Source organism: Triticum aestivum, chromosome 2D (assembly GCF_018294505.1).
Source record: "Triticum aestivum cultivar Chinese Spring chromosome 2D, IWGSC CS RefSeq v2.1, whole genome shotgun sequence".
In the NCBI taxonomy this organism is placed as follows: domain Eukaryota; kingdom Viridiplantae; phylum Streptophyta; class Magnoliopsida; order Poales; family Poaceae; genus Triticum; species Triticum aestivum.
In genome coordinates this window covers 650,736,390-650,808,478 of record NC_057799.1, presented here as the reverse complement: position 1 = coordinate 650,808,478, position 72,089 = coordinate 650,736,390, and the positions used below count along the sequence as shown (strand labels likewise).

General features: G+C 43.2%; 2 pseudogenes; one reads left to right on the top strand and one right to left on the bottom strand.

Annotated features, from left to right (window-relative positions):
• The first annotated feature begins 25,666 nt into the window (after positions 1 to 25,666).
• Positions 25,667 to 48,624, top strand: LOC123056187 (protein tas-like; annotated as a pseudogene).
• On the bottom strand, positions 46,887 to 47,018 carry LOC123056288 (uncharacterized; annotated as a pseudogene).
• Positions 48,625 to 72,089: the final 23,465 nt, after the last annotated feature.

The following is a 72,089-nucleotide window of genomic DNA, read 5'->3' as shown; positions in this document are numbered from 1 at the left end:
TTCTGCAACATGACCCGTGTTGCAGAAATTTCTTGCAACACGACATGTGTTGCAATAATAAAAGGTGATGCTCGGTCGCTCGATCCACCAGATCAGACAGCTCGCGAGGCGGCGGATCTTTTAAAAGTCCGCTGACCGACGCGCAGCAACACCCTTTAAATATACGTTTTTTCAAAGATTTCCATATATAGACTACATACGTGAGTAAAATGAATGAGTCTACACTCTAAAATACATATATCTATACGTAGTTCATATTAAAATCTCTAAAATGGCTTATATTTAGAAACGGAGGAGTACTTATGATTTTATCAGGGACTACATATGGATTTATATAGACGTATTTTAGAGATTTCAATATAGGCCACATACGGAGCAAAATAAGTGAATCTATACTCTAAAATACGAATGCAACTAACTTCTTACGACTGATTACCATAACATTACATCAAATATTAACCACCCCGAATTAAGAAATACTGTACATGTGGACTCCTTTGAAGTAAATAATAATAGTAGAATAGCAGCTAATTAAGAGCATCTACACTCAAATGGCACCTATAATCGGGGCAAATGGCCTGTCATTGACCGGTCATAAAATAGTGACTTAGTCGGGCTCGACATACTAACCCTATACATCCGGACCGACGGGCACCCCCATATTCAGCCTATATATAGGCGGATATGAGCCCCGCACATGCCTGTCGCGTCGCACTGACCCATCCTGGCCCACCACGTCCCACATATACCTCACCCGGACGAACCCTAGGCTGCCGGTCAACCCTCTCGAATAGTTCAGACACCACTGCCAGCCTCCGCGCGTCTCCCTCTCGTCCTCGCCGTCAGGTCAAGTGCTGGCAGCGAGGCCAGCGGCGGATTTGGCAGCGACACGGGGCCATCAAGTGGGACGATGGGAGCTCGCGTGTGGACATTAGCATGTTCGTGAGTGGACAGGAGCGGGTGCTTGAGCTCCGCAACGTCCTCTGTCGCTCGGCGCTGCAATACGGATGATGGTGCTGACTCCTTGCGCTCTGTTGTGGGCTCCGCCCACTCCACGCCGAAGCGTATCTGTTGCCCCAGTCCCACCCCTCCGGTGCTGCTCCTCCTAGGAGGATGTCAGAATAAAAAGTGTGCTGCGCATGCCGCTTAGGTAGCGGATGAGGGAGAGGGCAGCGATGGAGGAAACTTTATACCGCGGGTCGGGCATGCCGACGCCACCTGCGCCGGTGGGAAAAGCTTCTATGTGAGGTCCTCCACCGATCGCTGATCACGGTGGAGACGAATGTGAGGTGCCTCCTGTGCAAGAATGCGAAGGCATGGCTTGGATCAAGTAGTCAAAGCGCGAAGCGGCCCGACTCGCTAAGAAGCAGAACTGCGCTGCCCGACGTCTCACGGGCTTCATCTCGTCCTCCTCCGATGACAGCTGCACAACGAGCATGGACGACGCTGTGGACGCCTACGCGGAGGACGATTGCCACCGCTCTATTACCACAAGGGCAAGGTCTCGGTGAGGAAATGGTGAAGTCTAGCGCCCCTCCGTTTATTTGTATTATGTATCTAGTTTAGCTATCTAGGGTCCGGTGATGAACTGTCTCTTTTCGTCTAGTTGTACATGTCCGGTGATGAACTTGTGTAGCTATGTCCGTTTGTTTCTATGATTGCTATGTTGATGATCTCCGTAGTTTATCTCACAATGCTTGGGCTACATGGATAATATGAACTGCGAAAGCCTAAGATATAAGGCCAACTCCCACACAGAAACGTAAACATACATGCTTTTCGTTTGTTTTTCGTCCATTTGGGTTGCCATTTTGCCCCATGTGACGGAGTCAAATCCAGCAAATCTTGGATAGGGGGTCAGGAACATATGATTTACCCGGGTTCGGGCTCTCTCAAAGAGATACTACCCTAATCCTGCTTTGATTGTATTAATATCGATGGGGTACAAAGTACAGGTTGATCTGCCACGAGATCATGTGTGTATGAGATTTGGCGTCTACTGTCCTTACCACTCGCTTATATAGATACCGGGGATGCCTAGGGTTTACATAGGTCGGTTGCTTATAAGGGTAATCATCACGAGGACAACCTTTAAGTCTTGGAGTATGCGCCAAGTCTTCGGAGTTATCCATCTTGGCGCTCGTAGGCCCGATGAACGTAGCCTACTCGTTGATAACCCTTGGGGGGAGGGTGCCCTGTGCGTTAATAGCCCCATGGACATTGGGCGACTAATCTCGTGGCCGGTGGCCCTACTACTAATGATGAATCACACACACTACTAGTATTAGTATTAGTATAGTACGTTGCACTGCTTGGAATCAAGCTGATGGGGACCTGACCTCTGTATGTCTGAGGCAGCATACATGTACACCACAAGAGTAAAGTGCTCTGTTCTGTTATCTAGGTGCATGCTCTGCTTTGCTGTCTGATGTACATCTTTTCTTTTTCTTTTTTTGAAAAGGAGAAAGACCCCCGGTCTTTGTATCTGGGCGATGCATGCAGCCACTTTATTAACTATTCACGAAGACCTTACAAAGTAATACATCAGTAAGTCTGAAGCCACCGTTCCGGCAATATCTGTCGCTACTCCTATCCACTTGATGAAGGGGTTCTGATAGTCCGAGCCTAATACCAAACAGACCTCGCAGCAAGCCTAACATCTAGAACCGGAGGCCACAACCAAGCCACTGCCGGGTTTGGGGCACACACCGGTCCGGCGCACTCTCAGAGACCGCCGCCGCCGTCTTCTGCCGATCCATCTTCAGAGCATTTGCCGACGCATCAACCTTGCGGGACGTCACCATGACGCCAGTTAGCTCCAACCTCCTGCGCGAGTCAATTCACCCGCATCTAACGCCGAGACTTCACTGCGCCACGCCCCCAAGATCTGTCGTCTTCGATGCGGAGGAGGAAACACCGGTCCACCTCTGGGCGCATCGCCGGCCACCTGCCGCGATGCCGTGCAAGTCCAGCCCCGGGAAAGCACACAGGGAATCACAATCTTCAAGACGACACCCTCAGGAGGGGTCGGGGGAGAGGGTAGTCCATCTCTGATGTACATCTACATGCATGTACACTAGGAAAAGGGAAACTTTCTTCAGAGAGATAATTAGTAGTAGAATTATATGAAGGACAACTCTCTTTTCCTCTCTGAACGAATGTGCATATATAGTACAATTAATGGTGGTGTTGCTTTCGGGATGAACTGTTGCTTAGGCTAAAGGGCAGTTGTGATGACAGAGCACCAATGCCAACAGATAGCTGAAAGCTCAAAAGGTCCAAAAGCAGATAGATGCGAATAAAATCCTTACATCACTAACTAAAAGCAGAGAAGAGAGAGCGCCCGCCCAGGAAGAAAGGAAGGAAAGAAGATCATCAACTGACCATGACCGGCCGAAGAAGCCAACCAGGGAAAATATCTAGGCTGGAAGATGAATTGAATAGTACGAATTCGGAGTCGGCCGTAGAAAAGAAAAGATGTACTACTAAAGTGGAGACGGTTGCTCTGAAAAATCAGCCCTTGCCTTGTTTGCCAATTCAAACTTCAAAGCCGTCCAGCCGATGATCGATACAGCACGGTAGAATTAGAAACATTTTATTCCCGTACTGACAGGGACGGCGCCCCTAACCATTCGTTGTTAAACCCGTCAGACCGGATATTTTTCGCCCCGTCAGATCCACCAGCTAAGCTATGTATAGCACCATAACAAGGCCAACTGTAGTTCTATTAAACCATCAATCTGTCAGTGGGTGAAAATGACGGAGCTACCTTAATTAATCTGCATGTGATGTGATTCTCACTTGCCATATGATGAATCCTGGCCATCACGGCATAAAAGACCGGACGAAGACAATCGACCGAGATGCATGGTGCAGGAACCAAGATGCCGACAGCGGCACGGCAGAATGGACGGTGGGGTCATCATCAGTATCTACCTAGCTGTGCTGAGCTAAGCTAGCCAATCGATTCACCTGGACCCAGCCTGAAGACTTGTATAGGATCAGCCTTTTAGGTGAGATCATAGGATCAACTCAAATATTTCATATTTTCACAGTCCAAAAAAATCTGCAAAAAATGTACAACATACCTGTGGGGTATGTCTACAACTCTTTAAAAAAACCAGCTCAAAACTCGATCTACAGTTAGCGGTTCGAAAAAGATAAATTCGATTATGAATAGTATCAACTTTGGGATGAATAGTATTTGACACTATTCACATCTAATTTTGTCTTTTTTGTTTCTCTAAGTGTAGTACGATTTGGGAGCTGAAACTTTTTGAGCTTGTACATCAAACATGGATGTATGTCTCCAAAAAATTTCAGAATTTTTTTAACATGTTTTGTATCTTCAAAATGATTGATCTTATTGATCACACCTAAGAACAGATCCTATACAAGTCTTTCCCGCGCTTTGGATCAATCAGTGGTTTCATTCGCAGTGTCAGTTTGGGCAGATTAATGGTCAATTTGCAGGGGTGATTTGGGCAGGTTACAGAAAGTTGGAACCCGGGGGGATACCACAGCAACTGTACTAGTTTAACCGGGGAACTCAGCAAGGATAATATAGTACTGTACTTAATTCCAGGCTTGATTAGCCAATCTCGGGCCAGCTTAACACCCCAAGAGAGAGACAAATCCGGGGTGTTTATTTTACTATCAGGATTGGATCTCAGCAAGGGCATGGTGTGTGACAATGTGACATGCCTACCATGATAGCCACTTCCCGTTTCTTTTGCCAAAGTGAAAGTGCTAAACCCTATTCTAGCTAACCTAAGCTTCCATGTGCCTCATATGTACGATTTGATCGAGAAGCCCATGATGGTCAGATCGGGCTCGGTTAAGGCTGGTCGTAATGGATAGTATCATATACTAGTATCATGCATATGATACTAGTGTATGATACTACCTCTGTAATGCATAGTATCATATATTAGTATCATGTAGTATTTTATTTATTGTCATGCATGACATGTAGTAGCTTAGCATTTATTATGATACGGTATCATGATATGATACTCAACTATTTCTTTCTTCATTTAATTATGTGACACCTCATCAAAATTGTCTACTTGACATGCATGATACTAGTTATGATACTACCATTACGACCAACCTAATGGACTTCAGCTTGGCTAGCTATTGTTAGTAATTGACAGCTAGGCTCGCCTCTAAGAGTAGTGCAAAAGCCACCTTAACCCTTTTTAGTCTAGCTTTCATGCTCTCGCTGTCCATGGATTGGTCATGGCCATGTCACCTTGGTTAGGTAATCAAGTGTAGACAACTTGTTTGTGATTACCGTGACATACTAAACATTGCATCACAGATTAACCGCCGGCAATTAAGAAATAACACTCCATCGACAGTGGTCTGGACCTTCCTGCAAACACTAGTAGAATGTTTCAAGCAAAGCTAGCCTGTGGCAGTTTTATTAGTTGGGCTGGTGCTCCAGTGTAAAATAGCAACATCGATATTAACAAGTTCCTTTATAAAAATGCTTTTAATCTTTGATGTCTTCAGGTGCCATGAATTTCCTTCTGGTGTCCTCTAGCCATGTATCTTCCCAAAATCTACTAGTATTACCGTTCCCTACAATGAATTTGGTCCTATTGAAGAAGGCAACCTTTGACCTCGTCAACCCCTTCAAAAAGAGGGAATCATTCGGTACCATGATCGCTTGTGCGAGGGTCTTGGATTGCAAATATTTGTTACGCAATAACTGTATCCACACACCTTTCCCCTCTACAGATAGCCTGCATAGCCATTTACTGAGCATGCACCTATTCTTTACCTAAGGTTTTCAATTGCTAAACCCCTTGGTGCTTCGGCCTACAAATTATATCTAACTTGGTTCTTTGTGTGCTCGCTGCCCCTGCGAAATGGCCTCACCGCCACGACAATGGTACCAGAGCGGCAAGAACACGTCGTCGATGCCCGCCACGAGCCAGGCCGTCTCGTGCCCTCCGTTAGCAGAGACGGCGCACGCCAGGCCGGTCCGCCGCGCACATCTGGCATCGCTGTGAGATCCGATCGAGAGGAGAGGAGGGGGGCTCCGCCTCCGCCGTCCGCGGCAAGGGCTTAGCACGGCCACCTCCTCCGGCTGCGGCGAGGTGGTGGGAGTGGTTGGCGGAGATGCCGGCGATAGCTGTTGGGTTTCCGCATGTGTCCCTCTAGGCAGGAGAGATGTGGGGGCCTTTTCCTTCTCTCGACCAAATTCTACCTTAAGCTTCATAAAGTTTCCATGTGGCTGATTGACTAGCTTTATGTATGATGATATGAGTCGATGATAAGATCAAGTTAGGTCTCCACCACTTTTGTCTCGAGGTAATGAACATGCATCCGTCCTTCAGCTACAACCTATACACATGGTATTCTTTTATTTTTCTCTTGAGAACATGGCCTTTTTTCTTAATTCCTTTTTTCGCCTAAATTTCAAGCTTCCGCTGTCAATGGTCTTGGTCATAGCAGCTTTGGTTAATCAATGCACACTACTTATTTAGATCACTATGACATTTCATCATAGATTAACCACCCACAATTAAGAAATTATACATGGCCTATGGCGAAATGGACCGTGGGGTCGTCGTTGGCTGGACCATCATGTTCTTACAACTCCTATTGGCTAGTACTCCCAGTGGAGTACCACCAAGGAGGACCTTGATTTCTTCTGTGCCTCCACCATAATCATAGTTTGGAATGGAGCAAAGACATCATTTTGGGACTCCCCCTTGGCTGCTTGGGCTCAAACCCAAGGACAACGCCCCATTAATTTATGAGGCGTCGAGGAGAAAAAATTAGAAGGTGCGGGAGGCCCTTTATGGAGATGCTTGGATCTTTAAGATCAATCACACTGCCGTCATCTCCGGTGCCCACATCCAGGAGTTCTTTACATTTTGGATGCTTCTTCATCACTTCCATCTGCAGCAGCATGTTGAGGATGACATTATCTGGAAGCACTCAAATGATGTGATCTACTCTGCGGCCACCACATACAAGGCTCAGTTCCTGGGGTTGACTCCCCCCATGGATTTCATGATCTGAAAGGTTTGGGCGCCACCCAAGATGAAATTCTTCGCATGGCTAGCTTTGAAATATCGCATTTGGACCGCCGATAGATTGGAGAAACTTGGTTAGCAAAATTGTGGTATGTGCCAACTTTGCAAAAGAGAACAAGAAATGAGAGTACACCTTTTCTTCAAGTGCCAGTACACGGTTCGGCTTTGGAACTTGGTCATCGAGAAGTTGGGCCTTACACACATGGATACCTCCTCTTGGCATCTTGAGGAATCCGTTGAGGATTGGTGGGAGAAGAGAACCGGCATGCAAAACCCTGATCGGCGAGCTTTGGCCTCCCTCACCATGCTAGTTACTTGTACCATTTCGAACGATAGAAATTCTCGGGTCTTCCATCACAAGAGTGCACCGCCACCGATCCTTCCTCGGAGAGGCAAAACTTTGGGTTGTTGCAGGTGCCAAGACACTTGGAGTAATTTTATCGCGTGAGTAATTTGTCATATCGTGATTGTGGTTCACGTGTAAAACTCTATTCGCTCCTTATTTAATTTATGAGGCAAATCTTTTGCCTCCATTTCGGAAAAATAATAGCTAGCTAGTCAATCAATCTATCCATCCATCAGGGGCCAAATTTAGTGTTTTAACCCTTTTGAAATAGCTTAGCTGGATCTGGCCCCCCTTAAAAACAAAAACGGGATTTGACTCTTTTTCTACCGTCACCCGACCTAAGGGTAGCCAAACACACCCTACCGCCAGGCTCCCGGGCGGCAGGAGTACTAGAAAATTTTGTTGAAGAAAGCTCTCTTTTCCACTTTGAATGAATGTGCATATATAGTACAATTAATGGTGGTGTTGCTTTCCGGATGAACTGTTGCTTAGGCTAAAGGGCACTGCTGACAGAGCACCAATGCCAACAGATACGTGAAAGCTCAAAAGGTCCAAAAGCAGATAGATGCGAATCAAATCCCTACATCTGGATTGGAATATGCATCATCATCATCATCACTAACTAAAAGCAGAGAAGAAAGAGAGAGCGTCCGTCCAGAAAGAAAGGAAGGAAGGAAGATGATCAAATGATCATGATTGGTTCAAGAGGCCGTCCCAATTCCCAACCCAACCAAGGAAAATATCTACAGTAGGCTGGAAGATGATTTGAATAGCCGGCTGTAGAAAATAAAAGATGTAGTGGAGGCGGTTGCTCTGAAAAATCAGCCCTTGCCTTGTTTGCCAATTCAAACTTCAAAGCCGTCCAGCAGATGACCGATACAGCATGGTAATTACAAACATTTTCGTTGTTAAACCCGTCAGTCAGGCCGGATATTTTTGGCCCCGTCAGATCCGATGTAGTATGTATCCACTAGCTAAGATATATACGTGCGGCTCCATAACAAGGCCAACTGTAGTAAACAATCAATCTGTCTATCAGTGGGTGAAAAGGACCGAGCTGCCTTAATTAACATGCATGTGATGTGATTCTCAGCTGCATCCTGGTCATCACGGCATGAACGGATGAAGACAATCAAGCTACTGCGACCAAGATGCATGGTACAGGAACCAAGATGTCGACGGCTGCACGGCGGAGTGGATGGTGGGGTCGCCGTCGGCTGCACCGTCAGGTTCGGAGAGACAGCTCCTTCTGGCTATACCACCTAGCTGAGCTAGCTAGCCAATCGATTTGTCCATCCACCAGGAGCTGCCTGCACTTCACTTGGTTCTTCCAGCCAGAATACAGAAGTGATCTATGGCTTCTTTTCACCTGGACCTGCATCCATCTGCACTTTGGATCAATCAGTGGTTTCATTGAGAGCAACTCCAACCCATTGACCCAAAACAGACGCGCGTTTTATCCGCTTTTTGTCCATTTGTGTCGGTCGCGCGGACGTCCGTGTCCGCCTTTTCATTTTGGTCTGCGGGTGCGCCCAACGGCAAAGTCAATTTGGGAAGATCATTTGCGAAGGTTAGAGAAAGCCGGACCTGGGTGCTGGAATTTTGTCTATTTTGGGCCTAGCCCAATAGCATTTTCAGAAATTCCTAATAAATCGTAGAGGCCCACGCAGCCCATTCGTACAAGGCAAGAGGTGGAACTAAAGTTTAGTCCCACATTGCTAGTTTAGAGGGAGTTGGACCTCTTTATAAGGGAGGCTCTTTCCCCACTTGTATGAGCATGAGAACAAAAGGGATATCCACGCGTGCTCCTCCTCCGCCGCCCGCCGCGCCACGGGAATGAGTCGAGCGAGACTGAATACGAACGGCGCACCTCTTCGCGTGCTGCCTGTTCGCTTCGTCTCCCTTCGTTGCTTCACCTCCCGTCGTCTCTAGTGTCTGTTCAGATGAGTTCGGTTCTAGTTCACATATACAGATGCTATTTACCTTCTCTCTGTCGAATTGCATGACTTGTTTTATCTCTACTATATTAGTCATGCTTTATCTAGTATTTCTGTCAATAAAATCATTCGGTAAATTGCTCATATTTCCAACAATCCAAAAACCTTATTATAGGCAGGTTACCCCAAGTGGTTTTGCTGCTTCCATGAGACCTCCTATGTTTGAGGGTATCCACTATAAGAGGTGGCGCGTGAGAGCACTCTTATGGTTTCAAACCATGAGTTGCTATGACGCCACTCTTGGCAAACATGAAGGGGAGCTTGATGCTCAACAGGCACAAGCTTTTCAGAAAATGGATACTCTGTTTAAGACTGCTCTCTTGAGTGTTCTTGGTAAGAACATAGTTGATGCTTATGCGTCAATTGATAATGGAAAAGATATGTGGGATTCACTCGAGGCCAAGTCTGGGGTCTCGGATGCTGGCACTGAGCTGTACATCATGGAGCAATTCTATGATTACAGGATGACTGAAGAGCGCTCCGTGGTTGAGCAAGCTCATGAGATACAGTCATTTGCTAGAGAACTTGAGCACTTCAGTTGTATGCTACCGGACAAGTTTGTTGCCGGAGGTATCATCACTAAGCTTCCTCCTTCGTGGAGGAACTTTGCTACCTTATGAAACATAAGAGACAGGAGTTTTCCGTTCCGGATCTCATTGGTACTCTTGATGTGGAAGAAAAGGCGAGAGCAAAGGACACACGTGCTCGAGGTATTGACGGAGGATCTAGTGCCAATCTGGTACAGAAGAAGAACTTCCAGCCCCACAAGTTCAAGAACAAGGGCAAGTTTGATGGGAAGAACAAGGTTGTGCAACACACGAACTTCAAGAAGAAGAATGACAAGAAGAAAGGTGTTTGTCATGTGTGTGGGGATCCTGATCATTGGGCTCCTAGTTGCCCTAATCGCTATGACAAGCGTCATCCTGGGAAAGGAGGCAAGACCGCTAATGTTGTCATTGGAGACACTGACATGAAGGATGTTGGGTACGGTATATTTCCCACTATTCTTTCAGTATGTCATTGTCCTGATTGGTTGATTGACACGGGTGCTAATGTGCATGTTGTTGGGGATCGTAGCAGAATTTTAAAATTTTCTACGCATCACCAAGATCCATCTATGGAGTATACTAGCAACGAGGGGAAAGGAGTGCATCTACATACCCTTGTAGATCGCGAGCGGAAGCGTTCTAGTGAACGGGGTTGATGGAGTCGTACTCGCCGTGATCCAAATCACCGATGACCGAGTGCCGAACGGACGGCACCTCCGCGTTCAACACACGTACGGAGCAGCGACGTCTCCTCCTTCTTGATCCAGCAAGGGGGAAGGAGAGGTTGATGGAGATCCAGCAGCACGACGGCGTGGTGGTGGAAGTAGCGGGGATCCCGGCAGGGCTTCGCCAAGTACAAGCGGGAGGGAGAGGTGTTGCAGGGGGAGAGGGAGGCGCCATGGGCTGTGGTGCTGCTGCCCTCCCCCCACTATTTATAGGGGTCCTGGGGGGGGCGCCGGCTACCCTGGAGATCCCATCTGAGGGGGGGCGGCGGCCAAGGGGGTGGCTTGCCCCCAAGGCAAGTGGGGCGCCCCCCACCCCTAGGGTTTCCAACCCTAGGCGCAGGGGGAGGCCCAAGGGGGGCGCCCCAGCCCACTAAGGGCTGGTTCCCTTCCCACTTCAGCCCATGGGGCCCTCCGGGACAGGTGGCCCCACCCGGTGGACCCCCGGGACCCTTCCGGTGGTCCCGGTACAATACCGATAACCCCCGAAACTTTCCCGGTGGCCGAAACTGGACTTCCTATATATAATTCTTCACCTCCGGACCATTCCGGAACTCCTGTGATGTCCGGGATCTCATCCGGGACTCCGAACAACTTTTGGGTTTCCGCATACTTACATCTCTACAACCCTAGCGTCACCGAACCTTAAGTGTGTAGACCCTACGGGTTCGGGAGACATGCAGACATGACCGAGACACCTCTCCGGTCAATAACCAACAGCGGGATCTGGATACCCATGTTGACTCCCACATGCTCCACGATGATCTCATCGGATGAACCACGATGTCGAGGATTCAATCAATCCCGTATACAATTCCCTTTGTCAATCGGTACGTTACTTCCCCGAGATTCGATCGTCGGTATCCCAATACCTTGTTCAATCTCGTTACCGGCAAGTCACTTTACTCGTGCCGTAATGCATGATCCCGTGGCTAACTCCTTAGTCACATTGAGCTCATTATGATGATGCATTACCGAGTGGGCCCAGAGATACCTCTCCGTCATACGGAGTGACAAATCCCAGTCTCGATCCGTGTCAACCCAACAGACACTTTCAGAGATACCTGTAGTGTACCTTTATAGTCACCCAGTTACGTTGTGACGTTTGGCACACCCAAAGCACTCCTACGGCATCCGGGAGTTACACGATCTCATGGTCTAAGGAAAAGATACTTGACATTGGAAAAGCTCTAGCAAACGAACTACACGATCTTTGAGCTATGCTTAGGATTGGGTCTTGTCCATCACATCATTGTCCTAATGATGTGATCCCGTTATCAATGACATCCAATGTCCATAGTCAGGAAACCATGACTATCTGTTGATCAACGAGCTAGTCAACTAGAGGCTTACTAGGGACACGTTGTGGTCTATGCATTCACACATGTATTATGATTTCCGGATAACACAATTATAGCATGAACAATAGACAATTATCATGAACAAGGAAATATAATAATAACCATTTATTATTGCCTCTAGGGCATATTTCCAACAGTCTCCCACTTGCACTAGAGTCAATAATCTAGTTACATTGTGATGAATCGAACACCCATAGAGTTCTGGTGTTGATCATGTTTTGCTCTAGGGAGAGGTTTAGTCAACGGATCTGCTACATCCAGGTCCGTATGTACTTTACAAATATCTATGTCTCCATTTTGAACACTTTCACGAATGGAGTTGAAGCGACGCTTGATATGCCTGGTCTTCCTGTATAACCTGGGCTCCTTGGCAAGGGCAATAGCTCCAGTGTTGTCACAAAAGAGAGTCATCGGGCCCGACGCATTGGGAATCACCCCTAGGTCGGTAATGAACTCCTTCATCCAGATTGCTTCTTGCACTGCCTCTGAGGCTGCCATGTACTCCGCTTCACATGTAGATCCCGCCACGACGCTTTGCTTGCAACTGCACCAGCTTACTGCCCCTCCATTCAAAATATACACGTATCCGGTTTGTGACTTCGAGTCATCCAGATCTGTGTCGAAGCTAGCATCGACGTAACCCTTTACGACGAGCTCTTCATCACCTCCATAAACGAGAAACATATCCTTAGTCCTCTTCAGGTACTTCAGGATATTCTTGACCGCTGTCCAGTGTTCCATGCCGGGATTACTTTGGTACCTTCCTACCAAACTTACGGCAAGGTTTACATCAGGTCTGGTACACATCATGGCATACATAATAGACCCTATGGCCGAGGCATAGGGGATGACACTCATCTTTTCTCTATCTTCTGCCGTGGTCGGGCATTGAGCCGTGCTCAATTGCACACCTTGCAATACAGGCAAGAACCCCTTCTTGGACTGATCCATAATGAACTTCTTCAATATCTTGTCAAGGTACGTACTCTGTGAAAGACCAATGAGGCATCTTGATCTATCTCTATAGATCTTGATGCCTAATATATAAGCAGCTTCTCCAAGGTCCTTCATTGAAAAACACTTATTCAAATAGGCCTTTATACTTTCCAAGAATTCTATATCATTTCCCATCAATAGTATGTCATCCACATATAATAAGAGAAATGCTACAGAGCTCCCACTCACTTTCTTGTAAACACAGGCTTCTCCATAAGTCTGTGTAAACCCAAACGCTTTGATCATCTCATCAAAACGAATGTTCCAACTCCGAGATGCTTGCACCAGCCCATAGATGGAGCGCTGGAGCTTGCATACCTTGTTAGCATTCTTAGGATCGACAAAACCTTTCAGCTGCATCATATACAATTCTTCCTTAAGAAAGCCGTTAAGGAATGCCGTTTTGACGTCCATTTGCCATATCTCATAATCATAGAATGCGGCAATTGCTAACATGATTCGGACGGACTTCAGCTTCGCTACGGGTGAGAAAGTCTCATCGTAGTCAACCCCTTGAACTTGTCGATAACCCTTAGCGACAAGTCGAGCCTTATAGATGGTCACATTACCATCCGCGTCTGTCTTCTTCTTAAATATCCATTTATTTTCTATGGCTCGCCGATCATCGGGCAAGTCAGTCAAAGTCCATACTTCGTTTTCATACATGGATCCTATCTCGGATTTCATGGCTTCTAGCCATTTGTCGGAATCCGGGCCCGCCATCACTTCTTCATAGTTCGAAGGTTCACCATTGTCCAACAACATGATTTCCAGGACAGGGTTGCCGTACCACTCTAGTGCGGAACGTGTCATTGTGGACCTACGAAGTTCAGCAGTAACTTGATCCGAAGCTTCATGATCATCATCATTAACTTCCTCCCCAGTCGGTGTAGGCACCACAGGAACATCTTCCCGCGCTGCGCTACTTTCCGGTTCGGAAGGGGTGACTATCACCTCATCAAGTTCCACTTTCCTCCCACTCACTTCTTTCGAGAGAAACTCTTTCTCCAGAAAGGACCCGTTCTTGGCAACAAAGATCTTGCCTTCGGATCTGAGGTAGAAGGTATACCCAATGGTTTCCTTAGGGTATCCTATGAAGACGCATTTTTCCGACTTGGGTTCGAGCTTTTCAGGTTGAAGTTTCTTGACATAAGCATCGCATCCCCAAACTTTTAGAAACGACAGCTTAGGTTTCTTCCCAAACCATAATTCATACGGTGTCGTCTCAACGGATTTCGACGGAGCCCTATTTAAAGTGAATGCGGCAGTCTCTAAAGCATAGCCCCAAAATGAGAGCCGTAGATCGGTAAGAGACATCATAGATCGCACCATATCCAATAGAGTGCGATTACGACATTCGAACACACCGTTTCGCTGAGGTGTTCCAGGCGGCGTGAGTTGTGAAACGATTCCACATTTCCTTAAGTGCATACCAAATTCGTGACTTAAATATTCTCCACCACGATCTGATCGTAAGAACTTTATTTTCCCGTCACGTTGATTCTCAACCTCACAGTGAGAACATAACGATATCCTCCGCGAGCCTCAACACTCATTGGACCGCACACATCGGTATGTATGATTTCCAATAACTTGGTTGCTCGCTCCATTGTTCCGGAGAACGGAGTCTTGGTCATCTTACCCATGAGGCATGGTTCGCACGTGTCAAATGATTCGTAATCAAGAGACTCCAAAAGTCCATCTGCATGGAGCTTCTTCATGCGTTTGACACCAATGTGACCAAGGCGGCAGTGCCACAAGTATGTGGGACTATCGTTATCAACTTTACATCTTTTGGTATTCACACTATGAATATGTGTAACATCACGTTCGAGATTCATCAAGAATAAACCATTGACCAGCGGGGCATGACCATAAAACATATCTCTCATATAAATAGAACAACCATTATTCTCGGATTTAAATGAGTAGCCATCTCGAATTAAACGAGATCCAGATACAATGTTCATGCTCAAAGCTGGCACTAAATAACAATTATTGAGGTTTAAAACTAATCCCGTAGGTAAATGTAGAGGCAGCGTGCCGACGGCGATCACATCGACCTTGGAACCATTCCCGACGCGCATCGTCACCTCGTCCTTCGCCAGTCTCCGCTTATTCCGCAGTTCCTGTTTTGAGTTACAAATATGAGCAACCGCACCGGTATCAAATACCCAGGAGCTACTATGAGTACTGGTAAGGTACACATCAATTACATGTATATCACATATACCTTTGGTGTTGCCGGCCTTCTTGTCCGCTAAGTATTTGGGGCAGTTCCGCTTCCAGTGACCACTTCCCTTGCAATAAAAGCACTCAGTCTCAGGCTTGGGTCCATTCTTTGACTTCTTCCCGGCATCTGGCTTACCGGGCGCGGCAACTCCCTTGCCGTCCTTCTTGAAGTTCTTCTTACCCTTGCCTTTCTTGAACTTAGTGGTTTTATTCACCATCAACACTTGATGTTCCTTTTTGATCTCCAACTCCGCTGATTTCAGCATTGAATATACCTCAGGAATGGTCTTTTCCATCCCCTGCATATTGAAGTTCATCACAAAGCTCTTGTAGCTTGGTGGAAGCGACTGAAGGATTCTGTCAATGACCGCGTCATCCGGGAGATTAACTCCCAGCTGAGACAAGCGGTTGTGTAACCCAGATATTCTGAGTATGTGCTCACTGATAGAACTATTTTCCTCCATTTTACAGCTGAAGAACTTGTCGGAGACTTCATATCTCTCGACCCGGGCATGAGCTTGGAAAACCATTTTCAGCTCTTCGAACATCTCATATGCTCCATGTTTCTCAAAACGCTTTTGGAGCCCCGGTTCTAAGCTATAAAGCATGCCGCACTGAACGAGGGAGTAATCATCAGCACGTGATTGCCAAGCGTTCATAACGTCTTGGTTCTCTGGGATGGGTGCTTCACCTAGCGGTGCTTCTAAGACATAATCTTTCTTGGCAGCTATGAGGATGATCCTCAGGTTCCGGACCCAGTCCGTATAGTTGCTGCCATCATCTTTCAGCTTGGTTTTCTCTAGGAACGCGTTGAAGTTGAGGACAACGTGGGCCATATGATCTACAAGACATATTGTAAAGATTTTAGACTAAGTTCATGATAATTAAGTTCATCTAATCAAATTATTCAATGAACTCCCACTCAGATAGACATCCCTCTAGTCATCTAAGTGAAACATGATCCGAGTTAACTAGGCCGTGTCCGATCATCACGTGAGACGGACTAGTCAAGATCGGTGAACATCTCCATGTTGATCGTATCTTCTATACGACTCATGCTCGACCTTTCGGTCTTCCATGTTTCGAGGCCATGTCTGTACATGCTAGGCTCGTCAAGTCAACCTAAGTGTATTGCGTGTGTTCCGAGGCCATGTCTGTACATGCTAGGCTCGTCAACACCCGTTGTATGCGAACGTTAGAATCTATCACACCCGATCATCACGTGGTGCTTCGAAACAACGAACCTTCGCAACGGTGCATAGTTAGGGGGAACACTTTCTTGAAATTATTATAAGGGATCATCTTACTTACTACCGTCGTTCTAAGCAAATAAGATGCAAAACATGATAAACATCACATGCAATCAAATAGTGACATGATATGGCCAATATCATTTTGCTCCTTTGATCTCCATCTTCGGGGCGCCATGATCATCTTCGTCACCGGCATGACACCATGATCTCCATCATCATGATCTCCATCATTGTGTCTTCATGAAATTGTCACGCCAACGATTACTTCTCCTTCTATGGCTAACGCGTTTAGCAATAAAGTAAAGTAATTTACATGGCATTATTCAATGACACGCAGGTCATACAAAAAATAAAGACAACTCCTATGGCTCCTGCCAGTTGTCATACTCATCGACATGCAAGTCGTGAATCCTATTACAAGAATATGATCAATCTCATACATCACATATATCATTCATCACATCTTCTGGCCATATCACATCACAAGGCACATGCTGCAAAAACAAGTTAGACGTCCTCTAATTGTTGTTGCAAGTTTTTACGTGGCTTGTATAGGTTTCTAGCAAGAACGTTTCTTACCTACGTAAAACCACAACGTGATATGCCAATTTCTATTTACCCTTCACAAGGACCCTTTTCATCGAATCCGTTCCGACTAAAGTGGGAGAGACAGACACCCGCTAGCCACCTTATGCAACTAGTGCATGTCAGTCGGTGGAACCTGTCTCACGTAAGCGTACGTGTAAGGTCGGTCCGGGCCGCTTCATCCCACAATACCGCCGAAACAAGATAAGACTAGTAGTGGCAAGAAAAATTGACAACATCTACGCCCACAACTGCTTTGTGTTCTACTCGTGCATAGTAACTACGCATAGGCATGGCTCATGATGCCACTGTTGGGGATCGTAGCAGAATTTTAAAATTTTCTACGCATCACCAAGATCCATCTATGGAGTATACTAGCAACGAGGGGAAAGGAGTGCATCTACATACCCTTGTAGATCGCGAGCGGAAGCGTTCTAGTGAACGGGGTTGATGGAGTCGTACTCGCCTTGATCCAAATCACCGATGACCGAGTGCCGAACGGACGGCACCTCCGCGTTCAACACACGTACGGAGCAGATACGTCTCCTCCTTCTTGATCCAGAAAAGGGGAAGGAGAGGTTGATGGAGATCCAGCAGCACGACGGCGTGGTGGTGGAAGTAGCGGGGATCCCGACAGGGCTTCACCAAGCACAAGCGGGAGGGAGAGGTGTTGGAGGGGGAGAGGGAGGCACCAGGGGCTGTGGTGGTGCTGCCCTCCCTCCCCCCCACTATTTATAGGGGTCCTGGGGGGGGGGGGGCGCCGGCCACCCTGGAGATCCCATCTAAGGGGGGGCGGCGGCCAAGGGGGTGGCTTGCCCCCAAGGCAAGTGGGGCGCCCCCCACCCCTAGGGTTTCCAACCCTAGGCGCAGGGGGAGGCCCAAGGGGGGGTGCCCCAGCCCACTAAGGGCTGGTTCCCTTCCCACTTCAGCCCATGGGGCCCTCCGGGACAGGTGGCCCCACCCGGTGGACCCCCGGGACCCTTCCGGTGGTCCCGGTACAATACCGATAACCCCCGAAACTTTCCCGGTGGCCGAAACTGGACTTCCTATATATAATTCTTCACCTCCGGACCATTCCGGAACTCCTCGTGACGTCCGGGATCTCATCCGGGACTCCGAACAACTTTCGGGTTTCCGCATACTTACATCTCTACAACCCTAGCGTCACCGAACCTTAAGTGTGTAGACCCTACGGGTTCGGGAGACATGCAGACATGACCGAGACACCTCTCCGGTCAATAAGCAACAGCGGGATCTGGATACCCATGTTGACTCCCACATGCTCCACGATGATCTCATCGGATGAACCACGATGTCGAGGATTCAATCAATCCCGTATACAATTCCCTTTGTCAATCGGTACGTTACTTCCCCGAGATTTGATCGTCGGTATCCCAATACCTTGTTCAATCTCGTTACCGGCAAGTCACTTTACTCGTGCCGTAATGCATGATCCCGTGGCTAACTCCTTAGTCACATTGAGCTCATTATGATGATGCATTACCGAGTGGGCCCAGAGATACCTCTCCGTCATACGGAGTGACAAATCCCAGTCTCGATCCGTGTCAACCCAACAGACACTTTCAGAGATACCTGTAGTGTACCTTTATAGTCACCCAGTTACGTTGTGACGTTTGGCACACCCAAAGCACTCCTACGGCATCCGGGAGTTACACGATCTCATGGTCTAAGGAAAAGATACTTGACATTGGAAAAGCTCTAGCAAACGAACTACACGATCTTTGAGCTATGCTTAGGATTGGGTCTTGTCCATCACATCATTGTCCTAATGATGTGATCCCGTTATCAATGACATCCAATGTCCATAGTCAGGAAACCATGACTATCTGTTGATCAACGAGCTAGTCAACTAGAGGCTTACTAGGGACACGTTGTGGTCTATGCATTCACACATGTATTATGATTTCCGGATAACACAATTATAGCATGAACAATAGACAATTATCATGAACAAGGAAATATAATAATAACCATTTATTATTGCCTCTAGGGCATATTTCCAACACATGTATGCGGTGATATTTCCATGTTTTCGTCTTATCAGACCGCAGGGACTTCAACCGTGCTGATGGGCAACGGTTCAAGTGCTTCTGTTCGTGGTGTTGGCACGGTCGATCTGAAGTTTACTTCGGGGAAGATCGTGCGGCTGAAGAACATGCATTATGTCCCCTCCGTCAATAAAAATCTTGTTAGAGGATCTCTTCTGTGTAGAGATGGCTACAAGCTTGTCTTTGAGTCAAATAAATTTGTAATATCCAAGTATGGAACCTTTGTTGGTAAAGGCTATGAGTCAGGAGGCCTGTTTCGTTTATCCTTATCAGACATTTGCAATAAAGTTGTTAATCATGTTTGCAACAATAGTGAATCAAATGTGTGGCATTCACGTCTTTGTCATGTTAACTTTGGTTGCATGTCGCGACTAGCAAAGTTGAACTTAATCCCTAGTTTCACCACTGTCAAGGGATCTAAGTGTCAAGTGTGTGTGCAAGCTAAGCAACCTCGTAAGTCTCACACGGCTGCGAAAACGAGAAATCTTGGACCACTAGAGCTCATACATTCAGATCTATGTGAAATGAATGGTGTTTTGAAAAAGGTGGAAAGAAATATTTTATGACATTAATTGATGACTCCACTAGATACTGCCGTGTGTATCTTCTGAAATCTAAGGATGTGGCTTTGAACTTTTTCAAGATCTATAAAGCTGAAGTGGAAAACCAACTTGATCGGAAAATCAAGAGGCTTAGGTCCGATCGTGGTGGAGAGTATTTTTCCAATGAATTTGATGCTTTTTGTGCGGAACATGGTATAATCCATGAGAGGACGCCTCCCTATTCACCTCAGTCAAATGGGGTGGCCGAAAGAAAGAACCGTACTCTAACTGATTTGGTTAACGCCATGTTAGACACATCGGGTCTCTCCAAGGCATGGTGGGGGGAGACGATATTGACGGCATGTCATGTCCTAAACCGAGTTCCCACAAAGAACAAAGAAATAACTCCATTCGAGGAATGGGAGAAGAAAAGGTTAAAACTCTCTTATCTACGAACATGGGGTTGTTTGGCGAAAGTCAATGTTCCTATTCCAAAGAAGCGGAAGCTTGGACCAAAGACTGTGGATTGTGTTTTCCTGGGATATGCTTTTCATAGCATTGGCTATAGATTCTTGGTTGTAAAATCTGAGGTACCTGACATGCATGTCGGTACGATCATGGAGTCGAATGATGCGACTTTCTTTGAAGATATCTTTCCCATGAAGGATATGGCTACCTCATCTAATCAGGAGATGCCTAGTTCATCGAATCAGGAACCAGTTACAATACCGGACCTGCCATTTCGATGGAACACTTTGAAAGTCCTGTGGAGGAGAACAATGAAGTTCCTACTAGGAGCAAGAGACAGAGGACTGCAAAGTACTTTGGTGATGATTTTCTTGTGTATCTCATAGATGATACTCCCAGTTCTATTTCAGAGGCCTATGCATATGAAGATGCTGACTACTGGAAGGAAGCGGTTCGTAGCGAGATGGATTCCATCTTGGCGAATGAAACTTGGGAGATAACTGATCATCCTTATGGGTGCAAACCTATAGGATGCAAATGGGTATTCAAGAAGAAGCTTAGGCCTGATGGTACTATTGAAAAGTACAAGGCTCGGCTCGTGGCTAAGGGTTATACCCAAAAGGAAGGTGAAGACTTCTTTGATACTTACTCACCTGTGGCTCGACTGACCACTATTCGAGTTCTACTTTCACTAGCTGCCTCACATGGTCTTCTCGTTCATCAAATGGATGTTAAGACTGCTTTCCTAAATGGAGAGTTGGATGAGGAAATTTATATGGAACAACCAGATGGGTTTGTGCTAGATGGTCAGGAAAGAAAAGTGTGCAAGTTGCTAAAGTCTTTGTATGGACTCAAGCAAGCACCCAAACAGTGGCATGGGAAGTTTGAAAGAACTCCAACAGCTGCAGGCTTTGTTGTAAACGAAGCTGACAAATGTGTGTACCATCGCCATGGTGGGGGCGAGGGAGTTATCCTTTGCTTGTATGTTGACGACATACTAATTTTCGGAACAAATCTGAATGTTATTAAGGAGGCAAGGATTTCCTATCTCGTTGTTTTGAGATGAAGGATTTAGGAGTGGCTGATGTCATTCTGAACATCAAGTTGTTGAGAGATAATGATGGTGGGATTACATTGCTTCAATCTCACTATGTGGAAAAGATCTTGAGTCGCTTTGGCTATGGTGACTGCACGCCCTCTCCAACACCATATGATGCGAGTGTGTTACTTCGAAAGAATCAAAGAATTGCTAGAGACCAATTGAAATATTCTCAGATTATTGGCTCGCTTATGTACTTAGCCAGTGCTACAAGACCTGACATCTCTTTTGCTGTTAGCAAACTAAGTCGGTTTGTCTCAAAACCAGGAGATGTGCATTGGAAAGCTCTAGAGAGAGTTTTGCCTTATTTGAAAGGCACTGCGAATTATGGAATTCACTACACTGGGCACCCAAAGGTGCTTGAAGGGTATAGTGACTCAAACTGGATCTCAGATGCTGATGAGATAAAGGCCACGAGCAGATATGTATTCACTCATGGAGGTGGCGCTGTTTCTTGGAAGTCTTGCAAGCAGACCATCTTAACGAGGTCAACAATGGAAGCAGAACTCACAGCACTAGATACAGCTACGGTCGAAGCAGATTGGCTTCGTCAGCTCTTGAATGACTTGCCGGTTGTTGAGAAACCTGTACTGGGTATCCTTATGAACTGCGACAATCAAACTGTGATCACGAAAGTGAGCAGCTCAAAGGATAACATGAAGTCATCAAGACACGTTCAGAGAAGGTTAAAGTCTGTCAGGAAAATGAGAAACTCCGGAGTTATTGCATTGGATTATATCCAAACATCTAAAAATCTGGCAGATCCTTTTACTAAGGGTCTATCACGTAATGTGATAGATAATGCATCGAGGGAGATGGGTATAAGACCCACAATAAGAGTTGTTCACAGTGGTAACCTATTCTTTGTGATCGGAGATCCCGTTAATTAGATGTGGAAGACAAGCTGTTGATCAACTAAGAGGAGAGTATCCTTACTATTAACAATACCACTCCATGAAGATGCAATACTCACCTAAAACTGCATGGCAGGTTGATGTATATCTTAATGTGTTCTAAGTGGCTCATTTAAGCAGAGATGTTGTCCTGCAGAACATCTTTTGAAGAACGCACCTATATGAGTCGGATTGTTAAACGTCGCAATCTATGAGAGTAGGGTTCTCTCTAGTAAACTCATGAAAGGTCTTGGAGTATGACGTATAAGCTCCACCCGCGGGGAAGACCCACGGTAGCCACGTATCGGTCAAGGCTTTATGTGAAGCTAGATTCGCAAAAAACTTGCAGTTCAAGGCCCAGTCCATTGTTCAAGTTGCTTACTAGTGTAGCATAGAGTTCTAGGTGGAAGTTCAACTTAACAGTCTCCACTGTAGTGCCGGTATATAAAACAGTGTTTTGGAACCAAAGGCAAATTTTGTGTGCCTCTGGGATCTGGTGGAGGATTGCTGGAATTTTTTTCTATTTTGGGCCTAGCCCAATAGCAGTTTCAGAAATTCCTAATAAATCCTAGAGGCCCACGCATGCCATTTGTGCAAGGCAAGAGGTGGAACTAAAGTTTAGTCCCACATTGCTAGTTTAGAGGGAGTTGGACCTCTTTATAAGGGAGGCTATTTCCCCACTTGTATGAGCATGAGAACAAGAGGGACATCCACACGCGCTCCTCCTCCGCCGCCCGCCGCGCCACGACGCGACGCGGGTTGCGGGAATGAGCCGAGCCGATGTCTAAATTTTTGCCACACACGACCGGTATACGAAAGGTCACGCGGGAGCTGAAACGTTTTGCTGTAGTGGAGACTGAATACGAACGGCGCACCTGTTCGCTTCGTCTCCCTTCGTTGCTTCACCTCCCGTCGCAGCCTGTTCGCGTCCTTCTCCTATGCCTATATAAGAGAGGTCACTCCTCTCCAGAGAAACACACCAGAAGATCCTCTTCCTCTCACCAAAAAGTTCATGAGCACTGCGCTGCTGCTACAATCTTCCCCATCCCGGCTTGTGGTGTGCACCGCAGGTCGGGACAGTAGGCCTCCAGAACCGCACCTTTTGAGTCCTGTACGGGAGAAGAGTGATAAGGTTTTTGGGGAGCGCTCAGCCCGACTACTGACTTCTTCGTCACAGACACCCCGGACTCCGACGACTACTTCCCCGACGACGACTTCTTCCCCGACGTCGACAACCTCCTCGACGACATGGCTGGCGAGTACACCGACCCCAAGATCGGTGCATCTGCTCCCGTTCCGTACGTTCTCATACTCTTTCTGTTAGAGGTTCTGTCACAACTTCTTGCTCTAGTGTCTGTTCTAGATGTGTTCGATTCTAGTTCACATATACAGATGCTATTTATCTTCTCTCTGTCGAATTGCATAACTTGTTTTATCTCTGCTATATTAGACATGCTTTATCTAGTATTTCTGTCAATAAAATCATTCGGTAAATTGCTCATATTTCCAACACTGGGGGCATCCCAACAACTGTACATATTATAACCCGGGAACTAAGCAAGGATAATACTGTCTCCGTCCCAAAATAAGTATATTAAGTTTGTACTAACTTTAATACAAAATTGTACTAAGATTAAGACACTTATTTTGAGACGGAGGGATTAAAACTTAATTGCAGGCTTGATTAGCCCATCTCGTGCGAGCTTAAACACCCTAAGAAACCTAGGAAGAGACAAATCCGGAGTGTTTATTTTACTATGAGGATTGGATCTCGCGTTCTCGACCAGCATGGGCATGGTGTGCGACAATGTGCCATGCCCATCATGATAGCCACTTTTCATTCCCTTTACCCAAGTGATGAAAGTGTTACCTCAGTTCTAGCTAAGCTAAGCTTCGATCCATACAATTTGATCGTGGAGACCATGATGGCCACCCATGCTTTTGTTTTGCCTCAACGTAATTAACTTCAGTTTGGCTAGCTCTTGCTGTCTTTGACAGCTAGCTTCGCATCCAAGGTCAGTGCAAAAGCCAACTTAACCTTTTTTTCAATTTTAACTTTCAAGCTTTCGCTGTCCATGGACTTTCATGAAAGCTTTGGTTAAATAATCAATGCAGGAAACTTGTTTGTGATTAAGGTGACATTGCATCACAGATTAACCACCAGCAATTAAGAAAACATACTCTGTCGACAGAGGTTTGGAGTTTCAACTTTCAAGCAAATACCACTACTCCCTTTGGTACAAAGTTATACTAAGTCTACGCCAATTAATTTGGATTGGAGGGAGTATAATATTTTCAGGCTAATATATCATGTGGCAGTTGTATTAGTCGGACCGTGGTTCTGCATTGGTGCTTGACTGGAAAATAACAAAATCGGTCTTGACAAGTTTCTCTACTGAATTGTATTTTCATAGAAAAATCTTAGATCTCTAGTATTCATGTGCCCTTAAGCTTACGCACGTTAATCTTGCATCTCCAGAATCAACTGAGGATGATGCAACCGGATCTTACTCCGTGTCACCATTTATGGGCAGGGTTCAGTTCAGTTTTGCAGATAGTAGGATTCATTTTCCTGTATGACCTATATGCTGTTTCGATGGCCAATCTGCCAAGTTATTTTAATCTAGTTTAATTGCACTACAAAACCGTGCTCCATGTGGTACCAACAACTGTCCCACGCAAGACATAACAGAAAAATGAGTTCACAAACCAGAGCAAGAAAAACAGAGTACCCTTTAGATGTAAATGGTCTTGATCGTAGCCGCTGTGCTCCACAGAGCAAGTGTAGAAGAACTAGACGAAGATTGCGCCATCCATTTGTGGGATGACATTGTAGAATCGATGATATGGGAACTTCATCGTAATAACTTCCCGAACAGCCGTCTCATGATTCTGTAGCAAGACATTCTTCAATGCTGGGAGCGAGGAGCATTCCCGAGAACTGATCATCCTAAATGCAGCAATAACCTCAATGCGAAGATGGAATGGATTCTCACGAGTGAACGCACGCCAGACTAAATGAACATGAAGTTTGTTCAATTTCACAGTGCCTTCACATCATGTTTTAATTTTTTGTACCTGATTCATTGTCATTAGTGGTGGGGCCACCAAAACGAGCACGATAAAATATACGTTACACACGCCACTAATAAATGTGACACATAGGCTCACGTGGTTTGTGGGGCCTTTCGGTCTCTAGTGGTGTGTCGTCTATGACTCAGGCCACTAAAGTTAGAAATACTAGCAGCGAAGGATAATTTTACCACGCCCCTGGTAAGTACGGCAAACAGTGATCCCGGTTCAAATTACTGGTGGTTCTTGGCAAAATAACCCGCACCGTTAGTAAAGGAAGTACTAGTGGCGAGGATGTTGTCCCGACGCCACTAATAAGACATGGATGGCCTGATTGTTTGGCCCTGCACACTAGTGACACATTAAACCCATTACTAGTCGCGCAAGGAGCGCTCCCTGGACATGTCCACGTCATCACACCCGTACTGTGCATGACAGCCAATGGCGAGAGAGAGAGAAAACGAGTGCGAAGGAAAGAAAGAAAACGCCCGCACGCCTCGCACACACGGCCCCAGCCGGCCCTCAGTTCCCTTCTCCTCCTCGCCCTCGTTTTCACCTCCCTGGCTAGGGTTATCGCTGCCGCCGCCGCCGCATTCGGTACCATCCCAGCTCGCAGCCTCGGTCGATTTGCTCTGCGTCTCCAACCGTCCAAAGATCCCAACCCTATCATCGTCTCCTTCCACGAGCTCGGCGACGAGATTGGACACGACAAGTTCGGCTCTGTTCGGATCTATGGTAGGAAGACTTGTGAAATCCAACTCGCTGTTAGGCCTTTTCTGTCGCCTTCTCTCTGGTGGTCTTGGTTGTTGACCATGGGTGCCTTATTTTTGTACTCGTACAACCATTCAAGAGGTTCGTGCTGATCGGGCGGGTGGCCCCGGTGAACTACGGCAAGGACTACGGCTGCCTCGTCGTCATCGTCGACGTTGTTGACCAAAACATGGTGAGTTTGATCCCCTTCCCTGCTTCCTCCTGTCATTCTTGATCTGCTGCGGCGGAGGAGCCTTTATGGACGTAGTGATTGAGATCATGCTCATGTTTAGTTTAGAATTTTCTTCTCTGCGCGTCCATCCCTTGGCTGTAGATTTGAGCTGTTCAAGGTGTGGACTTCTGTATAGTTCCAACTATAATTGTAACTGCCCGGATATCATATTGTTGACGCGAATTTTTGATAGTTTTCGTTAGCTTTTACTGTAACTCGGTAACTTTGTTGCTAATAACTTGGTTGTAATTCGCCTCCCAAAGTCCCTTAACTTCGATTGCATATATAACTAGCCTTTACATCTTGTACGAATTTGGAGTGATTGTTGATTTACATGTGATACGTCTCCAACGTATCTATAATTTTTGATTGCTCTATGCTATATTATCTTCTGTTTTGGACATTATTGGGCTTTATTATTCACTTTTATATTATTTTTGGGACTAACCTATTAACCGGAGGCCCAACCCAGAATTGCTGTTTTTTGCCAATTTCAGAGTTTCGCAAAAAGAGAATATCAAACGGAGTCCAAACGGAATGAAACCTTCGGGAACGTGATTTTTGGAACGAACATGATCCAGGAGACTTGGACCCTAAGTCAAGTATGCTTCAAGGAAGCCACGAGGTAGGGGGGCGCACCTACCCCCCTAGGGCGCGCCCTCCACCCTCGTGGCCCCCCTGTTGCTCCACCGACGTACTCCTTCCTCCTATATATACCTACGTACCCCCAAACGATCAGATACGGAGCCAAAAACCTAATTCCACCGCCGCAATCTTCTGTACCCACGAGATCCTATCTTGGGGCCTGTTCCGGAGCTCCGCCGGAAGGGGAATCGATCACGGAGGGCTTCTACATCAACACCATAGCCTCTCCGATGAAGTGTGAGTAGTTTACCTCATACCTTCGGGTCCATAGTTATTAGCTAGATGGCTTCTTCTCTCTTTTTGGATCTCAATACAATGTTCTCCCCCTCTCTCGTGGAGATCTATTCGATGTAATCTTCTTTTGCGGTGTGTTTGTTGAGACCGATGAATTATGGGTTTATGATCAAGTTTATCTATGAACAATATTTGAATCTTCTCTGAATTCTTTTATGTATGATTGGTTATCTTTGCAAGTCTCTTCGAATTATCAGTTTGGTTTGGCCTACTAGATTGATGTTTCTTGCAATGGGAGAAGTGCTTAGCTTTGGGTTCAATCTTGCGGTGTCCTTTCCCAGTGACAGTAGGGGCAGCAAGGCACGTATTGTATTGTTGCCATCGAGGATAACAAGATGGTTTTTTTTACCATATTGCATGAATTTATCCCTCTACATCATGTCATCTTGCTTAAGGCGTTACTCTGTTCTTATGAACTTAATACTCTAGATGCATGCTGGATAGCGGTCGATGTGTGGAGTAATAGTAGTAGATGCAGGCAGGAGTCGGTCTACTTGTCTCGGACGTGATGCCTATATACATGATCATACCTAGATATTCTCATAACTATGCTCAATTCTGTCAATTGCTCAACAGTAATTCGTTCACCCACCGTAAAATACTTATGCTGTTGAGAGAAGCCACTAGTGAAACCTATGGCCCCCGGGTCTATCTTCATCATATTAATCCTCCAATACTTAGTTATTTCCTTTGCTTTTATTTTACTTTGCATCTTTATCATAAAAATACCAAAAATATTATCCTATCATATCTATCAGATCTCACTCTCGTAAGTGACCGTGTAGGGATTGACAACCCCTTATCGCGTTGGTTGCGAGGATTTATTTGTTTTGTGTAGGTACGAGGGACTCACACGTAGCCTCCTACTGGATTGATACCTTGGTTCTCAAAAACTGAGGGAAATACTTATGCTACTTTGCTGCATCACCCTTTCCTCTTCAAGGGAAAACCAACGCAGTGCTCAAGAGGTAGCAAGAAGGATTTCTCGCCGTTGCCAGGGAGGCCTATGCAAAAGTGAACATACCAAGTACCCGTCACAAACCCTTATCTCCCGCATTACATTATTTGCCATTTGCCTCTCGTTTTCCTCTCCCCCACTTCACCTTTGCCGTTTTATTCGCCCTCTCTTTCGTTCGCCTCTTTTCCGTTTGCTTGTCGTTATGACTAGTTCTTTATCTTCTCCGTTGTCTCCCGAAAATGAAGTTCTCAATTTTAAACAAAGGGAGGGAGAAAATTTGAAAGATGTTTGGTATAGAATTTGCAATGCTCAAAATAGATCTACCAGGAAGCAATCTACTTCCGTTCTTCTCCGCAATTTTATGTAGGCGCTAATCCTTGGTATAGATATATTCTTGATACCATTACCGGAGGAAATTTCTTGGGTAGCCATAGTTTTGACTCTTATAATGCTATGATAGATTTATTTGGCTCACCACCTCTTTTGGTTAATGGAACTATGTTAACTTTGGAGCATGTAATGCAAAGACTTGAAATTATTGAAAATAAAGTTGCTACCGTAGAGTTAATTGAAAATCTGGATAAAAAGATCCACAACCAAATTACCCAATATGGATCTAAGGTAGGAGTCACTTTGAAAAATATTAAGGAGAAGGAACCCATAGTTAATGAGAGAATAAATCAAGATTCCACTAGAATCGATAAACTTGAGGGTATCATTACCAACTTGGGAACCGCTTTTTCTTCCGTAAAGAATACTCCTAGTCCTCCAACTAAAATTGCTAAGCTTATGTATGTTCCTAAAAACAAGGGTGAATCCTCTAATAAGGAAACTGCGGATCTCAAGTCTATAAGTATTCATCCCAATCTTTTTGCTATCATTAAGGAACCATTTGCTACAAATGAATTTTTCGATCTTGTTCCTAAAAGTTTGATGATTAATAGAAAGAAAGAAACTCTAAAAGATGATAGATGTCTTATTGAAGAATTGGCTACCAAAGATAGCAATACCTAGATCTATCCTTGCTTTTATGCCTAGCTAGGGGCGTTAAAGGATAGCGCTTGTTGGGAGGCAACCCAATTTTATTTTTAGTTTTTTGCTTTTTGCTTCTGTTTAGGAATAAATATTTAATCTAGCCTCTGGTTACATGTGTTTTTATGTTTTAATTAGTGTTTGTGCCAAGATAAACCTATAGGATCTTCTTGGATGATAGTTATTTGATCTTGCAGAAATTTCCAGAAACTTTCTGTTCACGAAAACAATTGTTAAAAATCACCAGAACGTGATAAAATACTTATTCCAATTGCTGCTGATCAATAAACAAATTGCCTAGGTATTCCTATTTTCGCTGATTTTTTGGAGTTCCAGAAGTTTGCGTTAGTTACAGATTACTACAGACTGTTCTGTTTTTGACAGATTCTGTTTCTCGTGTGTTGTTTGCTTATTTTGATGAATCTATGGCTAGTAAAATAGTTTATAAACCATAGAGAAGTTGGAATACAGTAGGTTTAACACCAATATAAATAAAGAATGAGTTTATTACAGTACCTTGAAGTGGTCTTTTGTTTTCTTTCGCTAACGGAGCTCACGAGATTTCCTGTTAAGTTTTGTGTTGTGAAGTTTTCAAGTTTTGGGTGAAAGATTTGATGGATTATGGAACAAGGAGTGGCAAGAGCCTAAGATTGGGGATGCCCATGGCACCCCCAAGATAATCTAAGGACACCAAAAAGCCAAAGCTTGGGGATGCCCCGGAAGGCATCCCCTCTTTCGTCTACTTCCATCGGTAACTTTACTTGGAGCTATATTTTTATTCACCACATGATATGTGTTTTGCTTGGAGCGTCTTGTATGATTTGAGTCTTTGCTTTTTAGTTTACCACAATCATCCTTGCTGTACACACCTTTTGAGAGAGGCACACATGATTCGGAAATTATTAGAATACTCTTTGTGCTTCACTTATATTTTTTGAGTTATATAGTTTTGCTCTAGTACTTCACTTATATCTTTTAGAGCACGGTGGTGGATTTGTTTTATGGAAACTTTTGATCTCTCATGCTTCACTTAGATTATTTTGAGAGTCTTAAATAGCATGGTAATTTGCTTAAATAATCCTAATATGCTAGGTATTCAAGAATAGTAAAAACTTTCTTATGAGTGTTTTGAATACTAAGAGAAGTTTGATGCTTGATGATTGTTTTGAGATATGGAGGTAGTAATATCAAAGTCGTGCTAGTTGAGTAGTTGTGAATTTGAGAAATACTTGTGTTGAAGTTTGCAAGTCCCGTAGCATGCACGTATGGTAAACGTTATGTAACAAATTTGAAACATTAGGTGTTCTTTGAGTGTCCTCCTTATGAGTGGCGGTCGGGGACGAGCGATGGTCTTTTCCTACCAATCTATCCCCCCTAGGAGCATGCGCGTAGTGCTTGGTTTTTGATGACTTGTAGATTTTTGCAATAAGTATGTGAGTTCTTTATGACTAATGTTGAGTCCATGGATTATACACACTCTCACCCTTCCATCATTGCTAGCCTCTTCGGTACCGTGCATTGCCCTTTCTCACATTGAGAGTTGGTGCAAACTTCGCCGGTGCATCCAAACCCTGTGATACGATACACTCTTTCACACATAAACCTCCTTATATCTTCCTCAAAACAGCCACCATACCTACCTATCATGGCATTTCCATAGCCATTCCGAGATATATTGCCATGCAACTTTCCACCATTCTGTTTATCACGACACATTCATCATTGTCATATTGCTTAGCATGATCATGTAGTTGACATAGTATTTGTGGCAAAGCCACCATTCATAATTCTTTTATACATGTCACTCTTGGTTCATTGCATATCCCGGTACACCGCCGGAGGCATTCATATAGTCATACTTTGTTCTAGTATCGAGTTGTAATCATTGAGTTGTAAATAAATAGAAGTGTGATGATCATCATTTTCTAGAGCATTGTCCCAAGTGAGGAATAAAAAAAGAGAAAGGCCATAAAAAAGAGAAGGCCCAAAAAAATGAGAGAAAAAGAGGGAAGGGACAATGTTACTATCCTTTACCACACTTGTGTTTCAAAGTAGCACCATAATCTTCATGATAGAGAGTCTCTTGTTTTGTCACTTTCATATACTAGTGTTAATTTTTCATTATAGAACTTGGCTTGTATATTTCAACAATGGGCCTCCTCAAGTGCCCTAGGTCTTCGTGAGCAAGCAAGTTGGATGCACACCCACTTAGTTTCTTTTGTTGAGCTTTCATACATTTATAGCTCTAGTGCATCCGTTGCATGGCAATCCCTACTCCTTGCATTAACATCAATCGATGGGCATCTCCATAGCTCATTGATTAGCCTCGTTGATGTGAGGCTTTCTCCTTTTTTGTCTTCTCCACATAACCCCCATCATCATATTCTATTCCACCCATAGTGCTATGTCCATGGCTCGCGCTCATGTATTGCGTGAGAGTTTATAAGTTTGAGATCACTAAAGTATGAAACAATTGCTTGGCTTGTCATCGGGGTTGTGCATGATGAGAGCATTCTTGTGTGAAGAAAATGGAGCATGACTAAACTATATGATTTTGTAGGGATAAGCTTTCTTTGGCCATGTTATTTTGAGAGGACATAATTGCTTAGTTAGTATGCTTGAAGTATTATTATTTTTATGTCAATATTGAACATTTATCTTGAATCTTTCGGATCTGAATATTCATACCACAATTAAGAAGAATTACATTGAAATTATGCCAAGTAGCATTCCACATCAAAAATTATCCTTTTTTATCATTTACCTACTCGAGGACGAGCAGGAATTAAGCTTGGGGATGCTTGATACGTCTCCAACGTATCTATAATTTTTGATTACTCCATGCTATATTATCTTCTGTTTTGGACATTATTGGGCTTTATTATTCACTTTTATATTATTTTTGGGACTAACCTATTAACCAGAGGCCAAACGGAGTCCAAACGGAATGAAACCTTCGGGAACGTGATTTTTGGAACGAACATGATCCAGGAGACTTGGACCCTAAGTCAAGGAAGCTTCGAGGAAGCCACGAGGTAGGGGGGCGCGCCTACCGCCCTAGGGCGCGCCCTCCACCCTCGTGGGCCCCCTGTTGCTCCACCGACATACTCCTTCCTCCTATATATACCTACGTACCCCCAAACGATCAGATACGGAGCCAAAAACCTAATTCCACCGCCGCAACCTTATGTACCCACGAGATCCCATCTTGGGGCCTGTTCCGGAGCTCCGTCGAAAGGGGAATCGATCATGGAGGGCTTCTACATCAACACCATAGCCTCTCCGATGAAGTGTGAGTAGTTTACCTCAGACCTTCGGGTCCATAGTTATTAGCCTCTCCGATGAAGTGTGAGTAGTTTACCTCATACCTTCGGGTCCATAGTTATTAGCTAGATGGCTTCTTCTCTCTTTTTGGATCTCAATACAACGTTCTCCCCCTCTCTCGTGGAGATCTATTCGATGTAACCTTCTTTTGCGGTGTGTTTGTTGAGACCGATGAATTGTGGGTTTATGATCAAGTTTATCTATGAACAATATTTGAATCTTCTCTGAATTATTTTATGTATGATTGGTTATCTTTGCAAGTCTCTTCGAATTATCAGTTTGGTTTGGCCTACTAGATTGATCTTTCTTGCAATGGATGAAGTGCTTAGCTTTGGGTTCAATCTTGTGGTGTCCTTTCCCAGTGACAGTAGGGGCAGCAAGGCACGTATTGTATTGTTGCCATCGAGGATAACAAGATGGGGTTTTTATCATATTGCATGAATTTATCCCTCTACATCATGTCATCTTGCTTAAGGCGTTACTCTGTTCTTATGAACTTAATACTCTAGATGCATGCTGAATAGTGGTCGATGTGTGGAGTAATAGTAGTAGATGCAGGCAGGAGTCGGTCTACTTGTCTCGGACGTGATGCCTATATACATGATCATACCTAGATATTCTCATAACTATGCTCAATTCTGTCAATTGCTCAACAGTAATTCGTTCACCCACCATAAAATACTTATGCTCTTGAGAGAAGCCACTAGTGAAACCTATGGCCCCCGGGTCTATCTTCATCATATTAATCCTCCAATACTGAGTTATTTCCTTTGCTTTTATTTTACTTTGCATCTTTATCATAAAAATACCAAAAATATTATCCTATCATATCTATCAGATCTCACTCTCGTAAGTGACAGTGTAGGGACTGACAACCCCTTATCGCGTTGGTTGCGAGGATTTATTTGTTTTGTGTAGGTACGAGGGACTCGCGCGTAGCCTCTTACTGGATTGATACCTTGGTTCTCAAAAACTAAGGGAAATACTTACGCTACTTTGCTGCATCACCCTTTCCTCTTCAAGGGAAAACCAACGCAGTGCTCAAGAGGTAGCAACATGCCATTTGAAGTTTACACTTGCCAAGTAATATTGCATACTCTTGTCAGCGCAGTTATTCTGCCAGAACTTGTTTAATTTTTGTATTGACTCATCTCTAACATGTGGCCCTTTATCCACCCTGGCAATGTTTTCATTTGTATATGTTTAGCTCACCTGATCAGCCCCTAGTGTGCCTTCCGGTCTTGCCTAAATGTGTGAGTGACTACTGAAAATAAACAGCCAGAGTGCTATTGCTCAAATATATGCCCTCCTCTCCTTGATTTTCTGTCCAAAATATAAGGTAATTTGTTTATTAAATCCCATATGTGCTAAATTCTAAAGCCTCTAAGCATTTCTTGGTCTTATGTGCCTGTTAGATTTTACTGAAGACCTTGTTGTCTTTGTGCTTTACCAGTGTGATGAAGTTCAGCACTATGGCTACCATTATGTGTTATGTAATGGTCTAGTTTGCGGGAGTCATGTTTGATATAGTTATCATTTCTATGGTTAAAGGTGATCATTTTGTAGGAAGACGTATGGGTTCTCGTCAAATGCAAGCTGTACTACTGTGAAAAAGTGTACTAATTTTGCAGTGCATTAACTTGTAAGTAATGTCATTTGGTAACCACAACATCATGTAGTGCTTAGTCATGTTTTGAAACTTTTCATACCATTGTTCTTTCGGGCATCTAGGATCATGGGATTCTCCGTGATGGCAGCAAAGAGACAACATGGGGTGGAGATGCAGGTCATCAGTACACTGAAGGCGCTGCGTTCTTGAAGGAAATATGCCCTAGAGGCAATAATAAAGTATTATATATTTCCTTATATCATGATAAATGTTTATTATTCATGCTAGAATTGTATTAACCGGAAACATAATACATGTGTGAATACATAGACAAACAAGAGTGTCACTAGTATGCCTCTACTTGACTAGCTCGTTAATCAAAGATGGTTATGTTTCCTAGCCATAGACATGAGTTGTCATTTGATTAACGGGAGCACCTCATTAGGAGAATGATGTGATTGACTTGACCCATTCCGTTAGCTTAGCATTTGATCGTTTAGTATATTGCTATTGCTTTCTTCATGACTTGTACATGTTCCTATGACTATTTGATTATGCAACTCCTGAATACCGGAGGAACACTTTGTGTGCTACCAAATGTCACAACGTAACTGGGTGATTATAAAGGTGCTCTACAGGTGTCTCCGATGGTACTTGTTGAGTTGGCATAGATCAAGATTAGGATTTGTCACTCCGATTGTCGGAGAGGTATCTCTGGGCCCTCTCAATAATGCACATTACTATAAGCCTTGCCAGCAATGCAACTAATGAGTTAGTTGTGAGATGATGCATTACAGAACGAGTAAAGAGACTTGCCGTAACGACATTGAGCTAGGTATTGAGATACCGACGATTGAATCTCGGGCAAGTAACATACCGATGACAAAGGGAACAACGTATGTTGTTATGCAGTTTGACCGTTAAAGATCTTCGTAGAATATGTAGGAACCAATATGAGCATCCAGGTTCCGCTATTGGTTATTGACCGGAGACGTGTCTTGGTCATGTCTACATAGTTCTCGAACCCGTAGGGTCCGCACGCTTAACGTTCGGTGACGATCGATATTATGAGTTTATGTGTTTTGATGTACCGAAGGTAGTTCGGAGTCCCGGATGAGATCGGGGACATGTCGAGGAGTCTCGAAATGGTCGAGACGTAAAGATCGATATATTGGACGACTATATTCGGACATCGAAAAGGTTCCGAGTGGTTCGGGTATTTATCGGAGTACCGGAGAGTTACGGGAATTCGCCGGGGAGTATATGGGCCTTATTGGGCTTTAGGCGAAAGAGAGAAAGGAGGCTGCGCGCCCCCCAAGGTCTAGTCCGAATTGGACTAGGGGGAGGGGCGGCGCCCCCTCCTTCCTTCTCTTCTCTTTTCCCTTTCCTTCTCTCCTACTCCTACTACATGGAAGGGGGGAATCCTACTCCCGGTGGGAGTAGGACTCCTCCAGGGCGCGCCATAGCTAGGGCCGGCCTCCTCCTCCCTTGCTCCTTTATATACGGGCAAGGGACACCCCAGAGACATAACAATTGATCCTTGAGATCTCTTAGCCGTGTGCGGTGCCCCCCTCCACCATATTACACCTCATAATACCGTTGCGGAGCTTAGGCGAAGCCCTGCGTCGGTGGAACATCATCATCGTCACCACGCCGTCGTGCTGACGAAACTCTCCCTCAACACTCGGCTGGATCGGAGTTCGAGGAACGTCATCGAGCTGAACGTGTGTAGAACTCGGATGTGCCGTACGTTCGGTACTTGATCGGTCGGATCGTGAAGACGTACGACTACATCAACCGCGTTGTGATAACGCTTCCGCTGTCGGTCTATGAGGGTACGTGGACAACACTCTCCCCTCTCGTTGCTATGCATCACCATGATCTTGCGTGTGCGTAGGAATTTTTTTAAAATTACTACGTTCCCCAACAGTTCTGTCGGGTGTTGGGTTCGATGCAGAGCATCGGAGACGTTGCCGTTGTCCTTGCACGACTCATCAGATCCAACCTCGGGCCCGCGCCAGGTGTGTACGGAGCCCTCGCTACGGTGCTCAGTCTCTGCAACTGCAACTCGATGGTGAGTCCATCATCTATTCATTGCTCTCTGACTCGTACACATTTGAATTTGTTCTCGTTTTTCAGCCTTGCATGAAGCTGCCAACTATTGAGGCCCTCTCTTAATTACCCAGTTCTGAATGGAGTCAGTTGGGCTCATCTATAAATTTGCTTGTGATGTGCTTGCAAACCAAGACTTTGTTGAGGCTTTTCTGCGGGGTCAGGGGAGCCGCCAGTGATCAAGCGGCAGCGGCCTACAGCCTGGGGACCTGCACAAGGGAGCCGCTAAGATCTCCAACGACATCCTCGACTCTGTTGGGTGAGATTGATTCTTTCGCTCTTTCATTCTCCACTTGTCATGTTCTAGACCAAATAGATTAGATTTATTGGTATATTAGCTTATAAGCATCGGCATTGTTGTGATGTTGATGAAGATTTCAGTCTGTACTCTGTAGTAACCAGTTCTTGCCTCTTGATAGTTTCTTTTTGCAAATACAATGGTATTTTCTCCAAACTTTTGAACATTTGGCAGACTAAAGTGACTGCATACTGGTGTTTCTTTGCTGCATGTGGCTAATTACTAGGATAATTTGCTAGAATCTCCTTGAGCAAAGATGAATTTAGGCATCTACGAAACAAAAACTGATTTTGCATCATTTCACGCATTGATTTTTTGCTTCTTGATATGTTTGTTGGAATGTGCAAGAACAGGGTTTCAGTATATGCAACAACAAAAAATTCGTCAACAGTATACGCGACAAATGGTGCTATTTGCGTTCGTTGCAATCTCCTCATACTTACCAGGGTTGAGTGCCCAACATTCCCGAAGATGGCACCCGAGACGTGTCCGCAGCGGCGCAGCCGGAACCAGCAAAGTTGCCATACAAGAAGCTGGGAGATTCAGATCTCCTTATTAGCGAGATAACTCTTGGAACAGTATGTGCAGAGCTGAACCATCATGTTTCTCTTGTTGTTGTTGGTCCAGTTTTTTTTACATCTTAGTCTAATGTTTACTTCTCTTAGATGATCTTTGGAGAGCAAAGCACAAAGAAGGAATCCCATGATACGCTCTCTTATTCTTTTAATTAGGGCATCAACATACACTAGTAGAAAAAGGGCCATTTGTCCCGGTTCATAAGGCCTATCTGTCCCGGTTGGGGAACCGGGACTAAAGTGTCGTTACTAATGCCCTAGGCCTTTAGTCCCGGTTCTTATACGAACCGGGACAGATGGGCCTCAACGTGGCCGCTCCGGCGAGCCCAGGCAGGAGGGCCTTTGGTCCCGGTTGGTAGCACCAACCGGGACCAATAAGCTTCCACGCGTCAGCATTTCAGGGGCTGTTTTTTTTAAAGGAGGTGGTTTAGGGGTTTTGGGGGTTAATTTAGGTTGTTATAGGTAGCTAATAGAGATATGTGTCCTCTCTTATCTCCGTGCTACTGCTACTGCTATGTCTAAACATGACTTAGATTGAAGTGAGGCAACATGTGGTGCATGTCGAAAGTAATACTAATCCTAACTCGGTGCACTAATCCTAACTTGATCAAGTTAGGATTAGTATACTTTCGACATGCACCACATGCATGTTGGCTTCACTTCAATCCAATCCATGTTCATTTCACCCACAGATATATAATAACTCTTCATGCTCGCATCATGCATCATCATAATAACAAGTCCTACTAATCATCATCATACAACTTCTACTCGTTATTAATAACAAGTCATAGGATCATCCTGATAGTTATCGACCCAACCCTACTTAATTGTTCTTAGCACATGATCATCAGTATTAGACAGGACCTAAATACCCTATTTAAGGTAAAATAGCATAAAATAATATAGACCCTGACTCTCCATTATGGAGAATGGAGATCATCCTGTCTCCAATTCTTGCGCGGCGCTTCCTTTTGCTTCCAAGAACCTCCTTACGACTGTCCATACTTTTTTTCCGTTCTCTGATTAGCATGTCTCCACTTCTTTTAGAAATCCGGTATGGACAGTTGAGATTCGTAGGATGACCTGGTTGTATGTTCAAAACATGAAGGCTACCATACTCATACATCAAATGAGGCACACAATCCGTCGGGATTCTCTGTTGAAAAACATAGTAATAACTTCATAGTTAGCAATGATGTACTAGGTTTAGAAGTATGCAAAAGATGCACGAATGTCGTAATAGTAGAAAATCTTACCAGGGTATCTCCATAGTAGTTACCGTAGTTCAACACGTGCACTAGTGGCACGTATTGACCATAATGTTGAGGAGTTTTACAATAGATATTGTAATTCTCAAGATCAGTACAAAATCCGACCAGATGATTTTTCTCCTTATAAGTTAACTCAGAGCCATCGGTGTAGTAGGTTCTGTCTACCATCTTCCGCACATTCTTTGAACAATCAAATAAGCTGTCAATGGAATAAGCTGTCAACTATTTTGAAATGAACAATATAAATTAGTTAATAATTAACTATGTTTGAGAAACTCACATAGCGGTAGAACTGGAGGCGTATCAACAAGGACCCAAATGTCCATATTGTCTTGGTCGATGTCAGGATCACCAAGATCCATGGTGACAAGCATACCCTCATCAAAACCATACATCTTGCAAAATGCTTCCCAATTTTTGCAACCAAAATGGGTTACGCTCTCAGCATTATACAGATTTACTTCAAAATCCACATCATGATGGGTCCTTAGGTGAATTTTCTTCGTTTCAAAATTTTCATGGTCTTCAAAATCCATCCTCTCCAAGACATAGCGTCTTGCATGGCATGGGATAAGCTATACTCGAATTGTAAAAGATGAAAATTACACGTTGAAATAGTTGAAGTCATGCTTAATTACGAAAAAAACACTTGTCGTCGTTGCGTACCGTTTCAACATCGAAGGTCTCCTCGAGCTTAATGCTGAAGCGCCGATCATCGTCCAGGTGAGGCCTGTCGCACAGACCTCGATCGTCGTGGCACCAGCCGCACTCCCCCGGGAGACTTTCGTCGTCCGATGACGACATTTCCTACGTTCATAATTCAAAGATTAAACTTGTACAATTAAATATATGTACTACAAAAACTAAATTAGATCATTATTATTCATCACGGGTTGACTATCGGTTTGTCGAGTCTTTTCTTGAAAACTCTCAGCTCACGTGGTGTATACATTCGACCGTTGGTGATGGTCGCTCCTCCATTCGTCCCCGAGTGCATTACACCAAAATGTCTAGCACACGGGAACGAAGGAGAAGCGACCCCCACGACAACAGTCGGGATTCTTCGTCCTCTCATATATGGTGGAGACTCGACAGACTTAAAGTCAACCCGAAATATCGTTTAATTATCTTTCTAAAAAAGGATTTGGCTGGTCTCACCTCGAGGTCGGAGGGGGTCGGTGACGGGGACGACGGCGGGGATGATGGAGGGGGGCTCCTAGATTTCTGCGACAACAAAAACCCTATAAGCTATCAACTAATCATATGCATACGCCTTGCATAGTGCTCTCCAATTTTAGCATTCAAAGTAGGAGTAGTTTTCCAATTTGAGCATTCAATAAGCAAAATCAAATCGCAAAATAAAGTAGTATTCATATTAGGATGCATTCAATTATAAGCAAAACTACATCATCTCTTGCGTCCGTACATCGTCGAATATTATCACTAATACACCTCGAATACTATCATACATATAGCATCGCTAGTACAGCTAGAACCGTAGCGCCCGACGGGTATCGGCGCGGGCGGTGGACACCCAAAGAGAAGGAACCATCACAGGATCATAGCTCCAGTGAGATCCCTGAAGAAGCTGCCAGGTATTGTCGAACCTGCCCTCCAACGCAACCATGTAGCGATGGACGTGCTCGTCCTCCTCGCTGACACGGTGACGTACCACCTCCGCGGTGTCCGGAAGCCTCGGCACCGTCACAGGCCCACGCGACCGCCACCAAACAAGGATCGAGTCAACGACGGGCTGGCTCCTCACCAACCTACGCCCCCCGGAAGGTAGCAGCTCCCAATACCAGCCCGGCGGAGCCCAGTCCCGGACATGGCCCCTCTGATCAAGCCGGCCTCCTCCGCCGAGTCGACGACGAGGATGCGGGATAGGCATCGTCGACGTCGATGCGGGAATAATTGCTTGAACTAAAAAAATAAACTAGTTCTATTAATTTTCTTGCTAAAAATAAACTACTTCTATATATAGTAAAATAAAGTGGTTTTCTTAAATCAACTAGTTCAACTACTACTAAGCACTTAATTACTATAAATAAAATAAAGTAGTACTTACTAAAAATAAACTACTTCTATATATAGTAAAATAAAGTAGTTTTATTAAATCAACTAGTTCAACTACTAAGCACTTACTATAAATAAAATAAAGTAGTACTTACTAAAAATAAACTATTTCTATATATAGTAAAATAAAGTAGTTTTATTAAATCAACTAGTTCAACTACTAATTAAGCACTTACTATAAATAAAATAAAGTAGTACTTACTAAAAATAAGAAGAGGAAGAAGAAGGAAAAGAAGAAAGAAAGAAAAAAAGAAGAAAAAAAAGAAGAGAAGAAAAAGGAATAGAGGAGAAGAAGATATTATTCTATTTTTTCTTCTTCTCCTCTTTTTTTCCTTCTTTTTCCTCTTCTTTTTCCTCTTCATTTTCTTCTTCTGTTTCCTCTTCTTTTTCTTCTAAATATGAACATATACATAAAAGACTTTGGTCATTCACAATTTTAATATGAGTTTTAACTTAGTAAATTCTATGAACAAAAAAATTCCACAAACATCTCATCTCGTCTCCACAAAACACATCTCATCACATCTCATTTCATCCAAAAATAATTCTTTGCACATTCTTTGCATATGAACATACATACATTTACTTTTTTTTTCTTAAATGTAACATATGAACATTTTCTTAAATGAGCATATGAACATACATGTCACCAAAAAATAGACCTTTTTCTTTGCATATGTATATAAAAAAAATCTATACACATCAATCCATCCATCCATCCATATATATAAATACATCAATCCATCCATCTATATATTTGAAAAAAATTAAAGAAAAAAAATTCTATGAACCTAAAAAATTCTAGGAAGCAGGGGCAGGGGCGGCAGCGGCAACGCGTAGGGGCAGGGGCGGTGGCGGCGGCAACTCGCAGGGCAGGGGCGGCGGCGGAGGCAACTCGCAGGGCAGGGGTGGCGGCGGTGGCAGCGGAGGGCAGGGGCGGCGGCGGTGGCAGCGGAGGGCAGGGGCGGCAGCGCGCGGCGGCGGCGCAGAGGGAAGGGGAGCGGAGCTCACTGGGGGGCGGCGGCGGCAGCGCGCAGGGCAGGGCAGGGGCGGCGTCGGCAGCACAGGGAGGGGCGGCGGCGTAGTGCAGGGGAAGAGGGCAGAGCTCACTAGGGGAGCGTGCAGGCTCGGGGAAGGGCGGCACAGCAGTAGCCTGGCGGCGTCGGCGTCGGGGCAGGGCGTCGGCGTCGGCGTCGGGGCAGGGCGTCGGCGTCGGCGTCGGGGCAGGGCGTCGGCATCGAGAGGAGAATGGGAGGTGGGGGAAAATTTCCCAAGTGCTGTATATATAGACAGAGCATTGGTCCCGGTTCGTGGCACCAACCGGGACCAATGCCCCCCTTTAGTCCCGGTTGGTGCCACCAACCGGGACCAAAGGTCTCTTTTCAGCAGCCCAAAGGGCGGGAAGCAGAGGCCTTTGGTCCCAGTTGGTGGCACCAACCGGGACTAAAGAGGGGGCATTTGTCCCGGTTGTTACCAAGAACCGGTTTTAATACACCCCTTTAGTCTCGGTTGGTGGCACCAACCGGGACTAAATGCCCTTGCACAGCGGCGTGGTGGTGGGAGTTTAGTCCCACCTCGCTAGTTGAGAGGGGCGCGCAGTGGTTTATAAGCCCCACTGCCGCACCCCTCTCAACCTCCTCTCCATTGCAGGCTTACGGGCCTACTTGTTACTGCTATGCCTGATGGGCCTGCTGGCCCTGCTGCGGGCCTGAATCCTGGCCCATGGATGGGTTTCTAGTCGTATTCAGGCCGTGGTGGCCCAGTAGGTGGCAATTTTTTTATTTTTCCTAGTTTTTTTGTTTTCTTTTTTGCTTTATTTATTTTGTTTTGTTTTGTTTCTACTTACAACAAAATACTTATTTATTTTGTTTCCAATTACTTATTTATTTTACTTTACGATAATTCTTTTTTCTACTAAAGTTTCTAACAAAAAAGTTCTTTATGAAAATTCTTTTTGCTTTTAATGATTTTGAACAGAAAATACTTTGATAATTTTAGTTGCATCAATTTTATATAATTTTAGTTTCAATAATACTAGAGGTTGCTTATAACGTTTTGAACAGAAAATACGTTGATAATTTTAGTTTCATAAATTTTATTATGTTATTAAGTTATTTTATTTTATTTTATTTTGTTTCTACTTATATATTTTATTAAAGTTTATTTTATTCTGTTTCTAATTACTTATTTATTTTATTTTATGATAATTGTTATTTTCCATGCATTTACTGATTATTTTGAGCTATAAGACCCTGAAATTGAAAAGCACTACAAATGAACTCTGAAAAGGTTGAAAGTTGGCATGGTATCATCATTTCACCCACATAGCATGTGCAAGAAAGTAGAGAGGGTTACGGCAAAAACTGGATGCACTTTGTGTACAAAACGGACAATCTCTTTCGAAGTATCAGGGTTTCATACGGAAACTCGTCTGTTACAAAGGGATTTCATTTTTTAGAACTTATTTGAACTCCATAGTTTTTCTGTGTCCAAAATGCACCATTCAAAGCCACATCATCAATTTTCAACCCTTTCTGACTTCATTTGTTATTTCCATGTATTTACTGATTATTTTGAGCTATAAGACCCTGAAATTGAAAAGCACTACAAATGAACTCTGAAAAGGTTGAAAGTTGGCATGGTATCATCATTTCACCCACATAGCATGTGCAAGAAAGTTGAGAGGGTTACGGAAAAAACTGGATGCACTTCGTGTACAAAACGGACAATCTGTTTCGAAGTATCAGGATTTCATACGGAAACTCGTCTGTTACAACAGGCATTTCAAATGAACTACGAAAAGGTTGAAAGTTGGCATGGTATCATCATAATAGTTGTGGAGAGAAAGTCTTCACTTTTTTTTCGCTTGTGTGCTTTGCTTATTGCGCCGTAACCATGGATAATCTTCATCGTTTATCAGGATGCTTGGGTCAGCCTTGACTTTGAAGGGAGGAATTTCATGAAACTTTTCATAATCTTCAGACATGTCTGTCTTGCCCTCCACTCCCACGATGTCCCTTTTTCCTGAAAGAACTATGTGGCGCTTTGGCTCATCGTATGATGTATTCGCTTCCTTATCTTTTCTTTTTCTCGGTTTGGTAGACATGTCCTTCACATAGATAACCTGTGCCACATCATTGGCTAGGACGAACGGTACGTCAGTGTACCCAAGATTGTTTAGATCCACTGTTGTCATTCCGTACTGTGGGTCTACCTGTACCCCGCCTCCTGACAGATTGACCCATTTGCACTTAAACAAAGGGACCTTAAAATTATGTCCGTAGTCAAGTTCCCATATGTCCACTATGTAACCATAATATGTGTCCTTTCCCTCTCGGTTGCTGCATCAAAGCGGACACCGCTGTTTTGGTTGGTGCCCTAGACAACGAGTATAGCTCATCACAAACAGTGTTGTCACCTCTGAGACGTGTTTCCAACCAACTGCTGAAAGTCCTGATGTGTTCACATGTAATCCAGTCGTCACACTGCTCCAGGTGTTTGGAGCGCAGACTGTTCTTGTGTTCATCGACATACGGGGTCACCAAGGTAGAGTTCTGTAGAACTGTGTAGTGTGCTTGAGACCAAGAATGCCCGTCCCTGCATATTATTGAGTCCGCTCATAGCGTGCCTTTTCCAGTCAGTCTCCCGTCATACCGCGATTTAGGGAGACCTATCTTCTTAAGGCCAGGAATGAAGTCAACACGAAACCCAATGACATCCTCTGTTTGATGGCCCATGGAGATGCTTCCTTCTGGCCTAGCACGGTTACAGACATATTTCTTTAGGACTCCCATGAACCTCTCAAAGGGGAACATATTGTGTAGAAATACGGGGCCCAGAATGACAATCTCGTCAACTAGATGAACTAGGACGTGCGTCATGATATTGAAGAAGGATGGTGGGAACACCAGCTCAAAACTGACAAGACATTGCACCACATCACTCCTTAGCCTTGGTATGATTTCTGGATCGATCACCTTCTGAGAGATTGCATTGAGGATTGCACATAGCTTCACAATGGCTAATCGGACGTTTTCCGGTAGAAGCCCCCTCAATGCAACCGGAAGCAGTTGCGTCATAATCACGTGGCAGTCATGAGACTTTAGGTTCTGGAACTTTTTCTCTGAAATATTTATTATTCCCTTTATATTCGACGAGAAGCCAGTCGGGACCTTCATACTGAGCAGGCATTCAAAAAAGATTTCCTTCTCTTCTTTGGTAAGAGCGTAGCTGGTAGGACCTTCATACTGCTTTGGAGGCATGCCGTCTTTTTCGTGCAAACGTTGCAGGTCCTGCCGGCCTCAGGTGTATCTTTTGTCTTCCCATACACGCCCAAGAAGCCTAACAGGTTCACGCAAAGGTTCTTCGTCACGTGCATCACGTCGATTGAAGAGCGTACCTCTAGGTCTTTCCAGTAGGGTAGGTCCCAAAATATAGATTTCTTCTTCCACATGGGTGCGCGTCCCTCAGCGTCATTCGGAACAGCTAGTCCGCCGGGACCCTTTCCAAAGATTACGTGTAAATCAGAGACCATAGCAAGTACGTGATCACCGGTACGCATGGCGGGCTTCTTCCGGTGATCTGCCTCGCCTTTGAAATGCTTGCCTTTCTTTCGACATTGATGGTTGGTCGGGAGAAATCGACGATGGCCCAGGTACACATTCTTCCTGCATCTGTCCAGGTATATACTTTCGGTGTCAGCTAAACAGTGCGTGCATGCGTGGTATCCCTTGTTTGTCTGTCCTGAAAGGTTACTGAGAGCGGGCCAATCGTTGATGGTTACAAACAGCAACGCATGCAGGTTAAATTCCTCCTGTTTGTGCTCATCCCACGCACGTACACCGTTTCCATTCCACAGCTGTAAAAGTTCTTCAACTAATGGCCTTAGGTACACATCAATGTCGTTGCCGGGTTGCTTAGGGCCTTGGATGAGAATTGGCATCATAATGAACTTCCGCTTCATGCACATCCAAGGAGGAAGGTTATACATACATAGAGTCACGGGCCAGGTGCTGTGATTGCTGCTCTGCTCCCCGAAAGGATTAATGCCATCCGCGCTTAAAGCAAACCATACGTTCCTTGGGTCACCTGCAAACTCAGCCCAGTACTTTCTCTCGATTCTTCTCCACTGCGACCCGTCAGCGGGTGCTCTCAACTTCCCGTCTTTCTTACGGTCCTCACTGTGCCATGCATCAACTTGGCATGCTCTTTGTTTCTGAACAGTCGTTTCAACCGTGGTATTATAGGAGCATACCACATCACCTTCGCAGAACCCTCTTCCTGCGGGGCTCGCCGTCAACATCACCAGGGTCATCTCGTCTGATCTTATACCGCAATGCACCACATACCGGGCATGCGTTCAAATCCTTGTACGCACCGCGGTAGAGGATGCAGTCATTAGGGCATGCATGTATCTTCTCCACCTCCAATCCTAGAGGGCATACGACCTTCTTTGCTGCGTACGTACTGTCGGACAATTCGTTATCCTTTGGAAGCTTCTTCTTCAATATTTTCAGTAGCTTCTCAAATCCTTTGTCAGGCACAACATTCTCTGCCTTCCACTGCAGCAATTCCAGTACGGTACTGAGCTTTGTGTTGCCATCTTCGCAATTGGGGTACAACCCTTTTTTGTGATCCTCTAACATGCGATCGAACTTCAGCTTCTCCTTTTCACTTTCGCACTTTCCCCTTGCATCAACAATGACCCGGCGGAGATCATCATCGGGCACATCGTCTGGTTCCTCTTGATCTTTAGCAACTTCCACAGTTGCAGCATCACCGTATTCAGGGGGCACATAGTTGTCATCGTCCTCTTCTTCTTCGTTGTCTTCCATCATAACCCCTATTTCTCCGTGCTTGGTCCAAACATTATAGTGTGGCATGAAACCCTTATAAAGCAGGTGGGTGTGAAGGGTTTTCGAGTCAGAGTAAGACCTCGTATTCCCACAGCTAGGGCATGGACAACACATAAAACCATTCTGCTTGTTTGCCTCAGCCACTTCGAGAAAATTATGCACGCCCTTAATGTACTCGGAGGTGTGTCTGTCACCGTACATCCATTGCCGGTTCATCTGCGTGCATTATATATAATTATGTGTGTCAAAAGTAAGAAAATTAGACAAGTATCTATGTAAAGTAAGAATTTTTTTCAGAAAGAAGATAAGAACAAGAGGCTCACCACGGTGGTCCCGGCGACGAGATCGGCGCGGGCGATCGACGGCGGTGAAGACGGGGACGGGGCGTGACGGACCGCTAATATAAACCTAGACAAATCTCGGGAAAAATGGAGCTCGGAGGTCGAGCTTCGAGAGGAGAAAGCTTAACTAGTGTGGCTCGGGCATTTCATCAAACACCTCATGTGCATAGGAGGTGAGCTAGAGCACCCAATGCCCTCCCCCTCGCCGGCCAGCAAAAAACAGAGCACTGTGGAGTGCTCTGCTCGCCGGCGATGGGGTATATATATAGGCAACCTATTTGTCCCGGTTCGTGGATGGAACCGGGACTAAAGGCCTTCCTTCTGTCCCGGTTCCTGCCACGAACCGGGACCAATGGTTGTGGGCCAGGAGCGAGGCCCATTGGTCCCGGTTCGTGCCAAGAACCGGGACAAATGGGCCCAGATGAATCGGGACCAATGCCCACGAGGCCCCGGCCGGCCCCCTGGGCTCACGAATCGGGACAAATGCCTCCATTGGTCCCGGTTCGTGGCAGAACCGGGACTAATGGGCTGGCCAGGCCCGAACGAAAGCCCCTTTTTCTACTAGTAATACTGGACACCGCAGAAATTGCCGGTACACATTCCTTCCTTCCCTTCGACCACCGTCTTATTTTCTGAAGTTGATCCCAGTTTTAATTGAAATACTCCACTTCTATTGGTTGTTACTACCGAATGCAACCCAAGAAGGAGACTCAAGGGAGGGCTGATCTATATGTAGGCAGCTGGATGAAATCCAAGCCACGAGATAAAGTACCCTAAATCGGCCTTATAATTTATTTGCAGTTTTCTAATCCATTTGGAGTTCCCCAATTTCCACTTCAGATCGCATGCTTCTGAATCCATTTGTCGTTCCCTGCTCACTATGTTTCTGACTAGACAACTTTAGCCACCAAAATTTCTGGTTATTCAGATCACACTTTTCATCGGTACAATGCAGAAAGGTGTGTGTTGATGGTCCCATTATAAAGGAAAGTGTCGAAAAGAGCCTTTCATGCTTATCTAAAGACTACACTGATTTTCTTCACATACACTGGGTAGTGTTTATTTCAAAGATTATTTTTGCTCAGAATAATTTTCACATCTTGTTCCAGATTGATTCATACACAATCATATTTCACATTTTGCATTTCCTTACTGAACTTGAAAATTGTAAATCTGAGTTCTCTTTTCCATCCTCTGTGAGTCCTTTTGTCGTCTTATACAAACTGTTTTCAGCACACATTCTTCATGTTAATTCTTTCATTTTTCACATAGAATTTTTCATACTTTGTTTGTATTAATATGTCATCATTATTATTTTATTTGACAAAAAAGACAACCTCGGCTCCAAAGTTTGCTTTATGGCTTCAGGCTAGATAGGTATGTCACACGTTACGGTGAATTCAGTTACAATTCAAACAAATGGAGGCCAAGCGTCCCATGTATGGATCAATTGAAAGCTTTCAGGAACTAATTGGTAAAGGAAAGGTAATAGTGTAATACAATTTTATTTAAAAAACAACAACCGGATAATTATTAATGGAACACAAATCTTAGTATGGATCTATATTTCCAAAGGATTTAGTGCATGTATTTTGCACACTCTTTAAAAACCATGTGCATTTTCGTTGTAATAATAGCCTAGATTTATTCTAGATTATGAACATATGATTGTTGTGTTCATGAACGCACATTTGAATAATTCACTCAGAGTATATGCAGAAGACAACCGAAGATAGAAACCGGTATATAATTCCATGTTTGTCTCTTCCAATCTAGGTACAATATATCGGTGTTTCCAATGAGACCCTGTACGGAGTAATTGTAGTTTGTACATGCTACAAAGCTTGATGGACTTCCAAAGATTATGAGCATCTAGAATGGTTATAGTCAACTTGTGAGATGCAGCTTCGAAGGTGAAACAGAGATGTCAACCATAATTTATTCATTTTCATTCACTGGAACTCCATGCCATATGCCATCCCTGTTGTTCTGAAACTTATTTGCAGACATGTAATTTAGAGAAAGAGGGAGGAAATAACTCCTCGGTTGTAGTTCAGATCATCAGCCTGCTGTGATCTCTTTCATAATTGAAATTTTAGTCGAATAGTCTTGGCTTCTTATTAGGTCTTTGGAGTTATGTTCAGTGATTATCATTCATCATCATCATGAGATGATTTCATTTTGTGGATGCTTGAGTTTAGAAAATTTAGGCTCTGCAATCCATCATCTCTATAGGTATAAGTCTGCTACTCTATGTTCATATAAGCCTACCTATTAATGATATCTCCAATTTATTTTATATATGTAAATTGCAAGTAATGCATTTTTGTTGGTCCTGTAATTATTACCTACATTGCTCATCTTGAACTGTAATCAAAGTCCACATGAGTTGACCGGCAGTTCCATGTACATGTTCTACTCATAGCGCCAAAAAGTGAATGAAAAGTGCGGCCACCTACCTACCACCGCACATGCACGCCTCAAGCGGCGCCACCCGGTGGCGCCCCAACCACTAGTGTACAATTAAGCATGGCGCTAGTGCTTGTCTGTAGTACCTTTGAAAGTTTGCACGTCATTGGTATTTTGTCAAATTACCAGCAGCGTTCGTAGTTGGGACTATTCCACTAATTATCTACACCTATAAGGGTTTTTCTACCAGTGTTAAAAATTCGTCACTTGTTTTACGAAACATGTTCACATAATTTTAATATTGTTAATGTGTTTATCAAAACAAGTTCATTTCCTTACAAGTCTGTATATATTAATTAAAATGTGGTAAAATGGAAAATAAATAATACAAAAATGAAACATAAAAGGGGGAAATGACAAAAACCATTTGAGAGCAATAATTCAGTTACCAGATTGGAAATTCTACATAACAAGTCACATTTGATGTTATCGTCGTCATCGTAATATGCCTCACATTTACAAGACAAAATATTTCAACCAAAACATAATTTAGAATTAATTAAGTGATAGACAAAGAAAATCATTAGGTGGACACAACCATTGATTGAAATATGAACTGCATTTAATCATATTTCTTTTTTCATTCGTGAGACCCACCGATTTGTGTGTAGTCATCAACGTTTTATGAACTATTCTCAGAATAAAAAATTGGTAATACTAAATTCGAACATTGTTTCTCCACATTTAATGTTTTGTTCAAGTTGTGCAAGATCTATTTCGACCGGTCTTACATTAGCCCATTGGTATGGCCCAAACATATAATATTAAGGTCAATCCAATCATTATTTATACTAACTTTTATATTTTCTAGTATGTAGTCATATCAATATAAATTTTGTGTGCTATTTTTATTATTTGGTTATTACAATTAACCACATGAAAGAATATTTTGTAACAAAAAATTTATGTGTTTTTTTATTTTTTGAGACATTTTAACTTGAAAATATCTTTCGACCCAGAACAACTTAAATGTGAGAACTATAAAGAACAACACCACTTGCAGGATTTTTTTAATTATATGTGGGTGTGCTCGTCTATGTGTAGTATTCTCGAATGTCCAAGTAGTGATGTCCAATGTGTAGGTCCTGAGAGTATCTCTCTATCGTTTGAGGAGGAATTCCCAGTCTTGAACTATTGATACTGAGATATACGTTTTTGTATACCCATAGGTTATTTTATTCACATCTAGTTACGGAGTGACATTCAGTAAACACAAAGTAACCATCCGGTATGCTAGTATGTGATATTCTTATGGTCTAAGTAACTAAGTAAACGTTAACACTTTATATAAAAATACCGATAACATAATAACAATGTGATCTCGCAGTAATTCATAAGTTGGCTCTGCAACTCCATTGTTCTGATAACAAGGTGTTATCATTAACCCATGATCAGGAAAACAAGATCATCGTCAATAGATGAGTTAGTCTCAGAGGCATGACAAGGGATCGTATTGGTGTTTATGTTTCCACACATGTAATTGAGTTTTCCACCAAATCTCATATTCAAGAAACAGTGCAATTATAGCATAGAAATATAAACTTAATTACGAACATGAAAATACAATAATACATCTATTATTGCTTGTAGGTCGTATTTTCAATAATCTCCCACTTGCACTAGAGTCAGTAATCTAGTTACATAAGTTTTCTAACATCAATGACTTCCATGTGTTGATCTTGCTTTGCGCGTGGTAAAGGCTTCGTCAGCGGAATTGATACATTCAGATTCATACGAATCTTGCAAATCTTCACGGATCCACGTTCCACTAAATCTCAAATTATGTGGAATCGGCATTCAATTTGTTTGGACTTCTCGTCAGACCTTGGTTCCTTGGCCTAAGCCATGGCGTTGCTATCGTCGCAACAGAGCTCCATTGGGTGCAGTGCACTTGGAACCACACCAAGCTCGGTGGTGAAATTCTTGATCCAATAACCCTCCTTTATCGTCTCTGAAGCGGCCATATATTCTGCCTCCGTTGAAAAATCCGCCACAATAATTTGCTTAGAATTTTCCAGCTAACTATGCTTCCATTTAGCATAAACACAAATCCTAATTGAGATCTAATCTTGTCTATATTAGTCATGAAGCTTGCATCAGTGTAACATTTTACAATCAGATCTTCATCACCTTCATACACTAGGAACATTTCCTTAGTTAAGGTACTTTAGTTTTTTTTAAATTATTGGACTAGAAAATAAGATCATAGAGAACAATATAGCATTACAAATTCTAAAATTCACTTAAAATAGTGTACACAATAGCAAATGGATTGACAAGTCTGATGTCAGTACTACAAAAGGTCATAAGACTCTTTTAGTGAAATTCATAAGTCTCAATTCCCGAGCAATCGCACCAAAAACTCGAGTTCCTTTTTGTCACACTACATAATAGGTTTCACCAAAGAACATACATGTGCATCATCAGGACATTAGTTCCAATACTAACATATATAATGAACTGCAAAGGCGGAGGATAATGAGGCAACACGACCGAAAAACAGAACTACTCCTCATGGGGTTCAACAACAATGAAACCGAGGAAGAGGAAATTCCCTGCACGTCCATGGTGGAGCACGAAGATCATCCTGTCTCGATGATCCCTGTTGTACACGGTGACTACTTCCCTTCACCCATTAAAGTCGAGTATGAAGTCGAAGTGATATTTACTCTAGGATGGAGAATAATTTTCAGCCCGCCATTTGCACCCATCTCCTTAGGGACAACACGTATCCTCGTTCGATGAACTTCATGGCGACGAGCTCGTGTGTGTCTCGGTTGCGCATCAGCTTGGCCAACCCGAAGTTGCCCGACCCCGATCTCCCGGATCGGCTCTCTCGAGGTGTTGACTTTGGATCTCTCTATGGATCTCCTTCCTTCCTTCCCCATGACGTATTGCTATGTGGCTGGAGCCAGCAGCCTCATGCACCTACACCACAAGCGTAAAGTGCCCTCTTCTGCTTTGTACATCCTCTACACGTACACTAGGAAAAAGGAAACTTTCTTAAGATAGATAATTAGAAGTAGAACACTCTTTTCCTCTTGAATGAATGTGTACATATAGTACACTTAATGGTGGTGTTGCTTTCCGGATGAACTCTTGCTTAGGCTAAAGGGCACTTGTGATGACACAGCACCAATGCCAACAGATACCTGAAAGCTCAAAAGGTGCAAAAGCAGATACTAGATGCGAATCAAATCCTTACATCTCGATTGGAATATGCATCTTCATCACTAACTAAAAGCAGAGAAGAGAGAGCGTCCGTCCAGGAAGAAAGGAAGGAAGAAAGATGATCATGACCCAACCAAGGACAATATCTAGGCAGGAAGATGGATTGTATACAAATTCTGAGCCGGCTTTAGAAAAAAGAAAAGATGTAGTGGAGGCGGTTGCTCTGAAAAATCAGCCCTTGCCTTGTTTGCCAATTCAAACTTCAAAGCCGACCAGCAGATGAACGATACAGCACGGTAATACAAACATTTTATTCTTTGTACTTATGCCTTGCCGACAGGGACGGCGCCCCTAACTTCTCATTGTTAAACCCGTCAGACCGGATATTTTTGCCCCGTCAGCTACTCCTGTGTTCCAAAGAAGTGTTGCGGTTTTAGTTCAAAATAAGTGATGAGTATCCACGAGCCACGTGTAGCGCCATAACAAGGCCAACTGTAGTATTAAACCATCAATCTGTCCCTCAAAAAAAAAACATCAATCTGTCAGTGGGTGAAAACGACCGAGCTACTACCTTAATTAACCTGCATGTGATGTGATTCTCACCTGCAATGGATCCTGGCCATCACGGCATACAAGACCAGATGAAGACAATCGACCGAGATGCCGACAGTGGGCGGCGGGGTCGTCGTCGGCTGAACCGTCAGGTTCGGAGACAGCTCCTCCTGGCTGCCCAGTGGAGCTCCACCCAGCCAAGCTCAGCTAGCTAGCTGTCCATCCACCAGGAGCTCCCTGTGCCTGCACTTGATACACAGAATCCAGATGGCACCCTTCACAATTTTTTACACCTGGACCAACGCCTGCGCCTGCACCTGCACTTGGGATCTGCGACCAATCAATGGGCAGGGTCAAGTTGGGCAGGCCAATCACCAATGGTTAGTTTGCAAAGGTTGTCCTTATGGTGTAAAGACAATCACCAATTCTCTTTTAGTTTCCTTTACCCAAGTGAAAGTGTTGGCCTAGTTCTAGCTAAGCCTGGCTAACTGGCTTCCATTTGGCTCATCGATCGATTAGTTTTCTGTACAGTGTGATTGATGAGAGCGTGATGATCAGATCGATTTAGGTTAATAAGGTCACCTATACTTTTAACCCCCCAGGTTAGCTCTTCACTGATTAACACCTAGCCTCACCTCTAAGACTAGCGCAAAAGCCAACCCTTTTTATAGTCTGGCTTTAAGCTTTCGTTGTCCATGGATTGGTCATCACCATGGCGGCTTCGGTTAATTAGTCAATGCAGGCAACTTGCTGTGATTACCATGACAAAACAACCACCGGGCGGTTCACAAGTACTCTACTTAGTTGACGGTTCCATGGACTTTCAAGTAAACACTACAGTAAAATAATACAATTAACAACGACCTAGTTCTTTTGGTGGCTTAAAAACAACCACCTCTTCTCTAAGCCGCTAAATTAACTGGGCCTATATATACACAAGCTAGGCAAGCATGTGGCAGTTATATCCTTCAATGAAATGCTTCCTATAGAGAAATTGTTCGCATTTCTAGGACCAGGCAGTGGCCTAATCCAATGCATTGAACATGCGTCAGCTTGACCAACTGAGGCTGACACAGTCAAATCTCCCCCGGGATCATCATTTACCATGCAGGGCTCGGTTAATTATTGCAACAAGTTAAACTCATTTTCTTAGTTTATACCTCATATATGCGAATGCTATTTGTTTAGTTTAGACATCATATGGGAATGCCAACTGCTTAGTTTATAAATCATGTATGTGAATTATATCATGTCATATTGTTTACTTAGACAACATGCATGTGAATTATGTCATGCCATCCTGTCTAGTCAGGCATCATACTTTGTGTAAAGTGCCCTGTTCTGTTATGTAGGTGCAATTTTCTGCTTTACTCTCTGATGTACATGTACAGTAGGAAAGGAAACTTTCTCTAGAGAAATAATTAGTAGTAGAACTTTTGTTGAAGAAAGCCCCCTTTCCTCTTTGATTTAATGTGCTTATATAGTACAATTATTAATGGTGGTGTTGCATTCCACTTGAACTGTTGCTTAGGCTAAAAGGAACTGTTGACTGATAAGAGCCCCAATGCCAACAGCTACCTGAAAGCTCAAAAGGTCCAAAAGCACATATATGCTAATAGAATCTTCACACCTGGATATTATTGGAATATGCATCACTAAAAGCAGAGAAGAGCGTCCGTCCAGGAAGGAAGGAAGATGATCATGACTGGTTGAAGAAGCTGTCCAATTCCTAACCCAGCCAAGGAAAATATCTAGGCCAGCGTGCACTTCAATCGAATACGAATTCAAAGACGGCAGAAGAAAAACATCTACTACTGAAGTGGAGACAGTTGCTCCTTAAAATCAGCCTTGCCTTGTTTGCCAATTCAAAGTCGGGGATGTAATTACAAACATTTTATTCTTTGTACTTGTGCCGTGTTGATAGGGACGTCGCCCTAACATAACCTCTCGTTGTTAAACCCGTCAGGCCGGATATTTTCGGCCACGTCAGATCCGATGTATGTGTCCACCAGCTACGTGTAGCCCCATAACAAGGCCAACTGTAGTAAACAATCAATCTCCCAGCGGGTGAAAAGGACCGAGCTATCTTAATTAACCAGCACGCTCCATGACAGCATGAGAGTAACTGTAGCAGCCAGTTAAGCTCGATCACTGCGTGTGCATGTGATGTGATTCTCACTTGCCACATGATGAATCCTGGCCATCACGGCATACCAGACCGGATGAAGACAATCAGGACACATGGTGCAGGAACCACGATGCCGACAGCGGCACCGCGGAGCGGAGTGGACGGCGGGGTCGCCGTCGGCTGCACCGTCAGGTTTGGACAGCTCCTCCCAGCGGATCTTGCACCTCTTTTCACCTGAACCCAGCCTGCATCTATCTGCACGGTCAAGTTTGGCAGGCCAATCACCAATGGTATAATTTTTTTTAGCCGACCAATGGTATAATTTGCAGGGTACTAAGCAAAGATAATACTTAACAAAGCAGGTTTGATTAGCCAATCTGTGGCCAGCTTAATTAGCACCACATGAAACCAAGGAGGAGACAAATCCGAAGCGTATATTTTATACTAGTATCAGGATTGGATCAGGGCATGGTGCCACCCATACATGCGTGCCCATGCATCATGCTGGCCACTTTTAGTTTCCTTTACCCAAGTGAAAGTCCCTGCCTAATTCTAGCTAAGCCTGGCTAACTGGCTTCCATGTGGCTCATCGACTAGCTTCCTGTACGATGTGATGAGCCCATGATGGTCAGGTCCGGCAAGTTTTTTCCTATTTTTTTTTGAAAACCAGGGCTAGGTAATTAACTTCTACTCCCTCCGTCCCAAAATAAGTGTCTTCATCTTAGTATAACTTTGTATTAAAATTAGTACAAAGTTGAGACACTTATTTTGGGATGGAGGGAGTACTTGGGTAGCTCCTGCTAGTAATTGACAGCTAGGTTTGCCTCCAAGATTAGTGCAAAAGCCAACTTAACCCTTTTTTAGTCTAACTTCAAGCTCTCAGTGTCTACGGATTGGTCATGACGTGACGATGGCGGCTTTGGTTAATTATATTTAATCAATATGACCAACTTGTTTGTGATTACTGTGACATTGCATCACAGATTAACCACCAGCAATTAAGAAATTCTACTCAATTGACGGTGTTTGGACTTTCAACCAAATATTAGTAGAATATTTCCAAGCTAAGCAATGATGTTTTGGTTATATTAGTCGACCATTCCACATACGAGCTTCACTTAAAAATACTAACAAAGTCAGGCTTAACCAGTTTCTCCGCGGAGATAATCTTTTTAGACAAATCTTGAGATTCAGGTGCACTGCAATCGATTCGTCAATCATGCATTTCCTCGATCAACTGATGCTGATGCAGTCAGAACTTACTCTGCGTCACCATGTAAACGCAGGGTTCTTTTCAGTTGAGCTAATTAATGCAGGTGGTAGGCCTCATTTTCCTCTGTGACGTATATGATATTTTGATGCTGACATAAATATGATATCTTGTGGCCCACTGATATACTAGCCAGGGAAGGAGAATCATACACGGTCTTCTTTTCGTATGCATGAGAATGGCACCACACTAGATTTATATCTGCATGCCCATCATGTCTACTTTTCGTTTCCCTTACACAGGTGAAAGTGCTCACCCAATTCTACCTTAGCTTGATAAGTTTCCACGTGCCTGATCGACTAGCTTTATGTAGGATGAGATCAGCCCATGATCAGATCAAGTTAGGTCTCCACCACTTCTGCCTCGAGGTAACTGACATCAGACTGAATACCTTTGGACAAATAGCTTCACATCCAAGATAACTGCATTCATGCGCCCATGTGCAAAAACCTATAAACATGGCGTCCTGTTTCTTTCTTAATTCCCCTTTTTTCGCCTAAATGTCAAGCATCCGCTGTCAATGGTCTTGATCATAACAGCTTTTCTTAATAAATGCACACAACTTATTATGATTACCGAACATTACATAACAAATTAATCATCTGCAATTAAGAAATTATAGACGATTGACAGGGCCTTTGGAGTTTCAAGTAAATATTAATTTGTAGAATCCCAGTCAGGATATTCATTTTTCTAAACCCTTTTTTGTGTTAAAAGGCCATCATGGCTAGCTTTATTACGATCAAATAATAAAGATACATCGTCTACGAGCTTGCTGAACAAAACATCAGATGACTTGTGCAACCAAAAAGAAGAGATCTTATTACAATAAGTATGATTCGCTAGCACATGAGCTGCTTGATTAGCAGACCGATAACCATGTTTATAGACCACATACACGTTTTTTCTAAACCTGGTGCACTGCACCCATTATCTGTGTTGTCCAATACTGCTTTGAGATCCATGCTAACCAACTAACTTACAACATATATTTTTCTCTTTTTTTGTCTCTCTAAAATGTAAAAAAAGAGATGGACTTCAAACTTTGTAGGTCAACAAAACTTTAGAACCACAATATGTGAAAAAAGTTCAAGATTTTTTGGCCAAAAAATAAATATACAAAACTTGTATTTTCTATTAAGAAATACTATTTTTAGTATTTCATTCATTCAAAAAAAATCAGATTTTTTGGACACATTGTACTTATAATATTTTCTTGACCTACAAAGTTTGAAGTTCATAGTTGTTTCATTTGGGAGAAACAAAAACAAAGTCATGCACGGATCACGAAGCAACATATGGATGGTTGGATAAGGGGGTGTGGTGCACCAATGCTCAGCCACAACTTTCCCGACCTCAATGCGCCCCCAACCTGGCAGACCGGATATTTTTGGCCCCGTCAGATCCGATGTATCCAACAGCTACGTGTAGCTCCATAACAAGACCAACTGTGGTAGTAAACCATCAATCTGTCAGTGGGTGAAAATGACCGAGCTGCCTTAATTAACCTGCATGTGATGTGACTCTCAGCTGCATCCTGGCCATCACGGCATAAACGGAAGAAGACAATCAAGCTTGTGCGACCAAGATGCATGTGCATGTGATGTGATTCTCACTTGCATCGTGGCCATCGCGGCATACCAAGGCCAGATGAAGACAATCAAGACGCATGGTGCAGGAACCGAGATACCGACAGCGCCCCGGCGGAGGGGAGTGCACGGTGGGGTCGCCGTCGGCTGCACCGTCAGGTTCAGGTTCGGACAGCTCCTCCTGGCTATCATCTACCCAGTGGAGCACCACCTAAGCTGAGCTGGGCTAGCTAGCCAATCGATTTTTCCATCCACCAGGAGCTGCCTGCACTTGAACAGAATGCAGATGGGATCCTTCACCTCATTTCACCTGGACCTAGCCTGTATCGACCTGCACTTGGGATAAATCAATGGTTTAATTCGCAGGGTCAATTTGGGCAGACCAGTGGACAGTTTGGTTAATTTGCAGGGTCAAATTGGCAGACCAATGGTTAATTTGCAGGGTCAATTTGGGCAGCCAATCACCAATATGGCTTATTTTGCAGGGATAATTTGGGCAGGCCCATCACCAACTCTACTAGTTTAAACAGGGAACTAAGCAGGGATAACCCTACTACTTGACACAACAGCTAGCTGCAGCCTTGATTAGTCAATCCGTGGCCGGCTTAATTAGCACCACATGAAACCAAGGAAGAGACAAATCCCAAGTGTATATTGTATACTATGAGGATTGGATCTCGATGGACCAGCATGGGCATCAGGGCGAGGTGCCACACACACATGCGTGCCCATCATGCTACTGGCCACTTTTAGTTTCCTTTACCCCAAGTGAAAGGTGCTGCTGGCCTAATTCGATCTAGCTAAGCCAGGTTAAGTGGCTTCCATGTGGTTCATCAACTAGCTTTCTGTGGTACAATGTGATCGATGAGCCCATGATGATCCGATCAATTTTGGTTAACGAGGTCACCGATACTATTAACCCTCCAGGTTAGCTCTTCACTAATTGACACCTAGCTTCGCGTCTAAGACTAGTGCAAAAGCCATTCCTTTTTATAGTCTGGCTTTCAAGCTTGTTGTCCGTGGATTGGTCATCACCATGGCGGCTTTCGTTAATTAGTCAATTCAGGCAACTTGCTGTGATGACCGTGACATTAGATCACATATTATCCACCGGGCGATTCACATGTACTCCCTCTATAAAGAAATATAAGAGCGTTTAGATCACTATCCTCTCTAAAGAAATATAAGAGCGTCTCTTATATTTATTTACAGGGGGAATACTCTATTTGGGCAATACAAACGTGGACTTTGAAGTAAACACTAGTACAACCATGACCCAATTCTTTTGGTGGCTTAAAAAATAAACCGCTCTGCTCTAAGCCGCTAAAAGAACTGGGCCTACATAGGCTAATCAAGCATTTGGTGAAATGTTTCCTATGGAAAAATTGTGAACATTTCTAGGACCAGGTGGCCTGGATCCAATGCGTTGAACATGCATCGACTCGAACGGCTGACGCTGAAGCAGTCAAATCTTCCCATGCATCATCATTTACCAGCAGGGTTCGCTTAATTATTGTAAAATGTCAACTCAAATCTTCTTACATAAATGGATGTTGGCTGACAGTTTCGTGGGTGTTCCTACCACTGAAGCATATGGCCCATCTGAATCTCTACTAATAGAAGGGAGTTAGTGATTACATCATTGTTTTTGTCCGTAGATCCTCCACTTCATACATTTCCCCTCCTGCCAATTACCCCTTTTCACCCATACTAATTATTTTTTGCATGCCAACATTCCTCGGGCAAAAGCGAAAATGCCAAACGGAGACCGAGCTCCATGGAGCCCTTTATTTGAAAACTTCAAAATGCAAACTTTTCAGTTTCAAAAAATTCTGAAAATAAATACAGATATACCTAGATACATAATGTACATGTGTGCAAATTTTCAGGTCGAAATACATTAAAATGTGAGCTACACAAAAAAGACAAATCTGGGGCTTTTTAGCATATGTACTGTTCATCTTTAAAGTCCATGATTTTGTTTTTTTTGTGCAGCTCGCAATTCAAGGTATTTCATCCTGAAAAGTTTCACACATACACTTTACATCCTTGCATACATGTGTACTTTTTTCAGATTTTTTTGAAACTGAAATTTATGAATTTTGAATTTTTCAAAATAAAGGGCTCCATGGAGCTCGGTCTCCAAAATGCCCTACTCGGGCAAAAGCCCCTATAATCCTATCCTCTTTTCTCTCTAATTGTGGCGGCTTCCATGTGCCTGATATGTGCAATATGATAGCTGATCTGATCAGATCAGCCCATGATGACCAAGTCGGCCTAGGTTACTTAGGCCACTTTTCCATTTGAGCAACTAGGTAATTAACTTCATTTCGGCTAGCTCTTCACTGGCTGGCACCTAGCGTTGGCTCCAAGGTTAGTGGAAAAGCCAACTTAACCCTTTTTCAATCTTAACTTTCAAGCTTTCGCTGTCCATGGATTGGTGGTCATGGCCATAGTAGTTTGGGTTAAGTAATCAGTACAACCTTTCACAGAAGAAGTAACCAATAAAACCAACTTGCTTGTGATTACCGAGACATTGCATCACAGATTAACCACTAGCAATTAAGAAAACTTTCCATCAACAGTGCTTTGGGATTTCATCAAGTAATATTTATATAATATATCCAAGCTAAGCTGTGATATAGCAGTTATATTAGTCTGACCATGGTTCGAGGTATGCGCTCTGTAGTAAAATAACAAAAACAACCTTAACAAGTTTCTTTACTTAAATGGTTTTCCTAGGTAAATCTTGGATCTCTAGGATTCAGGTGCCATGAACCCATTGCGTTAATGAGGCACCTCAATCAACTAACGCTGATGTAGTCAAATCTTAATTTGTGTCACCATCTACCGGCAGGGTTCAGTTCAGAGACTCATTTTCCGCTATGACGCATATGCTGTTTCGATGGACTTAATCGATCTCTTGTCCCTATCTCCCACTGATATGCATTGCAGGGTGTCAATCTGCCTAGTTATTTTAGTTTGTCTAATCTAATTGCGCAACACAATCATGCTCCCTATAGTACCAAACACTGAACAACAACAAAAATTGATTCAGAAATTTAGTCAAATAAAAAATAATATAGTCGATACACAGATATGACGTCTTGACAAACCACTACTAGGGAGGAGAATCATAAACAGTCTACTTTTCTTTTGCATGACATGATATGTTCACGCCTATCATGTCCACTTTTCGTTTCCTTTGCACAAGTGAAAGTGCCTTAGCTTGATTAAGTTTCCACGTGGCTGATCGACTAGCTATATATACGGTTAGATCAGTCAATGATCGGACCCAAGTTAGGTCTCCACCACTTTTGCCTTGAGGTAATTAACTACAGACTGGCTAGCTCTGCACGGACAGCTTCACATCCAAAACAAGTTCATGCATCTTTCCTTCAGCAAAATCCTATACACATGCATTTTTTAGAGTAATACCTTTTTTCGCCTAAGCTGATCGTCAATGGTTTTAATCATAGCAGCTTTCATTAATAATACATATATCGTTACACTTCATCATAGATTAACCACCAACAGTTAATAAATTATACACGATCGATGAAGCCATTGGAATTTCAAGTAAATAGTACTCCATCCATTCAATAATGTAGTGCGTATGTTTTTATTTTAAGTAAAACATTACAAAATTTTGACCATGCTTATAGACAAAATTATGTACGTTTAAAATACCAAATGCATATCATTGGTTACATCATATTATGGAACGGAGGGTGCAGTAGAATACTAGCCAAACACTCTGATTCCTGGAATTGCTTTTCCTTTCATTATATGTTAATTTCGTAGTTCACTTTTACTTTTAAAAATGCGTAGGTAATCTTAAAAATACGTTCATGTTGTATAAGAAACATGGCCTTTTAAAAATGTTCACATATTTACAAAAATGTTCGTGCATTTTAAGAAATGTTTATGAAATTTAAAAATTGCAAAAGCTATTTAAAAAATTGTTCCCATAGTTTACAAAATGTTTCTGTAATTAAAAAGTGTTCGCACATTTTGATAAGATGTGTGTGTAACTTTAATAAATTATAATATTGCTAAAGAGTCCTGTAAGTGCATCTAGTGCCCCTTAGTGATTTTGGTGTATTGAAGACTTATAGGTTAAGGGACTAATGTGTTTATGAATGTACACATGTCTATAAGTCTATGAGGAGTTTGATATTTACAGAGAAAGTCGACCCCTAAAAATGAAGTTCTTCGACTGAAGATTTTGGATTTCTGAAGACTTTCTGAAGACCTTGAAAGTGAAGAAATCGGTGTGACCTTGAAGACTTGGTATTCATTTAGGAACATGAAGCGTGAAGACTTTTGTTTTCATTGTTTGATATTTACACCGTACTGTTAAAGGGGGTCGAGGAAATACTAAGGAAAACTTTCCATATGATGCTCAACTCAAAATCCTACACCTACCAATCCCTTCGAGTGAAGCCATTGGTAATCCCATACAGTTCAGTCATATTCTTCAGTGACAGAGACGAAGTTCTTCTGGTCTCTGAGGAATTTGTTCTGACTGAGGAGTTAGGAATTCGCCAGTGCGAGTTGCCTACACAATGAGGAACATGATAGCCCTAAGGAATTTGATACTCAAATTTCCGACCGTTGCTCTGCTTTGTGCCAACTGTCCCAAAATATCTACCCACCTAACGGTCATATCATTGAAGGGCATTTATGTCTTATCATGTCGGGTTGCTCCCTAGGCTATAAATAGCCGGCCCCTACAACCACTAGCTGGTTGGCTGCTCCGAGAGAAACTGACACTTGTCCTTTGAGAGCATCCCATCCTCCGAGGACTTTGAGTGAAAATCATAGAGTGAGGAAAACCCAAACCCAAACACCTACAAACCCAAAGTGATTGAGCATCACTGAAGAGATTGATCCTGCGTGGATCCGACGCTTGTTACATTTGAAGACTGTGCTTCTTCCAGACGGTTAGGCGTCATGGTCTAGAGCATCCAAGAGGAATTGTGGATCGCCGAGTGACCGAGTTTGTGAAGGTTCGGAAGTCACCTGAAGACTTACCACGAGTGATTGGGCGAGGTCTCTGTGACCTTAGCTCAAGGAGAATACGGTGAGGACAGTGTGTCCGGGACTGTGTGTCCTCAGGTTTAAATACCTAGCCGCTCCAACCAGATGTACAACTGAGACATCAGTTGGAACTGGTCTACCAAATCATTGTCTTCACCAAGCCAACTGGTTCTATTTCCTCAACTCTTTCATTTCCTCATTACTGTGTTGTGTGCTTGTCATATCTGTGTTTGAAGACTTTGACTGAAGACTTTCTCAATTTCCTCAGTTCAATTTCTTCAGTCTATTTGTCTTCATCCTGTGTTATCCTGTGTTTACGCTTTCTGTACTATGTGCATGTCTTCATTTCATCATGATGACCATGCTTGTATTCTGTTATGTTTACTTCTGAGTACTTATTCCGCTGCAAGTAGTTCTTCGCTAAGGAATTTCCTCACCGGCAAATTCCTCAGTGAAGAATTCATAAAAATTGTCTATTCACCCCCTCCAGTCGATATAACGCACTTTCAATTGGTATCAGAGCAAGGTACTCCCTTGTTTTGTGTGATTTTGGTTTAACCGCCTGGAGTTTTAGTTATGTCGACCACAGGAATGAAGACTGTGTCATGCCCCATCTTTGACGGTCACGAGTATCCCAAGTGGAAGGCCATGATGAAGAAGCGCCTCATGGCGATGAACAGCAAGCTGTGGACCGTCACTGAGATTGGTCTGACCGATCTATGCAAGATGGCGGAAGCTGATGACATTCGCAAGTACACTCTTCTCAATCTCACGGTGAAGGACGTCATCTGCTCCTGTTTGTCTCAAAATCAGTTCAGGAACATCATGCATCTCGATCATGCGAAGCTTATCTGGGACCGTCTCTCTAAGGTCTATGAAGGTCATCGAACCCGTCATGATCCTTGGTTTGAGGACTTCAAGGAATCTCTCAAAGCGATGACATTCGAACCAGAATCATCATCCTCTTCATCATGCCTTATGGAAAAAAGTGCTGAGGATGATCAACCCAAAGCCACTGAGTGGGTTCTCGATAGTGGATGTACAAATCACATGACTGGTGATAAGAATCTATTGATGGATGCTCCCTTATCTCCATCGCATCTGAAGCATATCATCTTCGCTGACAAAGGCAAAAGTCAGGTATTGGGTCTAGGTAAGGTTGCTATCACAAAGGATCGACACATGGACAAAGTCATGCTTGTCGATTCCTTAGGATACAACCTCATGTCTGTCTCAATGCTTTGTGATCTTGATATGGTTGTTGTCTTTGGAAAGTATCGTTGTGTTGTGGTTACGGAAGCGGACAATTCCAAAGTCTTCGAAGGCTTTAGGAGAGGAGACTTGTATATTGTTGATTTCTCTACAGGACCGCAACCAACGGTGTGCCTACTTGCAAAAGCTTCAGAAGGCTGGCTATGGCATCGACGACTTGGTCATGCAGGCATGAGGAATTTGCACACGCTTGCGAAGAAGAAGCATGGCATTGGCATTGAGAATGTCAAATTCCTTAAGGATCACTTGTGTGGAGCTTGTGAAGCTGGAAAGATGACCAAGGCCAAGCATCCAGCGAACACTATCATGACCACTACTCGTCCATCTGAATTACTTCACATGGATCTCTTCGGTCCTAATCATTACTCAGCAGTCACAAATGACGCATCTCTCTATGGCTTTGCTTGTTGATGATTACTCTCGATACACATCGATACACATTGTTACTTACAAACATGAAGTGCAGGAAGTCTACAAACGATTTTCCTCGAGGGCTTCAATCAACTTTGGTGTGAAGATCAAGCACATCAGAAGTGACAATGGAACTGAGTTCAAGAATTCTGGTCTTGATGACTATCTTGATGAACTTGGTATTACTCATGAGTTATCTGCTCCTTATACTCCTCAGTAGAATGGCGTCGTGGAGCGCAAGAACAGAACTCTTGTTGAGATGGCTCGCACTATGCTTGATGAGTACAAGACGCCTCGTCACTTCTGGATTGAGGCAATTTATACTGCGTGCCACATCATCAACAGGGTATATCTTCACAAATTCTAAGACTGCCTATGAACTCCTCACTGACAAGAAACCCAATGTGAGTTATTTCAAAGTCTTCGGTGCTAAATGTTGGATTAGAGATCCTCATCACAATGCTAAATTTGCACCGAAAGCACATGAAGGTTTTATGCTTGGTTACGGAAAGGATTCGCACACCTACAGAGTCTTCAACAACGTTCTTCACAAGGTTGTTGAAAATGTAGATGTGCGGTTCGATGAAACTAATGGCTCGCAAAGAGAGCACCTACCTTCTGTGATAGATGAACTAGCACCTGAGGAAACTATCAAGTTCAAGGCTACTGAGGATGTCATTCCTACTAAAGAATCTGCTGAAGAATTCATTCCAGAACGTGAAGAACGTTGAGCTAATGTACCTGAAGAAAATACTGGAGAAAATGGTGCTGAAGAAAATGTTGATCAAATTCCTCGACGACAACCAGCTCATCCTCGCGTTGCAAAAGAAGTGCAAGTTGAAAAGATCATCGATGACATTGAAGCACCAGGTCTTCTCACACGCTCAAAAGCTTCACATTTATCTAACTTTTGTGGGCACTATGCTTTTGTCTCTATCACAGAGCTCACTAAGGTAGATAAAGCATTTCTGGAGCCTGAGTGGATTTAGGCCATGCAAGAAGAATTACATCAATTCGAGCTCAACAACGACTAGGAACTGGTTAAACGTCCAGATCCTAGCAAGCACAATATCATTGGCACAAAGTGGATCTACCGCAACAAGCAAGATGAAAACGGCCTTGTGGTGAGGAATAAGGCACGGCTTGTAGCTCAAGGCTACACGCAGGTTAAAGAAATTGATTTCGATGAAACTTTTGCACCTGTTGCTAGACTTGAGGCTATTCGCATATTACTTGCTTATGCTAACCATCATGATATCACTTTATATCAAATGGATGTGAAAAGTGCATTCCTCAATGGTAAGCTTGAGGAAGAAGTATATGTTGCTCAACCCCCAGGTTTTGAAGATCCGAAGAATCCTGACAAAGTCTTCAAACCCGGTTCACTCGACCCTACTCTTTTCACAAAATCTTATGACGGTGAACTGTTTGTGTGCCAAATATATGTTGATGATATTATCTTTGGCTGTACTAACCAACGTTATAGTGATGAATTTGCCTATATGATGAGTGAAGAATATCAAATGTCTATGATGGGAGAGTTGAAATTCTTCTTAGGTCTTCCAATTCGTCAACAACGCAATGACATATTCATATCTCAGGAGAAATACCTCAAGGATGTACTGAGGAAATTCGGCATGCAAGATTGCAAAGGCGTAAAAATTCCTATGCCCACAAATGGCCATCTGTGCACTGATGAAAATGGTATTGACTTCGATCATAAAGTATACTGCTCCATGATTGGTTCTTTATTGTACTTATGTGCATCTAGGCCCGATATAGTGCTTAGTGTTTGCATGTGTGCCCGATTTCAAGCTACACCGAAGGAATCACACCATAAGGCTGTGAAGCATATTCTTTGATATCTAGCTCACACACCAACACTTGGATTATGGTACCCCAAGGGCTCGGCTTTTGATCTCATTGGATATTCTGACTCTGACTATGTTGGTGATCGTGTGGACCGCAAGTCAACATCTCGTACATGTCATTTCCTCGGACGATCTTTGGTCTGTTGGTCCTCGAAGAAACAGAACTGCGTATCACTGTCTACTGCTGAAGCTGAGTACATTGTTGTTGGTTCTTGCTGTGCTCAATTGATGTGAATGAAGCAAACTCTCAAGGACTACGGCGTCAACGTGAAGAATGTGCCACTCTTCTGTGACAATGAGAGTGCCATCAAGATTGCTCACAACCCAGTTCAGCACTCGAAGACAAAGCACATTCAGATTCGTCATCATTTTCTTCGTGATCATGTGTTGAAGGGCGACATTTCTATTGAGCATGTGAAGACTGAAGAACAACTAGCCGATATCTTCACAAAGCCCTTGGGTGAGAAGAGATTTAGCAAGTTACGGTGTGAGCTAAATATTTTAGAATCTTCGAATGTTCTTTGAAAAGGACACTCATCTTAACACTTATGCAAAATTGATGACTTAGATGTGCAACACATGAAGAAACGTTTTTCTTCAATCAATGAAGACTAACAATCTAAGTGTGAAGAAATTAACGAAGAATTTGATTCTCAGAACCCTACGACAATTGTACGCGGTGTCTGAAATTATCATTCTTATACGGTGGGTCACGCCACCACCAAAAGTTGAAAATCTTCAATTTGAGTTTTTTCCTCAGTTTTGAAATTCCTCAGTTGTTCATATTCTTCAACTTTGCATTGTCTTCACTGTTTCCGTAGTTTTTATTCATTGGTTATATATATATATATATATATATATATATATATATATATATATATATATATATAACCAATGAATAAAAACTATGGAAACAGTATTCACTTATGGCTAATTCTTCAAGTTGCTTTTTCTGCTAAGTGAATGTGATCAGACATTGTCTCCATTACTGCTGTTTCAGGAAATAACCATGGCCACTGAAGAGCTTTCGGCAATTCAATCGCATCCTGCTTATTAACAGGGAGAAGTACCAGCGTTATTAACAGAACATATAAACTGAGAAATGCATGGCTAGGCCATGCATGGCCAGTCCTAGTTCTAAGCTGTCACTGGACTGGACAGTTTGTGAGCTTGCATGTTCCAATCGAGCTAAAATGACTGGATTGAATGGAGAAATTTTAAGCTCCGGTTTTGGTTGACAACAAGAGATAAAGATGAACTGATTGGAAGGATCCGCTTGCACAATCGGTATAGACCAGTAAACAAGTACATTAATTACAATCAGACCAAAATAGGCGGTTTACAGAACAAGGTCTTATAAAATTTATGAAACATTTTCACTCGATTCAATCCATACAATATATTGTGCTACGGTACATTAAGTACCTTTACTGGTAACTGATAATAGCACCAGAAACTAGTACATAGTAGCAGGACACACACCATAGTACATAGGCATACTCGTGAGAACCGAGTTAATAAGAATTAGTCGGCCTCCGTATGACATAAGCTTGCCCTTCCAGCAGATTAGTTTTTTTCTCAAATCTATCCTCTATGCACTTCCATTCTTTATTTGTAAGCTTGCGAAGGTGAATTGGTATACCCAAGTACGTGAAAGGTAAAGCCCCCAATTCGCACCCGAACAATTGTTTGTATGCGTCTTGTTCGTCTTTAGCTCTTCCAAAGCAGAACAATTCACTTTTATGAAAGTTAATCTTTAACCCGGTCAATTGTTCGAACAAGCATAACACCAGCTTCATGTTCCTTGCTTTTGCCAAGTCATGCTTCATGAAGATGATAGTATCATCAGCGTACTGTAGGATGGATACACCTCCATCAACTAAATGTGGAACGAGGCCACCTACCTGGCCAACATCCTTAGCCCTTCCTATTAGAATTGTCAACATATCGACCACTATGTTGAACAGAATAGGTGACGTCGAATCTCCTTGCCTCAGACCTTTGTGTTTCTGGAAGTAATGACCTATGTCATCATTCACTTTACTTCCAATACTCCCTTTTTGCGTGAAAGATTCTACCTGGTTTCTCCAAGCCTGATCGAAACCTTACATACGCAAGGCCTGTTGAAGAAATGGCCATTTGACCTTATCGTACGCTTTCTCAAAATCCACTTTGAAAACTACCCCATCTAGTTTTTCGTGTGGACTTCATGGAGTGTTTCATGTAGGACCACAACCCCTTCTAGGATGTTTCTATCCAGCATGAAAGCAGTCTGGGACGGCTGCACTATAGAATGCGCAATCTGCGTAAGCCTATTAGTCCCAACCTTGATGAAAATTTTGAAGCTGACATTAAGAAGACAGATCGGCCTGAACTGCTCAATTCTCACGGCCTTTGTTTTCTTAGGAAGCATAGTGATCGTTCAAAAATTCAAATGAAACAACTGAAGCTGTTAAGTGGGAGAAATGATAGAGAATGAAGAATTGTTCCTTCGTAAAGTTGTACCATTTTTCTCACTAGAATAATATAATTATGTACTTTATTTACAATTTCTTGCAGATACCGTGCTTGGACTCAAAGCGCATGTAATGCTTGCAACTGGAGGTTGTTTTTTCCCGACTTCTCTATTATTCCTGTTTCAAGTTGTGTGATCCTCTAATATGCAGAGATTCCTGATTGGGGGAAATTCCATGGTCGTTGCATATTTCGCAAAGTACTGGGAGAAGGACAAGTAGCTCCATGGTATTTATTGTGTCATGACAGAGCTGCACGTCTATTATAGACTGGCTGCGTAAATTTCATCATCTAGAAACAAAGGCCACGGGCGAGGGGAACGCTGCGCTTAGTTCATAGTCTTGTTATCACATTCTCTGTGCAATGGGTTCAATTTATGCTAAGAAACTTTGAGTGAAAAATGCTAAAAATAGATCTTGATGGAGAAATTGTTAATCATGTCTATGCAACATACCTTTGTCAACTGCTATTCACACGCAGGATTCATTGACTGGTCATTGTGGAGACATATTTGACTCGAGGGCCGTTGGAATCGCTACAACTTTTATACCTCACCACAGTTGGAATGTTCTAAAAATCCTAAAGTTCAGGGATGCATAGCAGTCTCTTTCTTATTTATCTATTCTTCAGAGTTAAAGGCTTTGACACGAAATTGCATGTGTCAGGCTCAAAGGAGAAACGGTTTAACCTCTTTATCTTTCTTTTATGCAATGACTTTTCTTTGTTTTCCATAGTTATTAATGGATTTATTTAAGGCCTAGTGTTTTTTTCCAGCACAACTGTACATTTATAGGACCTTGGGCTGTGTCCTCTATCGATTACTTGTGAACTACACAACCGTTATATGTATGATATATTTTTGAAGAGCGAATATTTTTTTTCTAGACAACGCACAAGACTTGCGCTTCATTATATTAAAAGTGAGAAGACACAGTGATAATTACAAGAGGTCTGACCATATCAGGCAACAGCCGAAAAACAGTTCCTAACTATTTGGATGTTTCTTTTTGTACAATTGATGAATCATTTCCTGTTTGTTTTGCTGAAATTTGTAGATATTTAAGTTGAAGGGCCACCATCTTACTCACACATGTCAAGATGATTTTGTTTGCCCACATTCAGGCTGTGCTAAGTTAGAGATTCACTAAGTTTCCATTGCATGACAACATTTTTGCTTCTAATTCTCAACATACAGCTTGAGTTTATAGTTGCGGTGTTCTTCTATCTAATGACGCTATCAATTATACCCTGCCTAATATTTTTCACCAGTTTGATTAGATGAACTGGCATGCCAATTCTATCTAACTGAAGGTGTTTCACTGATTTGATTACATAAAACTTCCTCCACTACTAGGAAAAGGCCTGCTAGTGGCGCACCTGTTTTGGCTACTAATGGACTACAGGTGCGCCACTACCATCACGCCATTAGTATACCAGATACTAATGGCGCACCAGGAAGTGCGCCATTAGTATATCCCATGGTGCGCCATTACTATCTGACTTAGTAATGGCGCACCACATAGAAGTGCGCCATTACTAACATTTTTTTTTCAATTTTCTTTCAGAAATTTGTTTTTCAAATTTTTTATTTTTCTTAATCTCGGGTTACAATGGCTTAATCTCGGGTCAATATGCTTAATCTCAAGTCAAATCGCACTAAGTGGTCAAACTTCCCGGAAGGTCACCCATCCTCACACTACTCCAACCCGAGCACGCTTAACTTCACAGTTCTATCCAACCCCAGCACCACCTGACTTAACGGGCACTTGTTGATATATCTATCATATCAATCCTATTAAACCTTGTTGATGTCTAGGACTTTGTTCATGTTCATGAGTATGATGAAATTTTGAAAAATATTTCAAACTTCCCGGTCATATTACGTATCATTTTTTGAAAAAAATTTCCAAAACAAAAAGTTTGAAACCAATTTTTTTTCTGTTACTAGTGGCGCACCTAGCAAATGGTGCGCCACTAGTAAGTTTGAAATTTTTTCATTTTTTCCCCTCTAGATCTTAAAAGCCCGGTAACTTTTTTTTCTGTTAGGTTTTTGAGGATTTTGAAAATGTTTAACGGGGTTCCCCCAGTTAAATTCGGATGTAACTTTTCGAGTAGATGATTTTTCATATAAAAAACTTTTTAATCCGAGTTCGTATGCAAAAGTTATGCCCATTTTACAAATTCCAGAGAGATTTTGCAAATAAAGTCGAAATTCATATTTGTAAATTTTCTCAAAAAGTAGACCACATATCACATGGGAAACTTATTTTCTTTTATTTTTTTGACATTTTCATCATTTTCTTTTATTTATTTTTAAACTGAAAAGGCGGTCCAGGGGGTGCATTCGGTGGATTTTTTGGGCCAAGATAGTAATGGCGCACCGTGGGAGTGGTGCGCCATTACTAGTTCAACTAGTAATGGCGAACTAGTAATGGCGCACCACACACACGGTGCGCCATTACTAGTTTTGAAAAAAAAAGGGTGCATTTAGTGGATTTTTTGGGCCAAGTTAGTAATGGCGCACCGTGGGCGGTGCGCCATTACTAGTTTTGAAAAAAAATAAAAAGGTGCATTCAGTGAATTTTTTGGACCAAGTTAGTAATGGCGCACCACACACACGGTGCGCCATTACTAGTTTTGAAAAAAAATTGAAATTTTTTTACTAGTGGCGCACCGTGGATGTGGTGCGCCATTACTAGTTACTATCCCCTGGTGCGCCATTACTAGTTTTGAAAAAAAAATTAAAAAAATTGTTACTAGAGGCGCACCGTGGATGTGGTGCGCCATTAATATTTGAACACTAATGGCGCACCAACACATGGTGCGCCATTAATATATAGTAGTGGCGCACCACATGTGTGGTGCACCATTAATGTCAATATTATCTATAGCCCTTTTCCTAGTAGTGCTCTGACGGGTTATGTTAATTAATTCCCAATTCCTCTGACGGGTTACATAAACGCGGTGAGTGACTATGAGGAGTGGCTTTTTTACCTTCAAGAAAAGGAAAAAGGAGCAGCGGCTATGCGGTGACATAATGTCACATAGCCTAACAAGTCATTTTTAGAGAAAATACCATCCATGTGATATATAGGTAGCCAATAATTTATAACTCCTTAAAATCAGGATGCGACTCAAATTGTACCATGCAAATGAAGTTGGAATATCTTAAATCCATCAAGTAGATCT